This window comes from Cantharellus anzutake, assembly GCF_015039405.1.
Source record: "Cantharellus anzutake strain C23 chromosome Unknown EI90scaffold_343, whole genome shotgun sequence".
NCBI classification, from domain to species: Eukaryota; Fungi; Basidiomycota; class Agaricomycetes; order Cantharellales; family Hydnaceae; genus Cantharellus; species Cantharellus anzutake.
Genome location: NW_024067293.1, coordinates 1 through 60,191, shown reverse-complemented (window position 1 = coordinate 60,191; position 60,191 = coordinate 1). Strand labels below are relative to the sequence as shown.

Genomic DNA, 60,191 nt, shown 5'->3' with positions numbered 1-60,191 from the left:
GCATGATGTTCTGACCACTGCAATGTGTCTCACCTGTGTTGGTCGTTTGCACAAGCATCGCATTCATGCGACACGAGATCTTTTTCGAGCAAGATCCACTCCCATCCAAGTGCGTCTTCATATATCCTACATAGTTTTCTTTTTCCGAACATGAAGGACTCACGGCCTTTTTTGAACGAACGTTCTGCACGGCCGGCCACTAACTAACTCGTTCGCGTCACATTGGCAGGAGCACAGCAGGTGAAGCTTCAGCTTTGAAGGCGCAGCGTTTACTCGTACGAGATGCCACGCAGGGCAGGAGCAGGAGGAGCAGGAGGAGAATGCGCCTGCTAGCAACGGCAAGTTGACCTGGTGAAGAAGGAACATGGTAAACGTGGAGTTGAGCCACTCGAAGGGACGCGGCGGAATCAATTTTACGATCTTGAAGCTGGATCGACGGAGACACAGCTCACGAGAGGGTAACTACCAGTCTCTATCAGAGGACACTCGTCAAGGGGGGCGCCGAACCAGGGGTCAGGGACCTAAAGTAGATTGGTTATTGCCACTGGTGGGTAAACTAGTGATCTTTTTTTTTTTCGACGATTTTCACACGGTTTTTGACGAAACAACTGACAGAGCTGACAGAGAAAACTAAATTTTGGGCCATATTGCTGCATGTTCTGATACCTTTGCAATTCTCTCTCTCTCTCCTTTTTTTACTCAACGCAGCGTTTGACGCTTTACATCAATTTTATGCAGAGGGCAGAGAGTGAGGAGTATATTCGTATTACCTGTGTTTTAAACCGGTCTGAGTACCGTCGTTGTAGAAATTCAAGTCAATTATCGTTTGTGAAAAGCATGCATGCACGCCCGGCAAGATTCGAGCAAGTTAGGCTCCCTCTCTTTTAATCGAAAGAATAAAATAAAATATCATTGTCTATCAAGAAGTTGTGGAGTTCTGATCGGGGCAAGCTATCAATCAGTTAGCTTGAGGATATGCAGTATCCGGGGCAACAACGCCTGCGTGACTTGATTAAGTTTTATCGAAGAGTCAAAAAGGGATCGACGCGTGTGCTTGCGTTAGATGCACAGATTAACGCAAAACGGTATCGCTCGGGAGAGGGAAGGAGAAAGGGAGAAAAGAAGGCATAGACAAATAGAGTCGTGTCACCCCGACGCCGAATCGATGGTAATATCAGCACTTTCACAGTGCTAAGCACTATGATAGGCTCACGTAAGGTGCCAAGGTGTGGGGAATGGTAGCAATAGACGCGAAGACGCCTTAGCGTCCGGACGTAAGGAGGGTCGGAGTTCCACGAATATCAGCTCTCGACCAACGTGGGGGATCATCGCAAGTGAGGGGGAATATATCTGTGTGCGGGATGCGCATTCAGGGCGCTGATTCGAAAGGCATCATGCGCATGCGCGGTCAAATTCACAAGCCCTCTCTATTCAATTGGAGGAGGAACAATAGCCCTCGCTTGTCGTGTAGCTTGATCAGGCTATAATCAGCGATGGTAGTAGCATCCGGCCGGGCTGAACATGTAACACCGTGCAGTGGCTTAAGGCGAGGATCGACGGGGATCGATGTGGACACCGTCCAAATGCCAATCTGCGCATTCAAGCGGCGCTGCTAAGTTGGTCAGGAGAAGGGGAGGGAAAAAAAAAGAAGCACAGCTGAACAAAGAACGGCCACGGTGCCGTGTATCTAGGCAGGTTACCAGGATAATATATAATACCAGTACGTGCCATTCCCATGCTGGATCGAATGGGCAATTATGGGGGTGCCGAAGTTCTCAGAGAACCGGTTCGAACCAGCTAGGAACTGAATCATAATCGCTTCAGAACCGCCGACCTGAACCGAACCGTGGCACCCCTGGAGACACGTACTCCGTCGTTTCAAGGTTGACACTGGCAGCAGCCGTCAACATGAGCGATATGCTCATGTGAAGATTGTGTTTCGATGTAGACATTTTCAACCATTAAGAATCCCAAGGAACCGATCCGACATCACCAACCAGCCGTAACGATCCTCTTGGCATGGAGTTGATAAGCGGCACTGCCACGTGCATCACGCCCAAATTAAGTAAACGTTATCCGTCCACCCCTTCCTGTATGGAACGACTATTGGCCTCGAAACATTCTCTATCTATGAACATACCCGATGCCATAGAACAGCGAATGACCGCGCTCGCTGTTCCGCTCGCCTCTGAGATAGATGCTTTTAAGCACACCAGTGTAGCGAAGAGGATTCACGCGTGGTATGCCGATGCCGGAAATTGTGACCCCCCCAAGCTTGAACCACCCCCCTCCCCCTTTTCCAGGACATGGCAATCGTTCCCTATCGGCATGGGAACCGCTGCCGTGTATCTCTGTTTGTGCAATTTACATGTACAACCGCGAGGGGTGCGCGACATTGCTGTCAGCTCTTCATTCGCAATCATTCTTGGAGGACTTTCACTGAAATGCGCTGAAGAGGGTGATCTATTATACCACAATTGCAATTTTCCTTTTTAATGTCCTCACCCTATTCTTTCAATTACTTCGTGAGCCCTGGCAGCACAGGTCGTTGCACTTCTTCCCTAACCTTTGCACGTAGTATACCCCAAACACTTCAGGAAGCTGATGTGAGAGCAACTAATGCAGTATCTCACAACAGTCATGACGCTGTCCACATAGATTCGATCCTGTGATGGGAGTTTTCGTCCCCGTATCTTGCATGTCCTTGGGGACCATTGTGATTGGAACGGTGGATTTCGCTGTCCCAGATGGTGCAGTCTCCAACAGATTTGCCTACCGCCTATACTGGTGCGACCAATGGTTCTAGTTCCGAAACAAGGTGGCTTTTTGACGCTCCGTCGTTGACTCAGGGTCTACATCGCATTGGCCCTCATAGTGACATTTGGCATGACGCTCTTATGGTGCAACTATTTCGCATTTTAGGTAGCCTGGCCACGACCCATGATCTCGATTGTAGGTTTGATGAAGGGCACAAGCTGGTAGAATTTACTCCCGCTGATGCGTTCCTCGTCTATCCGCTAATGGTATGTTTTTCTACACATTATTTTTAGTTGTTATTTGACAATTGCATTAGCTTGGTGGTCTTGTCGGAGGCAACGTTCTCTCAGTTATAGACCCAACAGATGAAAAGGCTTTGGGGATTCTGTTCGCCAGTTTGTTCTTCCAAGGTTTAGGTTTCCTGATGGCGTACGTGGCATTACCCTAAATCACGCCTACGAGATCTCCCTGGTATTCAACAACCCGCGTAGGATGTTTTTCATTGCGCTGTATATTCTCAAGATCTTTCTGGGTGGTCTTTTATCAAGCGCACAGGCCAATGCGGCATTTATTGCTTGTGGACCCCCGGGATTCACGGCTGCAGCCCTCGTCCTCCTTGGTGCACATGCTCGTACTCTGTATATTTCCTTTCGGGGTATCTCTGAAGACCACGTTCTATGCCGCTAACTTCAACATTGTGGCAGTTTGCCAAACTTCGGCTTGGTGTCACCGATTGCGGGTGAAATATGGTATGCTGTCTGCCTGCTTGATGCGATCATGCTTCTCGGTCTAGCAGCATTTTTCTTCGTCTTTTCACTGTTGCCGTACTGGTTCAAATTAAAGTGCGCAGTGTGGTGCATAGTGAAGCCCATGGCCTTTTGCTCACTGCTTCTCAGGAAGGACCTTCATCAAATACTTGGATGTGCGCATTTCCTCCTTGGCGTTAGATTGCATTCGACTTCTAATGTTTATATAACGGTCAGGCTGGGCTCTTACATTCCCCAATGGTGCGTTCGTCTATTCACAAGTTCCGACTATAATTCCATTCCCCACTTTCAGTTGGATGGATTACTACAGTCAAGGTGCTTCGTCGCTCCCTCTGCTTCTCTCGGCTCCTATTCTGATATTTACGCACCAGCTGCTTGGGGACCATCTGCATATACCCGGATTTTACATAGTGCATGATGTTTTGACCATTGCAATGTGTCTTACATGGCTCGTGCTGGTCATTTGCACGAGTATTGCCTTCCTACGACACGAGATCTTTTTCGAACAAGATCCACTCCCGTCTAAGTACGTTTTCATATCTTGATTTTGCACAATCATGAAGACCCATGAACGCTCTGGTCACTATCCAGGAAAATGCGACACAGGAGCCCAGAGGGCGAAGCTCTAGCCCTGAAGGTGCAGCGTTTGGGAGATGTGCAAAGGGAGGGTGCACATGCTGGAAGCGGCGAGGCTGGCCAAATGAAAGAGCATGGCAACAGTACTGAGCCACGCGACGGGACTGGGTACAGTCAACATGATCTTGAAGCTGGATCTAGGGAGACCACAGCTGATGGGAGAGGGGCTAGAAGTCCTTATCAGAGGACATTCGTTGGAACCATCAAAGAAGCGCCGAGTCAGGGGTTAGGAATCTAGATTCAGTTCCAACCGTTGGGCGACAGTGATGTGCATCATGATTTTTCAATGAGTTCACGACGAAGTAATTGACGATGAACTAAATTGCGGCAACAGATGTCCCGATACCTTGTAACTGTCAAACTTCTCCTACATTATTCACTTTTTTTCCTGTCAAGCAGTGGAGACGTGAGCCTTCAGGCTTTCGCAATAGCTCCTTGCACCTTGTTCCTGGTAGTATCTTTCCTTCTGCCCTCTGAGTGCATAGATTGACTTATAGCATAGCAAATAAACTGCCGCCCAGGATTCTATCGTACATATTCTTCGGCGTTGAACAAGCAGAATACGACCTGGATATGGCAGCATCCGAAAGCGGGAGAGGGGGACCCAATAGATTCGTATCGCAGGTGTACAGATGGTAGGGGACAATTGCTATCGGTACGGCTGGTTTGGTGAGTTCGACTTAGGCGCCATCTCTCCCACATTTGTCTACTGACTTGCATACAGTGGAGACATTGACTTTTCTGACCACAAGACTCTCGAACCAAACACCCGCTCCCCCGCCCTCTCGAACCTGAACCCACCGTTGCACTTACAGATTATGAGTATGATGCCTAAGACAGCCTATGCCTACGAGCCAAACCCAAGTCTTTTGGAACGAAACCATGCATTGGAAATGGCAGTGAATCCCCATTTTGGCATTGCGGCTTTTCATGTCGCCACATTTGAGTTGTGCCTGATCTTCACCTAGGTTTATGGCATGCCATTGCTGAATCAGGCTTGCGTAGATTGACACAGTGTCTCAGATGGTAATTTACATCTTGAGCAACCTGGGGTCGGCTGTGATTGAAGCAATGTGTCTGCAATGTGATCTCCAAGCATGCGCGATGTACAAGCGCAATTCACGGGGCGCGGCTATCCTCGAGGCATTCCTTTCACGGATTCCTTGGGTCACGAACCCATCCTGACTGGTATAAGAAGTCCGAGAGAAAGTACTGCACTCCCCTTCTGCAACCAGCTCTTCCCTTCAGTCCGAGTCGCCAACATGCGATTCTCTATGTGTGTGGCGCTATTTTTCAGCATTCATGCCTTTGCTGCTCCCATGAACAACACACTCCTCCCTACGTGCGGCAGCCATGTCGAGTCCAGCAAGCTCCAGACTCTGGCAACCGAATTCGCTGGTTTCGAGGAGGCCTATAAGGAAATCCTATCAAAGGGAGCAGGGGACGGTGAACACAAGGAGCGTGGTGATGGTTTCGCTCTGAAGTTCGTTAATGTGTATTGGCACGCCATCACGGCCGGAGGTGCGCATGGTGGCTTCTTCAATTAACACACACTGAGAGGCTCCGCTCCAGGCGCCCAAGCACCCTCCTCTCTCACCATCTATGAACAGATAAACAGGCTGGACGTCGAGTTTGGGGCTGTCGGTTACTATTTCACGCTCGTTCGTATCGATTACATCGCCAATCCTACGTGGTACGACTTGGGTGAAGTCACCGGGTCCGTCTTCTTTTCCGTTTTTCCTTCTCTTTTTTTTTCAACATTCTGCCTCATGCAGGCCGAACGCAGTTGCCATGAAGACCCAGCTTCGAATGGGTGGGGTTCGTGACCTCAATATCTATAGCGTAAACAGTGCAGTCGACGGCACTGAAAACCTTGCTGGATATTCCTCCTTCCCGTGGGACTACAATGCAAATCCAAAGCTTGATGGTATTGTTATAATCCTTGACGTGCTCCCCGGAAGCCACGCATCCAACGACTACTACATTTTGGGCCGAACTCTCGTTCACGAAACGGGCCGTACGTATGATTCCTCTGCATAGGGTAAAAGTCGAACTTACAGTTCTACTGGATAGACTGGGTTGGTCTCCTCCACACCTTCGAGGGCGGCTGCACCTTCCCGGACGACTGGGTGACGGATACTCCAGAGGAGGCATCGCCCGCGCTCTATTGCCCCACTGGTCGTGATACTTGCCCTGGTGGAGGCCCTGACCCCATCCATAACTTGTCCGTTGTTTTTCTACCTGAACTAGCTTCAATGAGCATGAACGCTAACTGGCTTGTTTTAGCATGGATTACACGCAGGATACTTGCAGGTGGGAGTTCACTCCTGGGCAAATATGGCGTGCGCGGATCATCACCTGGATCTACCGCGGTATCTGGCCCTTCTAGTAGATCGGCTTTCTCTTGCCGTTTGGCGATTGGAATTTTCTTCCTCTTTAACACTTTATGTTGACACATTGCATTACGATGTACGAAATGTCATCGCTCTGGGGTCGGACGAGTCTCTCCTGTTTAGTGACCAGACTCTTCTTCCTCTTTGCACTTTGCGTTGACACATTACATTATGATGCACGAAATATTAAGGCTGCGGCACAAGGCCACTTGTCCACCAATATTTAGTCCATAATAACTTGATCCTGTTGTTGCGGCAGCCCGACGCCACACAAGGGCAAAGGGGGAGGGGCGCGGCCGCAGGCAAAGCGTTGCCGAGTGGCGAACCCTCCATTGCACAAAGCGTCAGAGGCGCTAGTTTCCTTTTGTTACCGTCTTCGCTATACAGTTAGATAGGCTATAAGTAGGACAAGAATTACCTGAGTGCAATGCTCAAACAACCCTTGACATTGCGCTCTAGCTCAACCTCATGCTCCCGCTCGCCTGAGTCCCCCCTGAGCTGCTTAACAGATCCTGTCCAATGGCTTTGCCTCTTCCGTTGACGGATCATGGCTGCAACCACCTCGACCACGTTGTCGACGACGTATTTCCCAAAATCCTCCTATTCTTTCTTATTCTCGTTGAATTTCTGCCCAACCCATTAGCCTTGGTCCGTACCCAGCATGAATAATTACTAACCTGGACCTCGCCGATGATGAAAAGTGCGCCGCTAGTGGCACTCTTTAGAGGAGGGCACATATCAGCCGCGGCATTGACGGCTGAGAGAATTGGGATGGCCATATCACCACCCGCTGCATTGATCTTTCGCCTGAGACCCTCAGCCTTTTGCCCCAGCGACATGGTCGATGTTGATAAGTGGATGGACACAAGCTGGTATCCTGCCTAAGTGGATGGAGGAGAGAGATCTTTGGGCACTCGACACACGTGGTGAGCTTCTAAGGCCACAAAGATGGTGGTGCTGGATCTGTTTTATTATCCCGCGGCCTCGTTATCACGTGGCAGAGCGGCTATCCCGTTTGGGTACACCGAAGAGTACATGAGGGGATCGTCAATACAAGGTGGGTTACTGGTGTGTAGCGTCGTATAGGTAGTCCTCGGGAGTGGTGTCGTCGGGGTTTTGTGTCTGTTTTGGTGTCAGTATCTAAGTATGATGGGGAAATAATATGCTTCTCTGCTCTATGCCCCCATTCCATCCTGTCTCTCTCCTGCTGAATTCCGTTCCGGATCGGGTCCGTTTGTCCGCCGCGCGGGACACCTTCAGGAATTTCGCCAGTTTGGTGATACCCTTGGGTCGGCCCATGAGTTTTTCGTACGACCACTGTCTCAAGCTACCCACGTTGCCCAGGAGGTGTCTGTGTTTCCTGAATAGTGGGCAGGCTGTTAAGATGTGGCGTCTGGTCTCTGTCTCTGCACCGCATTGGCATTCCTTGCTCTCAGCTTGTATTCTGAAGCGGTGGTAGTATTCTCCTATGTGGGCGTGCCCCGTGCGGAACTGGACGCCACAAAGATGCATTCAGTGGCCCGGGCCGCTTATCCGTGGAGGCATTTGATCATCGATCATAAGGATCCACTGTATGAGGACCAGTACCAGGTCCCTCAGAAATGCAAGCAGATTGAGCACCGAACACGAACTCCGTACGAGCTAGCAAGAAACAGAAACCTGAGGAAAGGATTGTGAGGCTTAGCGGCAAGCGCCGGCGGGATCTTACCTTACTCTTCTCATCGTTCGCCGCTGCATGCCATCCGATGTCATTTTGTACAAACGGGGTCATACCCCATTCACTTTCGATCGGACAGATTCTCTCGAAAAGGCTGTAGGACCAGAAGGATCCTACAGGCCCTGTAATTAATCGCAGATACTTCACCGTGATTCGACGCCTTCTTGTTGCATTCATCCTTGGCAACAGTTTAGCCAGTTGAAGGCAACCCGGACCAGACTCCGGAGCATCGATGCACAGTCGCACATGAAACATGCGAGTCCCAAGGAATTAAGGCTCAATGCACGTAGGAACGAAAACTGATCACAGAACAAAATCTCTCTTGGCATGCCCAAGAATAAACAATGCCGGGATCGTCATTCTTTCGCGGGTCCCCAACACCCCACAACATGTGTAAGGGAGCTATCATCGTAGCAGTATTGTTGTTTATGTACAAACTGGCTTGGTCGCATCGTCAGGGCGTTGGGCCGATCCATGTCCATGTTTACGTGGGATCGACTTCCATTCGCCGGACAGGAGGCCACTCGCCAGATTCCTCATCGCAACAGCACAAGACGTAGCACTATACTCTCCGCTTCTGGACAGGTTGACCAGCTGCTTCACCGGGTGTAGGTGCGATGTGTACGTACTCAGCAATCGTATTTTCAAGTCCGTCGACTGCTTGCTGCGCACATCAACAATAATCGCCAAATTAAGACATTTCCAGAGATGCGGATGCGCTCTTGGAACTGGTTGTGCGCGGTGATAGAGGATCAAACTTTGCTGCTATGGTCAGAGAAGCTTTGGGAGTCCTGGCACCGATAGGTTCATTGCCAAATTACCGATTTACTGGGTTTGTCTCAGATTTCTGGTTGACTGACGGCGAAGCCTTTGCACTATCGCAAGCCCTGTGAAACTGTTATAGGGCCGCTTCTTGGGGGTCAGTGAGTCCCTTGACAATTATTCCATCATCGCTGCAACCCCGCGCCATCCCCTCCTTCGCAGCTGGAATGTACCCTGCTGTCCTCAATTCCATGGTGATTATTGCTAGTAGAGTGTTGAGAGACGGCGTAAAAGTACTAATGTTCACTGTTCGGTCTTTTTCTGCGACACAGTGATAGAGTGGCCTCCCGATTCTACTTCGCCTGAATTCAAACTGCCATTGTTCTATGGAGACTTTCGGTTCGGAAACTAACTTGGAGCGCCGATCGAAAGCATTACTCATACGGCTCTATACAGCTCTAGTCCCTTACGAACTCCCGGGTGATGACGGGACAATCGATTCATGGAGGGCCAGAGCTAACAGACGGGCGGTGAAATTCTGGCATTACTCACAGTCCCATCATTTGAGTTTGCTATTACACCCATGAGGGAGAGCAATTCCGATTTGTTCCCGCCATTAGGTCGAACGAGCCTTCATATTGCGAGCTGAGTGTTGGGAGATGGTGCAGAAGTATTGATGTTTGTTTTTGCTCTTCACAGTCCAATAACAAGTAACAGAGTGGCCTCCCAATTCTACTTTGACCGAATTCAAACTCCCATTTCCCCGTAGGGCTCTCAGCTCGGAAGCCAACTTGGAGTGCCGGCGTTGAACTGATCCGAAGATCGGCATAGGCCTTTAATTTTCAATGGAGTCGGCTCTAGTCCCTGAATACCATTACCAGCTCTCAGAGACGAAACCCATGTCCTCACGTTGAAGCAGTGGGGTATTGATGGGACAATCGATCCAAAGCGTTGGAGGGCCGGAGCTAGCAGACGGGGGTGAAATCTTAGCATTGCTCACACAGAGAAAACAATTCCAGATCGCTAAATCTGCTTCCTCCATTCTTTGAATGAGCCTTCGCCGAAGGAGAAGGTATGAACTTTTTTGACGTTTACGCAGTAGTTCACGTAGTGGTAATAGCTTCGAAAGAGACATTCTTCCTCAAGCCCTTTCTTTTCCTTGGCCAACGCATGCTTGACTTTCGACATTCTCGAGTTGCATGCCGCAACAGTAGCAGAATCGGAATATGCCTGAACTTCACCTGGATCGTAGTGGTGGTTGTGATTACTGCCTCGAACACCACTCTACTCGACGGATCCACATAGCTGAAGGCCAAATAGCGATTGGAATTGCTCACGTACCGAGTGTTTGAATGCACTATCCGGTATCATCGTAGATGATATGCATCGAAGTCTTCGGAGCGCTCCGGGGATAAAGGACCTTGCTCCAAAGCCCATCCGATTTTCGCGATGTGGCGTGGGCGAAACTGAGTGCGATTAATTTAGGTTGGGTAAACTCACCCAGGTGTGGAAAATTAGCGCTTGATTAGGTATTGGCTTAGGCGCGAACAACCCAGGGTACTTAATCGGGAGAATAAGTCGGCATTGTGAATATGTTGGTCCAGCCACTGCCATCGATTGATGGACCCTGAAAGTTGCTTACATTAGCGCCGAGTGGCAAATTCGGCCTCACGCTTAACAATCATGCATGGCGTGGCCTTACCCCGGAAGGGATCGCATTATATCAGTATATGGGCAGTCTGAGTGTCAGTGTCGTTTGGGGGTGCGACTACGTAGTCCATTTAGGGGGTGAGTGGCTTTACCGATCAAATAATCGATTGGCTAGTCACCTGCCCTGTGATATTGTTGCTTATCAGGCCGCGCGCGTCTGGGCCTGTATAAAAGCTCAACCTGGTGCCCTGCTCTTACCCGCTCATAACTTGCGCAAGCGAGCTGCAAGTACCATCGCACCGCTATAAGAACAAGCCTTGTTGATACAGGATCAAGTGCCGCCTCTTCTTGTGATCGATGTCGCCACAACGAAATCCGCAGTCAGGAGAGGATTTACTCCCTCGAATCAAGAATGCATATCGCTTGCTTGCCCTTTTCACCGAACAGGGAAGCAACGGGCTTGTCCATAAAGTCGTCATTCCCCAAGATTCCCTTCGAAACCTGATGAACGTTCTCCGTCCTGGAGCTTTCGAATCGATGACAAAGGTGAGTAATTAGTCTACTTTCGCTACACCATATGACGTGCTCCAAAGATCAATTTCGCTGCGCTTGATGAGGTGCTGCTCAAACCTGTTGGAATTTACGGCAGCAGGTCTCGTATAGTTGAATTCCTCGAAGAAGTTGGCGCTATCGATGCATCTACGTATGTTCAAGTCTAATTTCTGCCTGTTTCTTCATTGGACCTTCGTACATCCTTTCGAGTTATTAGTGCCCGGGAACTTTTGACGCCATTACCTCCCAGCGGGGTTCCTTCAGGCCCTTATCTAAGAACAGGAATATATCTCATCCTTGATGCCCAACGGAGAGAAGATTCTATGGATCCGGGTACAGGCCTAGTGCAACCTTCCTTCGTCCTCTATTGGCCCGAGGAAAATACCTGGGATGACAATGCAACAGGTGACATCTCCAGAAATCGCGCAACTTTCATGCAGTAGGTCCCGGGTTGTCTATGCTATGCTTAAATGGCCACGTTCACGCGGTCTTCCCCAGTTACTTAGGCCGGCTGAGCAATCAGATGGTCGCCCTTCTTTCCAAGGAGCATATGGAAAGTATCGTATGGGATGAAGATACCACCGCCGAAGGGGAGGGTTTCGACTCAGATGAGGAGGGTGATGATCGAGTTTTTGCATTTACCGTCCAGAAAACTGTCGAACAAGAAGAAAACGTGACGGCACATGCTGGATTTAAGGTCTGATACGTATGCATGCTCTGCATGTCACCCTCTTGCTCATTTTTCACTAGATTCCCATCCCATCTGCGTCGTCTCCAACTGCGGACTCATATCTTCAAAGCACTGAAGGACTGGACGAAGTCCGGAAATCGCGAGTGGTGCCAGGCGATACGCGCCAGGCATTATTAGAGACACAGTTTGTTCCTCAACGTAGCTCCCCAAAGACGGTTATTCATGACATCAATCGATTTGCCCTTCGGACAAAGCTCAAGTAGGTTATATGCTCCTTGATTGGAGTTATCTGCTTACCCGAAGATCACTCTCCTAGGGATCCTCTCCAGTCCATCCAACTGGCGGACGAACTTCATCCTGCGGCGCTGGAAATTCTCATCGAAAATGGTTTGAATGACCGTTTTAAGTCCCTTTTTGAAGACTTCGAGAAGAGCAGGAAGCACGAAAGTCGCACACTTGATGAGGAACTTGAATCGCGTTATGCAGTTGCCAAACAACAGCTCGATGATGACTTGCTTCGGCTACAGCATCACATTTCGAATCAGCTCGTGCAGCGTTCAATAGATCTATATCCGTAAGGAGTTCGATTTTGCAACCCTACGGCTGGCACTCACCCCGATCGAGAACAGGGCATTGGAATCGGACCTGGTTTCACTCGTGAAAGACACCACGTATCAAGGTAACGTCCTCTTCTCAGTGCAGTTGCGCATCCAAACGTTGACCAATGCTTGACCGCTCCTCTGGCGTTTTATCACAGGCCCGGAAGACGTCATTAGGTACCCGCAGCTGCCCCTACATGATGATGTCTTTGGCCGACTTGGATTTCATTCCATCGTAGCTCACGGTTTCCGACAGCTTAAACGCCGCTTCATAGCCTCGATTGAAGTCCTCAAATCTCGCGCCGCGGTGGACGACCTACCAAAGGTCACCCCAGATGAACTGCAGAAGCTTGACACAGCTATCGTGACAGGGCTCAATTGGGATAAGGCAATAGCCTCCATTCTTAATGGACCGTCCCCGTCCGAGAGCAGTCTATATTCACCAGTGAAGATTTTCAACACTGTTACTTCGAAATTCACGAGCTTTGGATGGTTGAAAGCGCAGAATGAATCTGGTTCGTTTATCAAAGCGCTTATGCGGGAGACAGCTCCAATGAGCGATCCCGTATTCATCCAACGCATCAGCCATGGGGATTATAGTGAACTCCATGATGCCGTGGCCGAAGTCCACAGTCAGGCGTCAAAATGGCTCTTGAGTACCATGGCATCCAAATCTCAGGAGTTAGCTAAATCGGAATCTGAATCATATCACAGACGTTGGAAGTCTGATTTACACACAAAATATAGTCTCAAGTCTCAAGAGCAAAAAGCTGAGCATTTGTTGCAACTTAGGGCTCTACTGAACGATGCGAGCAAAAACGAGGGCGTAAAGTGCGTGTTTTCGTCCTTGCTTTGAAGTCACTAATGCGTCCTTGCAGAGGTCGACTGCTACGTATCCACGATATCGTTCCTGATCGCAGTTACTATGGATACAACAGTGCGTGGACGAGTCATTCGGACTCTGATTCATTGACTGAGCCCGTGCCTTTCTTTTCTTGGCTTCAAGATTTCAAATTTGCTGTCACAGAGTTGAAAGATGAACCTGCCCACTTTGTGTACACGTTACACCCACTTGGAATAATGTCCGATGATCTCCAACGTCTTACTGTGGATACTTCGTTTGTACCGCGCCCCATTTTCCGCACCGGGGCCCACTCCGTCCGCTTCACAATACCAGCTACTTCGAGATTACGGTTGGTGCAGAAATCGGGCTTTTTCTTTTTTCATGTACTGACATCGCTTCAGGCACATTCAGCTTTTGGAGCGTTCGAAATGTCTCGTAGTCGTGGAGGACTCGTCATCCGGCAGGATCTGTATCTATCTCGATGAGGACGTTCAAATGCCCGTCATGTTGCATTCTCGAAGGACTAAGAAGGAGTTTACCTTTGAACGAATGGGAAAGGATTTCTTGTTTTGTGTCAATGAACCAAGAAGATTGGTGGCATTGTTGGATGTGGGTTATCGATACTACGTTTCGACTATACTGAATGCTGATCTGAACTGACAGGCCAAGTACCGTCTCCACGTTTTTTCAATCGACGAGTCATATACGAGCATCAATTTACGTGGCTCTCCGGTTGACCTTGGACGATTATTGATGGGCTCCGATGCTGAGGCCAAATTTTTGAAGATGTGCTTCATAAACGGTTTAGATGAAATCCTCTTCCTCGAGAATTCGGGTCATCTTAGGATATACTCTCTGGTGCAAGAGCAATTCAAGTAGTCCCTCCTATGATTCATTCCGATTGGTTCACTAATTGATTTTCAACAGGCCAGCGTTTGTGAAACTGGAACCACCTCCAACAGACGTGTATTCCAGTCCGGATGGCTCGTGTGTCTTCATTACGGTACCAAATAGTTCGGGCGCAGTGGAGACGATAGCTTATCACACGGCATCATTTGGCGGCAAATCCCAAGGCATCCCGCTTCAACTCCCTCAGGTCTTTACGTCGGTTCCGACGACCATCACATCATTTGTTACACGAAGGAACGCTTACCTGATGGCTATCGAGGATGACGCAGGACAGCTCAATGCAGTTCGTTTCGAGATCACAAATAAGGCTAGCGAGTTCACTTTCCGTCCTCATGGGAAAGCCAAAGGGGATTCAAAAAAAGAGTCAACGTACAATTCACTCATTGATTGCCATTCCGAAGTTTGGACCAAGTTCCCCGTTGTGTCTACGATAAGCAGAAGTCCTTCATTCATGGCTTGGCGCTCGCCTTCTATCACCTTCACTGCAGCGAATAATTCGATTCCCATCACTCGTCTACGATCTCACTTTTCACGAATGATTCAATCATTTGAGCATAGAACGCAAAAGCCAACGGATGGCAGACTGGCTGCTATTGACATTCAGTACAGTACAAGCTTGTCTTTGCGCGAGTCTATTCCTTCGGAAGTCACTACATACTTCACTGGAAAGTGGATTGTTGATCTCATATGCCTGATACCGATTCACATCGCCGTTGCTACTTCCAACCGTTTCACGCCACTCGAGGACGGTGTTTCATCCCCCGAGTTTGAGCAGCGATTACTAGGTGCTGATATATTAACGATTGCAGACAGGTCCGTTTCTTTGCGATTATGTGGCGCTTGTCTCACATGTTCGTTGCAGTATATCTATCGGGTGGTATGAGAGTATATTTAAGACCTACATGGCTTCGAAGGCATGTGCCCGAGTCTTCCTCACACATCAACCGACATTCATCTGACCGCTACATCGTCAGCCGGTCAAAGTCGTCTCTTCTATGGGTATGACCTTCTATCCTTCGCTGACGGACATTCCCGATGATATCTCCATCATAGGCGAGCAATCCGTAGGGAAGAGTTATGCTCTAAATCACTTTGTGGATACGTCGTTCGCTGGATCCGCAATGAGGTGCACCGAGGGCGTGTGGTTGTCCGTAACGCCAACCGACACAAATTTGATTGTGAGCCTTGATTTTGAAGGTGCGTCTGTGCAAGGACCTTAGTTCAAAAAATTATACCGTTTTCAATGAGCCGCCCATAGGAATACATTCTATCGAAAGGACTTCGCAGGAGGACATGCTATTGGTTTTATTCAACGTGGCGCTTTCCAATTTGGTGACCAGTCTTCTTTCAATTCTGTCTCGGGATATCTTTACTTAATGTTATTCTTAAGGTGTTATTCCGGAATAATTTTGCTCTCTCGCGGGACGTTACTGGTGTGTCGATTCACATATATCGTTAACTACAAATAACAGAGCAATGCCGTCGCGCGCCCAGAACTATTCACGGTATGAATGCCAACACGGCTTCCCAGTTTCATCTGCTCAACTGCCTTCAGAGTTTCCAATCATCGGCCGCGCAATTCGAACCATCCGCAAATCCGGAACTATTCCAATCGACTTTGGCAATCATAATCAAAGTAAACCTTTCGCCCATCACATCGTCCCGCTCTCACATATTTGGAACACTACTAGGATGTTGTCGATTCCGATACGAGAGAGATCGTCCGGGAGTGAGTAATTTGTTGGCGTACTTGGAGCTCGGTTCCAACAAGTGACCTTCCAACCATTGTTATCGGGAAAATAAGATTCCAGTTGAAGTTCCAGAAAATAGTTCAGGAGGAAAAGGAAGGGAATTTCATTTCTAGGTTGCACCGCGGCAGACTCGATATTCTTCCATGGCCTGTTATTCAGTCTCCAAAGTTTTACACTTTGATGAACAAGTTGAAGAAACGGCTAGATGCCCAAGATTCATCTCATGGAACTGCGTCCGTATTTCTGGAACGGATGAAGATCCTAATGGCAAAGTTAAGGGTTAGTAGTCGTAACCCTACTCCTGAAGCTAGTTTTGTTGAAGGTTCGACTTTTTAGGCGAGCGATTGGGGAGCTCTTGATCGTATGTCCCTTCTGGACAAACGATAATTCTCCGCCTGACCGAGGTTTTTAGATGCCCTTGCCTCACATCGAGCACAACTCCTCCAAAACCTCCTGCCTGCTGCCCTCGCTTACGGTGTCACGGAGTATGGAAACGAAGACACCTATCTCAAGGTCGGGAGAATCAGAACATAGTGCCTCATATCACTAAACTAGACCGACAGAACTTGGATACGGATGAAGCAGTTCAGCCTGAAACTTCCTCTGGAAATCATTTTTTCCTTGAATCGGTCATGAAGGAACCCAAGATAAGAGATGAGCTCTTGGCCAAGGCGCAGCAACAGTGCATCGCCCTGATCCCCGGCACACGTCAGAACATTCCAGATTCAGAATGGCTGTTGCCGCTTGCGACGGCCTTGCACCAACAAGCAAAGCAGCGAATTGAGTACGTCCAGAGATGGATTGACTCAAATACAATCAGATTCCCCCCCGAACAGACAGACATTCAGTTGCTCCGTCGCTATTTCGGTCAACTTTCACTTGAACTCATTGCGGGCATCGATATGTGCGGAGTTAAATGCAAAAACTGCAACCTCAAGTGCATCCTATCCAAGTACCACCTGAGCGACCACAATTGCACCACTGACCACTGCTGTGCCTTGAAGTGTGATGAATGCGCCTCCGAGTCCCAGGACTCGGAGAAAATGTGTAGCATGATGTGAGTCGACACAGCCCTCCGATCCTGTTCCTTCTTAATTATTATTGATAGAGCTGGCCACGATGGCAATCATATGTGCGTACTTCAATCATCCCATTATATGGCAGAGTGGCTGACTGGCGTAAAGATGTGACCTGACCCAGCATGTATGCGGCGAACCCTGCTACCTGCAGGACAGGAGAGGTTGTCAACAAGCTTGTACAAAAGCAAGTGTTGCTGCATAATCTGACGCCAGAAATTAATTATATATCATCGTCATTAGCAAATTGGGCACCAGGATGCCGTCCACCTGTGCTCTGCGCGCACCCACTCCTGCGGTGAACCCTGTCGTCTCAGTTTGATCGAGCAGGCTGGTGCACCTTTATGTTCGAAGCCTTGTGCAATTGATTGGTGTGGAAATGAGCCATGGTATTTATCACATTGCTGACGACCTTGCAGCCGCGATTCCCACGATTCCCACGAGTGCGAACACAGGCTAACATGCCCAGCTAAATGTCAACTATGCAGTCGACTGTGCTCGATTACGTCACATTCTCACCCACTTCAAAACGGGGCAATCCACCTCTGCGGGTTTGTTGATCCTGCCTGAAATCATGATTATCGACTGATTGTCGTGTCAAGGCAAGAACATGATTGCAGAGCGCTTTGTGGGTCACAGGGAATATGCGAAATAGCATCTGCTCCCCTCTCTATCGAGACTACATTCGTCGGTCGCAACGAGACCTTCCAATATACTAAGGTGTGTGCTCGAATAGACTGCGTCTTATTCTGGTTCTCAACGATTTTTGTAGTACACCCAAGATGCGCACAAGCTTTTGTGTGCCGTTCGTATCCCTCCAAACAAATTGAAACATGATGAAGCGCATACACATACAACCAGTGCAGCTGCGTTTCACTATTGCGAGACACGCTGTCCCTCTTGCCTTTATTTTTGTACTCTTGCTATCGGTATGGTCTGAGATTGGATTCAGTGAGGATTCCGGCTGACTCTCAGCATTCGAAGATCATCATGGGTTGCACAATACTATCCACGGCAACATGGAACAGACTTCCTGGAGTTTTGAGGGAGATGATTCTACCACTCGAGAGGTTGCCGGGCGGAAGTTTAGCACAGGTGACTCGGGTGCGCCGATGTACTGCAACATGTTTTGCAAAGAGCTGGGCCGGCACGCACACATTGACTTCTGCCGAGCTCCCAGAAACAGTCCTTGTGCTGACGATACAGTGGAGCACATTACTCCAAGAATGAATCCGGAACCTAACAGGGATAAGGACTGGATTACACATGCTTCCTATTGGGCGCGAACAGGTATCTGATGAACTAGTTTTTCAGACAACATTCACTTTTGAGCATCAATGCGATTTTATAGGTTTCCGAGGTGACTACTATGAATTAGTGTGGGAGAATCCCAACCTCTGATGAAACCCGTAGATCCTTATTCTCAGGATCTCCAAGTTGATTTCTCCAAGTGGTATGTCGATATTCGCCACTTGAGTCATGATCTCACTTTTGCCTTAGTGATTCCGAATGCAATGGTTTGTTCGCAAATCGCAGTCGGCGAATGGAGGAAACTCAGCTTACCTCATCGCATACGCAGGTGACGAACATAAGGCCACAGAGAATATGAAGGCACAGCGTTCTTTTTGTACCCTCCCTATGTTCCACAAACCCGCTTCTCCAAGTGCTCGGAATACTACGGGGTATACCTCTCGGGACGGACACTCCTTCGATTGCCAGAACCCGGGACTTCATCATGCTGCCTACCATGTGTACGAGAATCCCCACCGCAGCAGTGTTATCTCCGTATTTATATAAGCTGACTCGGCCCCATCGTCAGGATATTCGTGTTAGACCGTTCATCATCCATGGCCGAGCGGGATCAGGTCCCACTTGCTGGACAGGCAGCGACTCGTCAGATCATTCATTTCAACAATAACAGATATGGTGCTGTGCTGTCCGCAGTTTACAGCTTTTGGACGGCTCGTGCAGGTGCCTCACCAGGGGGCATACGGCGCGATACGTACTCTGTAGTCGTGTTCAGAGAAACTGCTGCTGTAGGTCTCGCCAGACTATTTTTTCCTACTCGATCGTACTTGAGATTTGTACAGACAATAATTACCAATGATCTCACCCGAGATTCTGACGCGCTTCTGTCGCCCCTCCTGCATCTGGGCCCTGCTGGAGGAACAAACTTTTCTGCTGCAATCAGAGAAGCTCAAGGAGTTATGGAACGTAATTGGAGTGCGGACAGGTTCGTTAGTGTGTACCATCAATTGTTGATTGATTTTCAATTTCATGTCAGGATCCCATGTGTTATCTTCCTGTCTGATGGCGAAGCCCTTACACCGTCGCAGGAGCTACGTGCGATCTGTGACAGGGCCGTTTCTTTGGGGTCAGTACAACGTGACTTTGGACCTCCCGCCAATTATTTAGCCTCCATTACAGTCGGCCCCTGTCATTCTTCACCGTTTCCTTTGCAGCTGGATCCTACTCTCCTGTTCTCGATTCTATGACGACTCTTGCGACAGATATCTACAGAAGAGCATCACCAGGAGCATCTCGCAATATCCCGTGCGAATCATATTACGCTATTGACTCGGTGCGTAGCATATCGTGTTGAATGGTGCACAATTGACCAGCTTGTGTAGATACAACTGGCACAAACATTCCTCGGCATTGCTGATTCCATGCGCCAGACTCGGGGGGCACTTGTGCGACAGTAAATCCTCCCATTCTCACTAAGAAAAAGTTGTCTTAAATTCAGGGGCCTTGAATTGATCGAGTCAAACACGTCATGTATATTTACGCCCACCCAGCTTCAACTCCAGAGAATAGCACTTACCTACCTTTAAACTCCCGTGCGCATCACGCTGCGAACGGTTCATCGCGTTTAATGGATCATCACCCATCGTGTATGTGTTTGTGACAATCTTCATCGAGTGATGCTCGCGGATTTGTGTACCAGCGCTGGCCGCAGGCACATGCCTCGGCAAGGAATAGTTTGTCGGCCGTGGAAGCGGGATCGAGGACCAAAGCTTACATAACCGAATGCGCGGAAGGTGAACGTTGATTGATTTACATAGTTTTCTTTCGAGCCTTAACAGAACGTCAGTGACATGCCTTGACAATGGCACATGATTACATATAACCTCTCTCGCGGCTGACAACTGGCTGTATAACAGTACATGTTACTGAGCACCACCAAAGTGTGTTTGGGATACTGAGACGAATTTACATGTGCTTTAGCGTCATCATCCAGTGTCCACCCTTTCGGAACGAGACGTCCATCTTCAGAGCTGTGTATCAAGAATGCCTAATCTAGCACCTGAGGTACGGAAGCCAAAAGAGGATACAGAAGTCTTCGAGGCTCAGTAGCACGTCATGAAAAATGCGGGTGCCAAGGAATGTCCCAAATTCAAACTGGCATCACGAATGAATTCAGGCTCAATACACCCTCCGTTCCTCACCAGCACAGGAACGAAAATTCGCAGAACAAATTCCTCTTGGCATACCCGAACACCGGCGACAATCCCGCAATTTTGTAGTAGATCCTTTCAGGACCTCCGAGACGATTACACCAACTGAGATGTCTGCATTCGTTGCTGGCATCGCGATCTCGCACTTCTGCCCTGGGCCTTCAGAATGCAATGGTTCGTTTGCGTGAAAACTGCAATAGGTGAAATGGCTGAAACACGACTAGTAATCTCACCACACCAACACAAGGCCACCGAGAATATGGCGCAGTGCTCGTTTTCTACCCTTCCTGTGTTCAAGCGCCACCTTGATACGATGATACAACGATGTACGTTGAGTCAGAAGCCGAGCCACTGCCATGTCTGTGAATCGGCATGCCACTAGTTATGTTGGTCAAGCCGTGCGCGTCTGGGCCTGTATAAAAGCTAACCAGACCAGCGCCATACCATTGCTCTCTCATACTTGACAAGATGTCTCCAAGCACTATTGCTCCGCGATAAGAACAAGGCTGTTGACGCAGGGCCAAGTGCCGGCTCTTCTCGTGGTCGGCTTTCATCGATATTTCCGCAGGCCAGTACACAGTCAGGGGAGGACTCACTCCCTGGAGTCCAGAATGTGTATCGCTTGCGAGCGCATTTCACTGAACGGGGAAGAGTGATTTTCACGCAAGATGTTGGGTCAGGTCCCAAGAGCAAAAAATCTTAGAGCCCGAACAAGCGATAAACGATGCAAAGAGGATGAAGGGTATGAAGTACGTGTTTATCTCTTATTCCCGCTGTGGGTCTTTGCAGAAGTCACCAACTATGCATCCATAATATCGTTCGTAGCGGTGTATTCGGTGTGTTTGACATTCCACCATTGGTCATCAAGAACACGGAACACAATGATTTGGCGAATTCTGTTTTTATTTCGGAGCTCTGGTGTGCAGAAAAAAAGGACGAGTCAACGGCGGAGCTGATGTTGAAGACGAGTAAATGAGATTGTAGCAGGAGGACCAATCAGTTGTCTCAAAATGCATCCCATTTCAGACCTTGGGCTTTGGACCGAGAATAGAAGGGAGTATGGAGAGGTGGCATCACGGAATAGGGCGAGGAAGCAGGAATCGCGCTAGGCTGAATGATCTAGCAGTGCGCTTGCATGTTCCGAACACCTTTGACACCATGGCTCTTTTTGACACCACAAGGACCACAGAACCAGAACCAGAACCAGAACCAGAACCAGAGGGGCAGGTCCATTAGACACAAAAGGTATCCGGATAAACTCACGTTATTTACATCATCCTCCGCCGTGAAGCCAGTGAACCGACAGCAAAAAGCAATCTGCAGAAAAGAATCAGCCTCTTTTGTAGCCTTCCCGCCTGTAAGCACCAGAAAGATAACCTCCGGCGTCTTTGTTTTTGCTTGCTATTAAAATACTACTAGCGTAGTACTACGCTAGGATATGAGTCAATCTAAGTCAAGATAGGGGAAATTAGTCTAGTGAAGGGAGACGTAAGCGTCAAAGGTCTGCTGGTACACTGAATGGTGTACTGGTAGCAAGAGGACTAAGGAAAGATGACGCTGCAGGCTCAACAACGCGAGTTGGCCACAGCATACGTCGATGTCCAAGAAATTAAACAGGAAGAACATTTAATGGTCCCAGTGATCGAGATGCCAGGCGGAACTTTGTATGGTACATAATGCACGATTGAAATTAAGGCTAGGAAGTTGAGTTACAGGATCGGAAGGTGCGTGCATATCGCTGTGATTGTCATCTCCACTCCACCTGGTTCACTTGCCCTCGGCAATAGTTCAACCAGTTGAATGCAATCCGGATTGCGGATTGGGTTGTGCCCACGCGTGAAAGTAATAAAGGTGCCAAGGATGCGCCAAGAGTGTGAATTGAATGAATTACACTCGGGAATTATCCGGTCCTTCATTGAAAGGACACTGTCATACACGAATTGATCGCGGGACGAAACCTTCCGATGGCACTCCTATTTATGGTGGCTCGGAGCTAATCTTCGTTTTCCGGGCTTGTGTGCGTAGAACTGATGCTGGTAGAAGATCGTTAGCCAGATAGTTCATCGTACCGCCGGGGCAGGACGTGTGAGTAGTATACTAGGTCCCTGCGAGTACGCCTCGATCTCCTTTACCGAACCTTCCATCATCCACAATATCAATTGCAAGATGTGGATGTGAGGTCGTTGTATCAGAGGCTGGGATCCTTAACTTGAAGGTCATCGCTCCTTGGCAATATTCATGAACACGACTCACGCATCCAATCTATCCATTGGCAACACTCATTTGATTCCTATCACACTCCTTCCTGCGCCTCCGTAGCCTTTCTTTGATCCGACTCTTCTACTGAAGCTATCGATGCTAATGAATCATTCCACCCGTCCATCCTCCTCCAATTCTTCTTCTCTTTGCCATCCAAATCTAGCACGGATTCCTTAGGGCTTTTATTTCTGCTTGGAGTTTCCATTTCCAAAAGGGCAGAATGCGGAAGATATGGTGAAAGGCATCATGAAGACTCGGATGAAGTTTAGGACACGGTCTTTGTGAGCCTCACCGTTATGTGATCCTCTTCATGTCTTACCTTTGACATGTAAAATAACGATAACTGATCTCCGCGAAGCTTGCTTCACACAGTCCGCCAGCACTCAGAGCATACGGAATGGACCGCGACCTCCGCCGATCCCACCGGACCAAGGACCAGGATCAGTCGCTAATGAAATAACTTCACTGACTCTAACTGGATCCCTTGCCGCTGCTGGTTAGGTGTTTTCCTTTGACGAGTATTGTTTAAGCAATGAGGGTGTCTCTATGGAGAAGATCATGGGGAAGTACGGGTGCCGAGGTTGTGTGAAGATGATCTTATGGGTTGGAGGGGTGTAAAAATTCTTTCTTATGGACCGTTACTGATGATTATAGCTTTTTGTACTGTTGGGTTTCCGGGTTTACGTGATGTGAGTAATGTGAGTGCTCTTATTCATCCACACTCGATCATCCCAGTTTTATATGTTTGCTCCTCTGGTTCCAGTTCTCCTGGTTTCGACCCAAGTGGTTCCTGCGAGTGGTGAGAAGAACCGTGCTAGGCAATAGACTCAAGGGGGTTTGGACCACGCATGCTTTGACCTCACCCGATTCCTCACTCGACCTATGCTAGTAATGCCACTGTTCTGCCCCCGGCCCAGGGCCCAAGGCATAAAAATAGGGAGAAACGTTGATGTGTTCTCAGACCAGCCTCGGTAGTTTTGGTGGAAGAATCGGATGGGAGGAAGGTTGTGAGCCACCTAGGAGAACAGGCAGGAATATAGGGAGTTGAAGGATTGGAATGAAACGAGCGGTTTTCGAGGGATATGTGGTGGTAGGCCGTGGACGCTGAACACTAGGAGCCAGTCGAAGAGTGCAGCTTGTCGGGGATATGCATCAAGTTTTCCGAGTCGAGACCGAGCGAGCACGTTGCCAGTTAAACGGGTGTTTGAAGTACTCAGCCCTCCTTGACATCAATGCATGACTCGAACTAAGAACAACATCATAATCAATTTATCCTGCACATCAGACTCCATGGACCATGTCTCGACAGGCATACATTGCCTGTACAGTGTGAGATATTACCTACCCGATCGAAGCTTGTTACATGCAGATCAAGTTGTATACACTCGGGTCAGTTATGTATGCCACACACCCTATATTCACTAGTCCACCGCCTGCCCCACGCCTGCATATTGCTGCCGATATCGTCTTCCAATTGCGCTGACACTAACCAATTCATGCAAGTCTCGGCTTCAATGTGTACAAGGTAAAACGTCTCAGAGAAACAAATGAGTGTTTGATATTCAGAATCATAAGGTACGATTGAGATTAGTTGGCTGAACAGCCAAGAAAGCCCATAAATGTCTCATCAAGAGTTCCGAACCAGAAACGGACGTTGGATCCTTCAGTGTTCCCAAACTAGACAACCCGACTGGGCTAGGGACATGGCAACGCGGGTAGTACTAGCGATGCAATGATGAAGGACCCAAAGGTCTCAAGTTGTTCAAGTTAGTGCCTCGGAATGACGTCCGAGGTTAGAAAGAGCGGTACGTAGTTTGCTGAGTGACATATCCAAATTTGAGGTATGTAATCCCGGGTTAACGGCAACCAGCTCACGGTAGAGTTTGACGCTTTCCTCGATGAATGGGAGCGCCTCTGAATGCCGTCCGAGATTCGAAAAAGCATCATATAGACTGTTGAGCGACCGAGCCAAATCTGGGGTGTATGATCCTGGGTTAACGGCAACTAGCTCGCGCCGGAGGTTGACGCTTTCCTCGACGAATGGGAGTGCCTCCAAGTGCCATCCGAGATTTGAAAGAGCATTACATAGACTGTTGAGTGACCTGGCCAGATCTGAGGTGTATGATCCTGGGTGCACCGCAACGAGCTTGCGGCAGAGGTTGACGCTTTCCTCAACGAATGGGAGCGCCTCCGAATGCCATCCGAGATTCGAAAAAGCATCATATAGACTGTTGAGCGACCGAGCCAAATCTGGAGTGTATGATCCTGGGTTAACGGCAACTAGCTCACGCTGGAGGTTGATGCTTTCCTTGACAGATGGGAGTGCCTCCGAGTGCCGTCTGAGATTTGAAAGAGCATCACATAGACTATTGAGTGACCTGGCCAAATCCGGGGTGCATCCTCCTGGATTAACGGCAACTAGCTCGCGCTGGAGGCTGACGCTTTCCTCGATGAATGGGAGCGCCTCCGAGTGCCGTCCGAGATTCGAAAGAGCATGATATAGACTGTTGAGTGACCAGGCCAAATCTGGGGTGTATGATCCTGGGTGGACGGCAACTAGGTCACGTTGGAGTTTGACGCTTTCCTCGATGAATGGGAGCGCCTCCGAATGCCGTCCGAGATTCGAAAAAGCATCATATAGACTGTTGAGTGACCGAGCCAAATCTGGGGTGTATGATCCCGGGTGAACAGCAACAAGCTGGCGGTAGAGATTGACGCTTTCCTCAATCAATGGGAGTGCCTCCGAGTGCCGTCCAAGATCCGAAAGAGCATTACGTAGACTGTTGAGTGACCAGGCCAATCCTGGGGTATATGATCCTGGGTGGTCGGCAACTAGCTCGCGCCTGAGGTTGACGCTTTCCTCGATGAATGGGAGCGCCTCCGAATGCCGTCCGAGATTCGAAAAAGCATCATATAGACTGTTGAGCGACCGAGCCAAATCTGGGGTGTATGATCCCGGGTGAACAGCAACTAGCTCGCGCCGGAGTTTGACGCTTTCCTCGATGAATGGGAGTGCCCCTGAGTGCTGTCCGAGATTTGAAAGAGCGTGATATAGATCGTTGAGTGACCAGGCCAAATCTGGGGTATATGATCCTGGGTGAATGGCAACTAGCTCACGCCAGAGTTTGACGCTTTCTTCGATGAACGGGAGTGCCTCCGAGTGCTGCCCGAGATTCGAAAGAGCCTCATACAGACTCCTGAGTGACCAGGCCAAATCTCGGGTATATGATCCTGGATGGACGGCGACTAGGTCGCGTCGGAGTTTGACGCTTTCCTCAATGAATGGGAGCGCTGCCGAGTGCTGTCCGAGATTGGAAAGAGAGACGTATAGGTTGTTGAGTGACAAAGCCAAATTTGGGGTGTATGATCCTGGGTGAACAGCAACAAGCTGGCGGTAGAGTTTGACGCTTTCATCAATGAATGGGAGTGCCTCCGAGTGCCGTCCGAGATTCGAAAGAGCATTACGTAGACTACTGAGTGACCTGGCCAAATCTTGGGTATATGATCCTGGGTGGACGGCAACTAGGTCGCGTCGGAGTTTGACGCTTTCCTCAATGAATGGGAGCGCCGCTGAGTGCTGTCCAAGATTGGAAAGAGAGACATATAGGTTGTTGAGTGACAAAGCCAAATCTGGGGTGTATGATCCCGGGTGAACAGCAACAAGCTGGCGGTAGAGATTGACGCTCTCCTCAATGAATGGGAGTGCCTCCGAGTGCTGTCCAAGTTTCGAAAGAGCCAAATATAAATTGTTGAGTGACTCGGCCAAGTCCGGGGCGTAGGACTTTGAGTCTGCGGAAACCAGGCAATGGCAGAGTACAACCGAATCCTTTGCTGCCTCATATACGTCCCTGAATCTTGAAAAAAATTCCAGGTTCGACTGGAGCTGGGTAAGCACGTTCGCTAGCTTGTGGATAGCATCCTTTGACCTTTGGTCAACTGCCAACTGGAAAAACATGAGCTGATTTCATTCACACAATTGATAATCCACACCTTAGCCCACTCAGGCAGTATCGAGATACTGACGTAGCCTTCCATTCTCACGCAGACTTCAACCCAGCGAGTGGCTTGCTGACTCAGAAATATGCGAACTGATTTATCTAGCTCCTGCGATGGTTCCTGGACTCCACTGAGATGATAAACGATGTAACGACATGCGTAGTGTAAGTGCTCCGATAACTTCTCTGGAGGAATGCACGGCAGGTCATCTTTTTCATGCAAGTTCTCAATCAGTCCAAGGCCCTCTAAAGAGGAGAGATCCTGATTCAGAATCTCAAGGCATCGGAGCGCAATTCTGGCATTCTCTCGTCCCACATCTACTGGACTGCAACGAAGGCTGATTGATTGGGAATCGATCCGTTCCAGAATAAAGTCCCGGAAAGATTGGTGCAAGATGCGAATCGGATTGTCACAATCCTCAAGTCCTGAGAGGAGAGGTGCGAGTTCGGCCAATGTATCTCGAACCGACAACTTCAAGAAAGGTGACAAAATCGCATCCCAAGCTGGGACAGACAGAGGCTGTTGTGCAACCAAGATGGCTCCTATCACAACTGGATAGTCGTGCACAAAATCTTCATCCTCCCAACCACACTTCTTCAAGATACTTGTATACAAGCGATCCATCATTCCCTCAGCAGAAACCGCTGATCCTTTCGCGCCGGTGCCGAGTAGTCTTTCCAGCGTCCTCATAGGGTCCTTGTTCGCCATCTTCATATAGCGAAAAATGGTGCTGATCCAAACAAACAAGCCACCTGCTCGTTCCGATATTTCCCGCACCATTTTCTGCCCGTCGTCAAGCCTATGTTGTATATCAGGATGACAATTTTTCAGCGTTTCCAGCTGGGAACGTATGTATGTAGCGCAGTCTTGCACGTTTGCATCATCTGAGAGATCTATGGTAAGACGATCGATAGGGAAATGGGATGAGAGGAAGCGATTGACAAGATCCAAGTGTCTCGATGTGATAAAGAATTTTACGGAGGATGGTAATTTGGGCACTTCTTCCCGAAGAATATTCGCAAGGGGCTCGAATGCCTCTCTGTCACATTCATCTAAAGCATCGATGATGACCACCATTGGATGGTCCGAAGATGGGGGTTTATGGAGAAGAGTCGAAGCCACCAATTCCTTGAACTGCATCGTGAATGAAGCTGTTGAAAGAGTCGGGTCCTCTCGAAGAGTGGAAGCAATGAAAGTGCGGTAATCCGGGTCACGGTTTGCCAGAGATTGAGCAATGCCGCTGAATAGGCAATCGGGCCGCGATTGTTCGCCTTCCCTGAAGAAAAAGCACAGTAGCAGAGAACCGTCCCTTTTGCATCTTTCTGCAATCGTGTGTGCGATGCAAGTCTTCCCAGCGCCGGCCACGGCGCTCAGCAATGCCAGCCGATTCTCGCTATCCCCGGTGTTATGACACCAGGCCATAATATGTTCAATGAGACTGACCCTAGTGCCTTCTAGGCAAGCCTGAGTTGAATCATAGTGGGCGATATCAGGGTATCGGAGTCTACCAAGAATCGAGTCATCTTCCATCGCGGACAATTTGACTCCAATTGTTAAGTTCGTCCTGAGCTGCATCGGCAAGAAATGAGAATGGTTATGGAACGACACCGTGGGGGAAATCACCTGAAACGATGCCAATGCTTTGTCAAGATCCTTCTTGAGGGCATCAATCCTTCCCGGATCTCTCAAGTGAGACAATACATTGATTAAAGCCACCCGTTTCTCTATTTTTGTGCGTCTTCGTTCGATTTCGGACTTGATCGTCTGCAGCACACTGGGACTTGATGTAAGAACGACACCGGAGACCGCCAAAAAAACAGATGCAACTTACCGATCAAGCTTTTCAGCGCTCTCCACCCATGGCTTTGCCTCTTCCGTTGACGGATCATAGGACTTTATGGCTGCAACGACCTCGGCCACGTTGTCGACGACGTATTTCCCAAAATCCTCCCATTCTTTCTTATTCTCCTTGAATTTCTGCCCAACCCAAACCATTAGCCTTGGTCCGAACCCTTGACGCGGCGACGTCCTCTGCACATTCAACCTTTGGTTGATTGCGCGGCGGCCTCCAAGCCCAAGCTGAGCATGAATAATTACTAACCTGGACCTCGCCAATGATGAAGAGGGCGCCGCTAGTAGCGCTCTTTAGAGGAGGGCACACATCAGCCGCAACATTGACGGCTGAGAGAATTGGGATGGCCATATCACCGCCAGCTGCGATGATATCATTGATCTTTCGCCTGAGATCCTCAGCCTTTTGCCGCAGCGACATGGTCGATGTTGATAGAAGAGAGGGATCTTTGGGCACTCGACACACGTGGTGAGCTTCTAAGGGGCCCTTGTACGATTATGGAAGGACACAAGGATGCATTCAGTGAGTGCCCAATAATATCGAGGCCGCTTATCCGTGGAGGCATTTAATCATCATAACGATCCACTGTATGAGGACCAGATTGAGCACCGAACACGAACTCCGTATGAGCTAGCAAGAAACCTGAGGAAAGGATTGTGAGGCTTAGCGGCAAGCGCCGGCGGGATCTTACCTTACTCTTCTCATCGTTCGTCGCTGCAAGCTGCATGTCGTACGAGGAGGGTCATACCCCATTCGCTTTCGATCGGACAGATTCTCTCGAAAAGGCTGTAAGGACCAAGTGGGAAGGATTACACAGGGCCTGTAATTAATCGCAGATACTTCACCGTGATTTGACGTCATCTTCTTGTTGCATCTATCCTTGGCAACAGTTTAGTCGACACGGACCAGACTCCGGAACATCGGGACACAGTCGCACATGAAACTGTGAGTCCCAAGGAATTAAGGCTCAATGCACCGAAGAACGAAAACTGATCACAAAACTTCAAAGTCCATGCCCAAGAACGTCAATGCCACATTTCATAGTAGGCCCTTACTCTCGGAATCTTCGAGACAGTTTCAATGCTTACCCCACCGCTCTCACAGGTGACAGTGCCACCGAGAATGAGGCACAAGCTTGTACCACTTGTCCCACAAGCGCACTTCGTCAAGCGGGTCCCCAGCACCCCACGACATGTCTAATGGAGCCATCATCGCAGTTGTTTATGGCTTGGTCGCATCGTGAGAGCGTACGCGTTGGGCCGATCGATGTCTATGTTTACGTGGGATCGACTTCGATCCATTCGCTGGACAGGCAGTACTTCATTCGCCAGATTCCTCAGCACAAGACATGACATTGTACTCTCCCCTTCTGAGCAGGTTGACCAACTGCTTCACCGGGTGTAGGCGCGATGTGTACGTACTCAGCAATCGTATTTTCAAGTCCGTCTACCGCTTGTTGCGCGCTCTTGGAGCTTCTTCTGGTTGTGCGCTCTGATAGGGGAACAAACTTTGCTGCCATAGTCAGAGCAGCTTCTGACACCGACTAATCAGTTCGGTTCCGTGAGCGGTCCATGAGTTAGTGGACACGGTCCGTATGGACCTGCAATGCGTATGATTGTGCGCCAGCGATGCGAGCCGTACGTCAATTAAATACATTAATAGTAAATGCAGGAGAGGGTAGCAAGTGAAAAAATGATGTAACGCAACGGAGGCGATGGGGAAGGAGGTGGGAAGCGCGGAGATTCAGTTAAGAACTATGAAAGTAAGAGTAAGCGCGCGTTTAGTGGATAGCGAGAGCAGGGATAACCGTGTGCAGGCCTGAGGAGCGGGGCCAGCACACACGGTTAGAAGCCTCATCGCACTACCGTTAACTTACCAGTTAGACGTTGTAGTACGATTGCGCAGGCAGGTGGGGAGTGGATAAGGTGCGCTATTTATCTCGCTCCCGGATGCAACTTGTCTCTTCCCGCAGCTGGTCTGAGACCAAGTTTGGGCCCGGAGGAGGGTTTCGTCCGTCTTGTTCCATCCGCACTGCGACAGTGCAGAACAAGACGGCCTCCTCTGAGGCGCGCGCGGATCCACCTGATTAGTCACGTGAAATGGGATTAAACTGAGATATATTCATAAACGTCTACCGAATTACCAATTTACTAGGTTTGTGTCTGAGTTCCTTGACAATTATTTCATCATTGCCGCAGTCACCCCGCGTCATGTCTCACCCCCTCCTTCACATGTTCGTTCTTCGATCTTTTTCTGCGAGTGGCCTCGCCCGAATTCAAACTGCCATGGAGGCTTTCAGTTCGGAAGCTAACTCGATCGGAAGAATTGATCTGATTCGCGAAGTTATTGAGGATCCAGCATTGAGACATGGGGTCCTATGTAGCTGTAGAAATACCATTTCCAACTCCCGGGTGATGACGGGACAATCGATTCGGAGGGCCAGGCGGGTGCATTAACTCACAATCGAATTTGCTATTGCACCCGTGACTCTAGATTTGCTCCCTCCGTTAGGTTATATTAGGTCGAATGAGCCTTCATATTGTGAGCTGGGCGTTGGGAAGTATGTGTAGAAGGACTGATGTTTATTTTTGCTCTTGTCATGCGACATGGGGAAATCGATCCAGAGCATTGGAGGGCCAGAGCTAGCAGACTGGGGTTGAATCCTGACATTTCTCACAGAGGGAAAGCAATTCCGAGTCGCTAGATCTGCTTCCTCCATTCGTTTGAAAGAGCCTTTACTGAAGTTCACGTAGTGGTCATAGCTTCGAAAGAGACATTCTTCCTCAAGCCCTTTCTTTCCCTTGGCCAACGTATGCTTGACTTTCGACAATCTCGAGTTGCATGCCGTAACAGTGGCAGAATCGGAATATGCCTAGACTTCGTACTGCCCCGCCACTCTCGATGGAGTGACAGTACATGATGGATCCACCTAGCTGAAGGCCAAATAGCGATTGGAATCGCTCACGCGCCCGGTATCATCGTGGATGATATGCATCGAGCGCCCCGCTCCAGAGCCGGTCCGATTTTCGCAACATGGCGCGAGCGAAACTGAGTTGAGGTTAGGTAAGCCCTACCCAAAAATAGTGCCTGATCAGGCAAAAATATTGGCTTAGGCGCGAACAACCCAGGGCAACCGGGAGAACGAGTACAAGCCGGTATGCTGGTCCAGCCACTGGACCCTGAAAGTTGCTTACATAAGCCTGCAGTGGCAGGTTTGGCGTGTCCCTCTGCACGTTCCTTGTTTGCCCTAGACAACCATGCATAGCATGGCCTTTCTCAGATTCTGAGAGCAGCTGTATGCGGTAATATAATGCGATCCTTTCGGGGGTGTCAGTGTCGTCTGGGGGGTGCAACTTTACCCAATCAAATAATCGATTCACCTGAAATTTAGGCCTAATCACCTGCCCTGGCCCTGTGGTTGTGTGTGATATTGTTGAAAACTTGGATGGGTTTGCCGCTCCTATTTATGTATCAGGCCGCGCGCGTCTGGGCCTGTATAAATGCTCAACCTGGTGCCCTACTCTTACCTACTCATAACTTGCGCAAGCGAGCTTGCAAGCACCATCTATAAGAACAAAGCCTTTGTGATACAGGATCAAGTGCCGCCTCTTCTTGTTCTCGATGTCGAGCCCGCAGTCAGGAGAGGATTTACTCCCTCGAATCAAGAATGCATATCGCTTGCTTGCCCTTTTCATCGAACAGGGAAGCAATGGACTTGTCCATAAAGTCGTCATTCCCCAAGATTCCCTTCGAAACCTGATGAACGTTCTCCGTCCCGGAGCTTTCGAATCGATGATAAAAGTGAGTAATTAGTCTACTTACGCTACAACGACATGACATGCTCCGAAGATCAATTTCGCTGCGCTTGATGAAGTGCTGCTTAAACCCGTTGGAATTTACGGCAGCAGGTCTCGTATAGTTGAATTCCTCGAAGAAGTTGGCGCTATCGATGCATCTACGTATGTTCAAGGCCAATTTCTGTCTGTTTTTTCATTAATCATGAGACCTTCCCATATCCAAATTATTAGTGCGCGGGAGCTTCTGACGCCATTACCTCCCAGTGGGGTTCCTTCAGGCCCTTATCTAAGAACAGGAATATATCTAATCCTTGATGCCCAACAGAGAGAAGATTCTATGGATCTGGATACAGGCCTAGTGCAACCTGCCTTCCTCCTCTATTGGCCCGAGGAAAATACCTGGGATGATAATGCAACAGGTGACATCTCCAGAAATCGCGCAACTTTCATGCAGTGGGTCCCCAGTTGTCTATGCTATTTTTAAATGGCCACGCTCACGCGGCCCTCCCCAGTTACCTAGGCCGGCTGAGCAATCAGATGGTTGCTCTTCTATCCAAGGAGCATATGGAAAGCATCGAATGGGATGAAGATACCACCATGGGACCCGCCGAAGGCGACGAGGATGAGGATGGTGATGACCGAATTTTTGCATTTTCCGTCGAGAAAACGGTCGAACAAGAAGAAAACGTGACGGTACATGCTGGATTTAAGGTCTGATATGTATGCATGCCCTGCGCGTCACCCACTTGCTCATTTTGCACTAGATTCCCATCCCATTTGCGTCGTCTCCAACTACGGACTCGTATCAAAACACTGAAGGACTGTGCGAAGTTCTGAAATCGCGAGTGGTGCCAGGCGATACGCGCCAGGCGTTATTAGAGGCAGAGTTTATTCCTCGACGTAGCTCTCCAAGGACAGTTGTTCAAGCCATCAATCGATTGTCCTTGCGGACAAAGCTTAAGTGGGTTATATTCTCCCCAACTGGAGTTATCTACTTACTTGAACATCACCCACCTAGGGATTCTCTCCAGACTATCCAACTGGCGGACGAACTTCATCCTGCGGCACTGGAAATTCTGATCGAAAACGGTTTGAATGACCGTTTCAAGTCCCTTTGTGAGGACTTCGAGAAGAGCAGGAAGCACGGAAACCGCACACTTCAGGAGGAATTTGATATGCGTTGTGCTGTTGCCAAAAAACAGCTCACTGATGACTTGCTTCGGCTACAGCATCACATTTTGAATCAGTTCGTGCAGCATTTAGTGGATATATATCCGTAAGGAGTTGGATTTTGCATCCCTGCGGCTGACACTCACCCCGATCGAAAACAGGGCATTTGAATCGGACCTGGTTTCACTCGTGAACGACACCACGTATCAAGGTAACGACCCATTTGTAGTGTAGTTGCGCATCCGAACGTTGACCAACGCGTCTGACCGCTCCTCTGGCGTTTTATCATAGGCCCGGAAGACGTCGTTAGGCACCCACTCCTGCCCCTACGTGATGATGTCTTTGGCCAACTTAAATTTGATTCCATCGTAGCTCACGGCTTCCGACAACTTAAACGTCGCTTCATAGGCTCCATCGAAGTCCTCAAATCTCGTGCCGCGGTGGAAAACCTACCAAAGGTCACCCCAGATGAACTGCAGAAGCTTGACACAGCTATCGTGACAGGGCTCAACTGGGATAAGGCAATAGCCTCCATTCTTAATGAAACGTCCCTGCCCGAGAGCAGTCTATATTCACCAGTGAACATTTTCAACACTGTTACTTCGAAATTCACGGGCTTTGGATGGTTGGAAGCGCAGAATGAATCTGGTTCGTTTATCAAAGCGCTCATGCGGGAGACAGCTCCAATGAGCGATCCCGTATTCATCCAACGCATCAGCCATGGGGATTATAGTGAACTCCAAGATGCCGTGGCCGAAGTCCACAGTCAGGCGTCAAAATGGCTCTTGAGCACCATGGCGTCCAAATCTCAAGAATTAGCTAAATCGGATTTGGAGTTATATTACAAACGTTGGAGGTCTGATTTACACGCAAAATATAGTCTCAAGTTTCAAGAACAAAAAGCCGAGCATTTGCTGCAACTTAGGGTTCTACTGAACGATGCAAGCAAAAAGGAGGGCGCAGGGTGCGTGTTTTCGTCCTTGTTTTGAAGCCACTAATGCGTCCTTGCAGAAGTCGACTGCTACGTATCCACGATATCGTTCCTGATCGCAGTTACTATGGACACAACAGTACGTGGACAAGTCATCCGGACTCTGATTCATTGACTGAGCCCGTGCCTTTCTTTTCTTGGTTTCAAGATTTCAAATTTGCTGTCACAGAGCTGAAAGATGAACCTGCCCACTTCGTGTGCACGTTACACCCACTTGGAGTAATGTCCGATGATCTCCAACGTCTTACTGTGGATACTTCGTTTGTACCGCGCCCCATTTTCCGTACTGGGACCCACTCCGTCCGCTTCACAATCCCGGCTACTTCGAGATTACGGTTGGTGAAAATACCAAGCCTTTTTTTTGCCATATCCTGACATCGCTTCAGGCACATTCAGCTTTTAGAGCGTTCGAAATGTCTCGTAGTCGTGGAGGACTCGTCATCCGGCAGGATCTGTATCTATCTTGATGACGATGTTCAAATGCCCGTCACGTTGCGTTCTCGAAGGACTAAGAAGGAGTTTACCTTTGAACGAATAGGAAAGGATTTCTTGTTTTGTGTCAATGAACCAAGAAGATTGGTGGCATTGTTGGATGTGGGTTATCGGTACTGCGTCTCGAATATACTGAATGCCGATCTGAACTGGCAGGCCAGGTGCCGTCTCCACATTTTTTCAATCGACGAATCTTACACGAGTATCACTTTACGTGGCTCTCCGGTTGACCTTGGACGATTATTGATGGGTTCCCACCCTGAAGCCAAATTTTTGAAGATGTGCTTCATAAACGGTTTAGATGAAATCCTCTTCCTCGAGAATTCGGGACATCTTAGGATATACTCTCTGGTGCAAGAGCAATTCAAGTAGTCCCTCCTATGATTCATTGCGATCGGTTCACTAATTGATTTGCAATAGGCCAGCGTTTGTGAAATTAGAACCACCTCCAACAGACGTGTATTCCAGTCCGGATGGCTCGTGTGTCTTCATTATGGTACCAAATAGTTCGGGCGCAGTGGAGACGATAGCTTATCACACGGCATCATTTGGCGGCAAATCCCAAGGCATCCCGCTTCAACTCCCTCAGGTCTTTACGTCGGTTCCGACGACCATCACATCATTTGTTACACGAAGGAATGCTTACCTTATGACTATCGAGGATGACGCAGGACAGCTCAATGCAGTTCGTTTCGAGATCACAAATAAGGCTAGCGAGTTCACTTTCCGTCCTCATGGGAAAGCCAAAGGGGATTCAAAAAAAGAGTCGACGTACAATTCACTCGTTGATTGCCATTCCGAAGTTTGGACCAAATTCCCCGTTGTGTCTACGATAAGCAGAAGTCCTTCATTCATGGCTTGGCGCTCGCCTTCTATCACTTTCACTGCAGCAAATAATTCGATTCCCATCGCTCGTCTACGATCGCACTTTTCACGAATGATCCAATCATTCGAGCATAGAACGCGAAAGCCAACGGATGGCAGACTGGCTGTCATTAACATTCAGCACAGTACAAGCCTGTCTTTGCGCGAGTCTATTCCTTCGGAAGTCACTACATACTTCACTGGAAAGTGGATTGTTGATCTCATATGCTTGATACCGATTCACATCGCCGTTGCCACTTCCAACCGTTTCACGCCACTCGAGGATGGTGTTTCATCCCCCGAGTTTGAGCAGCGATTACTAGGTGCTGATATATTAACGATTGCAGACAGGTCCGTTTCTTTGCGATTATGTGGCGCTTGTCTCACATGTTCGTTGCAGTATATCTATTGGATGGTATGAGAGTATATTCAAGACCTACATGGCTTCGAAGGCATGTGCCCGAGTCTCCCTCACACGTCAATCGACGTTCATCTGATCGTTACGTCGTCAGCCGGTTAAAGTCGTCTCTTCTATGGGTATGACCTACTATCTTTCGCTGACAGACATTCCCGATGATACCTCCATCATAGGCGAGCAATCCGTAGGGAAGAGTTATGCTCTAAATCACTTTGTGGATACGTCGTTCGCTGGATCCGCAATGAGGTGCACCGAGGGCGTGTGGTTGTCCGTAACGCCAACCGACACAAATTTGATCGTGAGCCTTGATTTTGAAGGTGCGTCTGTGCAAGGACCTTAGTTCAAAAAATTATACCGTTTTCAATGAGCCGCCCATAGGAATACATTCTATCGAAAGGACTTCGCAGGAGGACATGTTATTGGTTTTATTCAACGTGGCGCTTTCCAATTTGGTGACCGGTCTTCTTTCAATTCTGTCTTGGGATGTGCTAGTTAATGTTATTCTTAAGGTATTATTCCGGAATAATTTTGCTCTCTCACGGGACGTTACTGGTGCGCCGATCCACATATATATCGTTAACTACAAATAACAGAGCAATGCCGCCGCGCGCTCAGAACTATTCACGGTATGAATGCCGGCACGTCTCTCCAGTTCTATCTGCTCAACTGCCTCCAGAGTTTTCAATCGTCGGCCGCACAATTCGAGCCATCAGCAAATCCAGAACTATTCCAATCGACTTTGGCAATTATAATCAAAGTAAATTTCGCCCATCACATCGTCTCGTTCTCACACGCCCTTGTCAGGATGTTGTTGATTCCGATACGAGAGAGATCGTCCGGGAGTGAGTAATTTTTGGTGTACTCGGAGCCCGGTTCTAATAAGTGACTTTCCAAACGGGAAAATAAGATTCCAGCTGAAGTTCCAGAAAATAGTTCAGGAGGAAAAGGAAGGGAATTTTATTTCCAGGTTGCACCGTGGCAGGCTCGATATTCTTCCATGGCCTGTTATCCAGTCTCCCAAGTTTTACACTTTGATGAACAAGCTGAAGAAACGGCTAGATGCTCAGGATTCATCTCATGGCACCGCGTCCGTATTTTTGGAACGGATGAAGATCCTAATGGCAAAGTTAAGGGTTAGTAGTCGTAACCCTGCTCCTGAAGTCAGTTTCGTTGAAAGTTCAACTTTTTAGGCGAGCGATTGGGGTGCCCTTGATCGTATGTCCCTTCTGGACAAATGATAATTCTCCCCCTGACCGATGTCTAGATACCCTCGCCTCACATCGAGCACAACTCCTCCAAAACCTTTTGCCAACTGCCCTCGCTTATGGTGTCACGGAGTATGGAAACGAAGACACCTATCTCAAGGTCGGGAGAATCAGAATATAGCGCCTCATACTACTAAACTAGACCGACAGAACTTGGATACCGATGAAGCAGTTCACCCTGAAACATCCTCCAGAAACCATTTTTTCCTTGAATCGGTCATGAAGGAACCCAAGATAAGAGATGAGCTCTTGGCCAAGGTGCAGCAACAGTGCATTGTCATGATCTCCGGCACACGTCAGTCCATGCCAGATTCAGAATGGCTGTTGTCGCTTGCGACGGCCTTGCACCAACAAGCGAAGCAGCGAATTGACTACGTCCAGAGATGGATTGACTCAAATACGATCAGATTCCCTCCCGAACAGACAGACATTCAGTTACTCCGTCGCTATTTCGGTCAACTTTCACTTGAACTCATTGCGGGCGTCGATATGTGCGGAGTCAAATGCAAAAACTGCAACCTCAAGTGCATCCTATCCAAGTACCACCTGAGCGACCACAATTGCACCACTGACCACTGCTGTGCCTTGAAGTGTGATGAATGCGCCTCCGAGTCCCAGGACTCGGAGAAAATGTGTAGCATGATGTGAGTCGACACAGCCCTCCGATCCTGTTCCTTCTTAATCATTATTGATAGAGCTGGCCACGATGGCAATCATATGTGCGTACTTCAATCATCCCATTATATGGCAGAGTGGCTGACTAGCGTAAAGATGTGACCTGACCCAGCATGTATGCGGCGAACCCTGCTACCTGCAGGACAGGAGAGGTTGTCAACAAGCTTGTACAAAAGCAAGTGTTGCTACATAATCTGACGCCAGAAATTAATTATATATCATCGTCATTAGCAAATTGGGCACCAGGATGCCGTCCACCTGTGCTCTGCGCGCACCCACTCCTGCGGTGAACCCTGTCGTCTCAGTTTGATCGAGCAAGATGGTGCACCTTTATGTTCGAAGCCTTGTGCAATTGATTGGTGTGGAACTGCATGAGCCATGGTATCTATCACATTGCTGACGACCTTGCAGCCGCGATTCCCACGAATTCCACGAGTGCGAAAACAGGCTAACATGCCCAGCTAAATGTCAGCTATGCAGTCGACTGTGCTCGATTACGTCACATTCTCACCCACTTCAAAACGGGGCAATCCACCTCTGCGGGTTTGTTGATCTTGCCTAAAATCATGATTATGGACTGATTGTCGTGTTAAGGCAAGAACATGATTGCAGAGAGCTTTGTGGGTCACGGGGAATATGCGAAATAGCATCTGCTCCCCTCTCTATCGAGACTACATTCGTCGGTCGCAACGAGACCTTCCAATATACTAAGGTGTGTGCTCGAACAGACTGCGCCTTATTCTGGTTCTCGACGAGTTTTGTAGTACACCCAAGATGCGCACAAGCTTTTGTGTGCCGTTCGTATCCCTCCAAACAAATTGAAACATGATGAAGCGCATTCACATACAACCAATGCAACTGCGTTCCACTATTGCGAGACGCGCTGTCCCTCTTGCCTTTATTTTTGTACTCTTGCTATTGGTATGGCCTGAGATTGAGTTCAGTGGGGATTCTGGCTGACTCTCAACATTCGAAGATCATCATGGGTTGCACAATACTACCCATGGTAATATGGAACAGACTTCCTGGAGTTTCGAGGGAGATGATTCTACCACTCGAGAGGTTGCCGGGCGGAAGTTTAGCACAGGTGACTCGGGTGCGCCGATGTACTGCAACATGTTTTGCAAAGAGCTGGGGCGGCACGCACACATTGACTTCTGCCGAGCCCCCAGGAACGGACGTTGTACTGACGATACAGTGGAGCACATCGCTGCCAGAATGAATCCGGAACCTAACAGGGATAAGGACTGGATTACACATGCTTCCTATTGGGCGCGAACAGGTATCTGATGAACCAGTCTTACAGTCACTTCTGAGCATCAACGCAACTTTATAGGTTTCCGAGGTGACTACTCATGAATTAGTGTGGGAGAATCCCAACTTCTGATGAAACCCGTAGATCCTTATTCTCAGGATCTCCAAGATGATTTCTCCAAGTGGTATGTCGTTATTCGCCACTTGCGTCATGATCTCACTTTTGCCTTAGTGATTCCGAATGCAATGGTTTGTTCGCAAATCGCAGTCGGCGAATGGAGGAAACGCAGCTTACCTCATCGCATACGCAGGTGACGAACATAAGGCCACGGAGAATATGAAGGCACAGCGTTCGTTTTGCACCCTCCCTATGTTCCACAAACCCGCTTCTACAAGTGCTCGGAATACTACGGGGTATACCTCTCGGGACGGACACTCCTTCGATTGCCAGAGCCCGGGACTTTATCATGCTGCTTACCATGTGTACGAGAATCCCCACCGCAGCAGTATTGCCTCCATATTTATATACGCTGACTCGGTCCCATCGTCAGGATATTCGCGTTGGACCGTTCGTCATCCATGGCTGAGCGGGATCGGGTTCCACTTGCTGGACAGGCAGCGACTCGTCAGATCACTAATTACAACAACAATAGATATGGTGCTGTGCTGTCCGCAATTTACGGTTTTTGGACGGCTCGTGCAGGCGCCTCACCAGGAGGCATACGACGCGATGCATACTCTGTAGTCGTGTTTAATGACACTGCTACTGTAGGTTTTGCCAGACTACTTTTTCCTACTCGATCGTACTGAAGATTTGTACACAGACAATAATCGCCAACGATCTCACCCGAGACGCTGGCGCGCTTCTGTCGCCCCTCCTGCGTATGGGCCCTGATGGAGGAACAAACTTTTCTGCTGCAATCGGAGAAGCCCATAGAGTTATGGAACGCAATTGGAGTGCGGACAGGTTTGTTTGTGTGTGCCATCAATTGTTGATTCGTGACATTGATCTTTTAATTTCGTGTCAGGGCCCCATGTGTTATCTTCCTGTCTGATGGCGAAGCCAATACACCGTCGCAGGAGCTGCGCGCGATCTGTGATGAGGCGGTTTTTTTGGGGTCAGTATAAAGTGACTTTGGAACCTCCCGCCAATTATTCAACCTCCATTACAGTCGGCCCCTGTCATTCTTCACCGTTTCCTTTGCAGCTGGATCTTACTCTCCTGTTCTCGATTCTATGTCGACCCTTGCGACAGATATTTACAGAAGAGCATCACCAGGAGCATCTCACGATATCCCGTGCGGGTCATACTACGCTATTGATTCGGTGCGTAATACACCCTGTCGAATGGCACAAAATTGATTGGCTTGTATAGATACAACTGGCACAGACATTCCTCGGCATTGCTGATTCCATGCGTCAGACTCGGGGAGCACTTGTGCGACAGTAAATCCTACTAAGAAAGAGTTGTCTTAAATTCAGGGGCCTTGAATTGATCGAGTCAAACACGCCATGTAATATTATACGCCTATCCAGCTTCAACTCCAAAGAATAGCAGCTACCTTTAAACTCTCGTGCGCATCATGCTGCAAACAGTTCATCGTGTGTGTTTGTGACAATCTTCATCGATTACCGCTCTCGAGGCTCGCGGACTTGCGAGAGTTCAGTACCAGCGCTACATACCTCGGCAAAGGGATCGAAAATAGTCTGTCGTTACATATTGTCTAACGTCAATCCTAGATAGATGTGCAATGGACAGGGCGGTCGACTGTCGGTCGTGGAAGCGGGATCGGGGACTGATGCTCACAACTGAAATGCGTGGGAGGTGAATGTTGATCCGAACGCCAGTGACGTGCCTTGATCATGGCACAGTTACATGTAACTTTTCTCTCCCAGCTGACAACTGGCTTATCACGGCACATGTTGCTCCGACTGAGATCGAGGTTGACTGCCACATTGGCGCTACGATATGTAGCTCAAAATGCGCCGCGCCACTAGAGTATGTTTTGGGGACTGAAAATGTGCTTTAGCGCACCATCATCCAGTGTCCACCTTTTCGGAACGAAACATCCATCTTTAGAGTCGCGTATCAAGAGTTCCTGATCTAGGAATTTTCAGCGCCTGAGATACGGAATTTGAGAGGGGGATACTGAAGTCGATTTAATGTACACGCACTTGTATCCGATGCAACGAGTAAAGTAGCCCCGAACGATTAGGGAAACACGTCAGGGTTACATAAAAGAAGAGTGCTATGAATGTGAAGAAATCGGGATGGATAGATGCTTATCTACAATCGATTTTCGGGGGACGCAAATGCAGACCGGATATAAAAGATGATGAAAACAACTTTTTGGATTGTGCACGAGATGCAATAAGTGTATGCTGAACCAGACATCATCGTCTTCTCATGCGTGTGCAAAAACGACCTGGACGTTGTTCTCTGAAAATGTTATCGCTAGAAACGTGATTGGGTCACACATGCAGTTCTCTCTTATTGGATACATCCAGTGCAAACTCTACGGTAACCTAACAGGATGTGCACTCCTTAAAGGTCCGATCTCCTCAACCCCCTTCAGCATGACGCGTTTCGTCGACACAATTCCAAATTTGCAGACTTTGACGGTTTGACGTCATACTGACATCACGTCGGAAGCAATTCTCGCACTCGCCTCGGTGGCGTCTACCTCCACCTATTACTCATCACGGAATCAATGTAACTAGGTGTCGTAGTCAGGGGGGTTCTGATACCTTCTTAGATATCAAATCACGTTTTCAGAGCATGCTCCGAATGCTCTCGGAATCCCTTGTATATATATAGACAACTTCATACAGTTCAGACGTGAAATCACGGGTTTTGAGACAATAAATTGATTTCCTAAGTTGGACGGCCTTCCCTGAGAACCCTTCGACCTCCCACACTTATATCCCACAACTTCAACATCACGTCTGTGCGCACAATCTCAGCTCTTGCAGTCTCAAGCGTCATCGCCGACTTCAACTTCCAACACATCAGTTCTCTTTTCTCTTTTTTTGTTTCATTGTCTTCCTCTCCAGAGAATGAATAGTATGATATCAATGACCAATATATACATGTATTCAGTAAATGGAAGTGAGTTTTTTGTGCCACGTAAAGGAGTACTGGTGGCGCACTACTCCCCATGATCTATCTGCGCGCTTGCTAGACATGTCAATGTCCTTGTCTCACACTTCAGAGGGTACTTGGTCAATCAATGAACTCAGGAGCATCTTGAAGGTCAGTAGCTGTATGCTTTCGTCTATCACAATCACAGAGCACTTGGAAGTTACTTGCCACATGTCCATTTGATGCAAAAGTGCCCCTTACCCTCTTGTGGTGCTGGCAGCCCTTCCTGAGGGCAGTGCGGGGGAGGAGTTAAGCGCCACTCCGGATTGGCCATGGCCCTGTTGGAATTTGTACACGTGGTCTTGGGAACCTAAATGCTAAAATATGGACATTCTGGGAGTCGAACCGCAGAACCCTGCATAGGTACCAAGAGTGTGTTACCATTACACTAAATGCCCGCATTAGGCGGAGGTGGTTTCTTACACACCCCCTTCACATTGGATTGAGCCCGTGATCCACATGTGACCCTAACCACCGGGCTTCCAACAGCCCGTGAGCCGTCACCCCCTGAATTCATATTCAGGCCGGACTTACTGCTAATCTCCTACATGTCCACATCATGTGGTCTGAAGCAGCCGGATTTGGGTCCTTAGTGCTCTGAGCTACACCCCCTGAAACTTTGTCAGGCCGGCTAATTTAATGCTTGACTTCACGTGCCCATCTCACGTGGCAGCAACCGGATTTGGGTGTGCTCGGTGACTTCCGTAGAATGTCCACCATGTTGGAATTTGTACACGTGGTCTTGGGAACCTAAATGCTAAAATATGGACATTCTGGGAGTCGAACCGCAGAACCCTGCATAGGTACCAAGAGTGTGTTACCATTACACTAAATGCCCGCATTAGGCGGAGGTGGTTTCTTACAGGCCCGCACTTAAAAGTACTGTTTCAGATCTGTGTGCCTGATGCAGCTTAATGACCTACATATCTGGTGTGGACGTGCTGCTGTTGGCCTTGTTCGTAGCACTGTGCCGTGCCAGTAATGAACCTTGCAGCCAAAGTGGGATAAAACCAACACACCTCTGTCGACGGTTCACCGTACAATCCACTTTCTCCCTTGCAAGTCGAGATAGTTCTTGTTGGGCACTCTCGATTTCGTCGTTGGATGCTGTTACCCACTTGATAGATCCATGCTCCCACCCTTCGATTAGTTTCATCAACTCCGCCTTTCTAAGCCACTTTGGCGCTTTTATCTCATCAAACGGGTATGAATCGATCTTGAGCTTCAAGCCAGATACCAATTGAAGATACCCTTCCTTTTCCCATTTCATTCCAACGAATTTGTCCTTCGCTGCACTGCCTGGTAAATCTAGTAAGTGTCAAGTTGAACTGCACAGATTGTTACTCACAAAGCCTATCCGTTGTCAGGCCAGCTAGTCTAGTACGTAGTTCCTTGATCGTCTCTTCAGCGACCTTGGCCATGCCTAGGCGGTCCGATGTGCTTGAGCCCATTTCGATGCTATGCTGCCATGCCTACCTCTAATGTTTGATATACAGAAGCCTTCCATCTCCTGGGCACGAGAAGTCATGTTTTGGGCCGCCCCAACCACCCAATACTCCTTGGCACGTGGTGTTGCCCACACATACGGGGTGAAGACGTCCTCCACCCGGCTCTTCGTCATCATGATAAGGACCTCAATGCCGCATGTCTCATGAATGCGGGTAGCCTAATGCAAGTGTAAGTACTATCGTTGAATCGTTGATTGCGCATTAGTGATTACTCACCGTTTTTTGAAGCTGGTCCTTCGCGTGAAGCGCTAGTCGGTGGGCGCTAAGCTCAGGCGATATTATGTGCCTCTTGGCCGTACGATGTTGGCGACTGACCAAGACTGCGTCCAGCAGTAACTTGTGGTTGTATTCATCCTCAGGCGTCTGAGGATCGCCCACATCCTCCTGGGTAACAACCCCCGCTTTGATATCCCTTAACAAATCCATGTAAGCAGTATCGTATGGCATGTCTGTGAACGATTCCGCTGAAAAATAATGGTTTGTTCAACGCATGGATGGCAAGCAACCCTTGGCTTACTGTCCAGGCGACCCACATCCGCAGTGGCGTGGGCCCATGCATTGCTAATATGCGGGCTCCGGGTTTTTTTGTCCTCTGCCATCGTATAGAGGATCTGGCCTCGAATTTGAGCAGCAGAATGATGGACGTGCCGACCTGAAAATTCGTTCGCAATCACATTTACATCTTCCTCAAACTTCCGCTTCAATTCCTGAATGCGGCGGTTGTATGTCTCTTTTGTCACCTTAGGATCTTGCTTTTCTGGTTGATTCTGGGTGGCATTGATGCTGCCATAGTCGCTAAACTGGGATGGCCAGTATGACATGGAGAGCGTAAGCACACACGGAAACACGTGCTCTGGGTCAGTCAGTAAACTATATTTTTGAGCTTGTGGCCCCACTAATTTTAAGCGCCGGATTGTTGCATAGACATATTTACATATTTACATATTTTTTATGGAGAAGAGGGGGTTTGTGATTCTAGTGGCCATCCTCCATCCAGGCCTGGCGCACGTGAATCAAGCAGCGCACAAATTCCTCGCTAATGTGGAACTGACTCCTAAGAACTTGGGAGAGATCATCCGCACTCAATGCATCACTAAGCCAAAGGGTACTGATGGCCCGAACATCGGCGTCGCTAAGTCGAGTGGAGCTTCTGTTGCTGATGGACTGCAGAAGCATTGAGATGTCTGTGCTGGTCGTACTGGCAGTTGCAATGCTTGCGTGTCCAGCTCGTCTACGGGTGTGTATCCCACGTGGTGGGCTGAGAACCGGCAAAGAGAGAGATAGGGGAGTTCGTGAGATGAAGGAGCCTGGGGTTGATACCACCTCAGCGTTAGTTTCAGCAGACCTTCTGTGTTCCACTGGCGCTTGAAGTGAACTGTCTGCCAAACTCCGCTGCAACTCCTTGAGAGCAGCTGCGTCATCATCGTCAATTGAATCACTGACTTCTGTCCAGCTACTGGTTTTCACGCTTGGTTTATCAGTAGTCAAACTCGAGCCAGTGCCCATGGTGCGTTTTTTGCTCTGCCAACCAGTACTGGTGGCCTCACTGGTGGCTGCTGTATGATGGTGCAGTGTAACTCCTCCATTGGTGGCGGGCAAGCGGGGCATGTGGAAGTTGGTCACTAAGGACACTTCAATAGTCTGGGAGTGATGAGAAGGGTAAGACGAACTTTGTATGGGTGGCTCATCCACCACTTGTCGGTAGGTTGGCGTTTGGACAGAAGGTGCCCCAGACGCTGACATACTGTGCTGAACTCCAGACCGCCAGCTGGCCACGGAAGCGTTCAGACAGGCTTGGGAACTGGAGTGTGATCGAGGAAGATCTTCAGTTTGGTTGCCAATGGGGGGATTGGGAGAATAGAGCGTGTCTGGGCTCCTGGGCAGTAGGGTGTGAGGTTGTCGAGCCTGCGTTGGACATTGGTGCGATTTGAGCTGCTGTATTATTTCCCTCCTTAACTCATCCCATTCACACTGGTCCTTTAGGCCCTGCGACGCAAGGATACACACGCCATGGTTTTCTTGCTCGCAGTCGATCACAAACAGACTGGGTAGCCCATAAAAATCAAGGACTCTCGTCTACAATGCAGCGCTGAGTAGTTTACACAACTATAACTGTATACTCACTGCAGGCGCCATGGTCTTGAGTAAGTTGTCAATCTTTTCGAGGTGTTTATAAACATGTTCGCGAGCCAGTCGTTTAATCTCGGCCTCTAGAACATCGGCGGGTACCCTATCCTTCAAATTATCCCCCTTGATGGGGTCCCTCACTGGAATTAGTTAGGTGGCCAGGTTGAAACGACGTACTTCAATATCGCACGACTCACAGTTGGCTTTTTGGGCCCACCAAAATGACTCCAAAAATGTGTCACTGACACCAGAGTCCTCCAGAACCTTCACCTCATCACTATCCCAGCCATTCCTAAAAGCGAACAAGTGTAGGTGTCGCTTGAACGCAGTTTCCGCCCTCAGCCTCATGGCATGCCAAGGTGGGTTTATCGATGCTGTTTACTCTAGTTAGCCCCCAAAAAACAAGGAATCTGGAGGCTACTTACTGTCACCCATACTAGGAATGTGGATCAATAGCCTGGAAAAGGCGTGGCTGGCTGCTGATGGATTGTGTTGAACGAATCCAAGTTGCAACTTGGTGCACTGCCATGGCTTATGACAGTTGGGCGACTTGGCTTATTGTATATTAACAGCTTTACTTCCAATGGATTTGGGCTTATTATCATTAGTGTTGTGCCTGCAATGATGTAGAAATATGAGCTTGTGTGATCCTATCCACCAGTAACCCAGACAGATCTCTAGCTTGGTTGGGACAAATTGCCCTCTGCCGAGCACCATCCTGACGGAACTTCACTGCCGCCACTCGTTTCATTTTGAATGTAGAGTGGACATGTACGAAGGCAACAACGTAAAAATGGGTGGGGGACTATGTAATTACAGTGCTGTTTAACAGATCGACAAGCTTATCAATGGCATATTGTGACTGCTCTTCGCCTTCTTCCTCAGATAGCCCATCATCCACATTGCCACCGTTTCCCCCGTCAGCTGTCTCATTCCCAGAAGGCAAATTGGGTTCAACGCTGAGTTGTTGATTATCGTCGGAGTTGCTTGGAGGCACCCACTCAGAGCGAGCAGAAGTACCAGTTCCACATGGGGAACGATAATATGGATGGGACTCGAGGCGCGATAATTTCTTGCGGAGGTGGGCATTTGCTTCCACACGCCACTTGAAAGCCATCGAGATATATGACGCAAGGGTTGGGTTGCTAGCAGCCATAGCCTCGATAGTTACCTTGAGCTGTAGCTCCTCATCCCTCATAGAGGTCAGTATCCTGCGGGTTTCAACTCCGATGGTAACAAGTTCTTCTTTTGCACGTTGGAGGCTTGCCCAGGCACGGGTTGCTGCACGGAAATGCTCCTGCGCCCATTCACAACTCCGAATATCATCACGACCCCGTAATAGTTCAACTGTGCTTGGGAAGTCGGGATGGGTTATGTCATCCCAAGTGAGGGATGGCTTCGGAGGTATCATTGCTGCGGCAGCGGTATTGTACTTCTCAAGGGTGGAATGAAGCGTCCTGCTCCGTTTTCCGATCAACTGTGATATACGTTGACGGGTTTTGTAGTCTATGAATGGAAAAATTGATGTAATATCTGAAAACTATAATGAGGTACTCACCGGTCTTTGGAAGACCCATTTTCTCCAACTCAAACTGACGAGAGATAGCACGGTGTTCCAGATCATCAAGAAGGCGATGATACTTTCTCTCATTACGCAACTGGATGGCTTCCTGGCGCTGAGGAGAGTTTGCAAGCCAGGGCAAGGTGAGAGACGACGTTGCCTCCAGTGCAGAGACAATGCAGCGTGCATCCTCCACTTTGCGTTGAGCACGCGAAGCCTGGTAGGCGAGTTCCGAGGTTGGTGATGCAGATAGCATTGATAACAGAGGCCGAAGCTCCAACCTACTTAGATTTGTAGGTGGAATGCACGTTATGTGGGCAGCGACTCACTCAGCATTCTCTAATCGCTCCAGTGCTTCAAGGTACTTGATTTTGGCTTGCTCAGCCTTCGGCTCAGACCTCAGCGATGCAATGTACTCCTTCTCTTCTCGCAGAAATAGTGGACAGTCCCGGTCGAAATCGAATGATGGGTGCATGTGTTTCATTGCTTCTAAGACACCCATGGATTCGCGGATCTGCATCCACGCAGAGGTATGGTTCCCTAATAGGAAGTTGCCTATCTCCGGGTCAGAACTAGTTAATGTGAGTGGTGCCAATCCTCACCCAAGCGCTCGTACTTATCCTGGTCCCACTTCTCAAAATGAAGGTGAATCCGGAAGTGACGGTAATGCACAGACGCGTGCCGGGTTACCGCTGCAACGCCATTACTGGAGGAGAATGCCCGTTCATTGCCTTCCCCATCTTCAATGCCCACCCCTTCTTTGAGACCTATGAGGTGATCGAGCTGACACAGCCTACTGTGGGCAACACCGTGAAAGGAGCCGGTACAGCACAAGAAATTGGCCTGATGTGCCACATCGCCAATAGCAGAGCGGGCAAGCGTGACGGAGAAGGTGCATCCAACATCGTAAGCAAAGAGGATGTTATGGCCAAACGTACTTATTAGTTTGTTTGCTGCTGCCACTGGGTACTTTGCTCTTAAAGCCAGAGTACATAGGTGCAGAAAGAAAGCGAGAATCGAGAATGAAAGTAACTTACAATTCCCCGCTTTTGACCATATCCATGACAAACTGGACAATGCCATGGCGGCAAATAATTAAAAATATGCCCGTTTCATCCATAACGCCGAGGGATCCAGCCTTTGTTGTTTGAGCCATTGGCCGAGAGTTCTTCCATCCAATGCACGATTCGGGGAGTGGGTCGCTTGGTCCTGTCTATATCACAGCTGATGTGATTTCATGATTACTCAAAAAGCGGACGATTACTATACCGTTGAGTCAAGCTGAGATTGTTTCTTGGTATTTTGAAATGCATCTACCTCTGATCGAGGTAAAAAGTAATCACTAAAAAAAGTCCGACAGTCAGATTCATATTGGTGTGGAAGGCGTGAAAGGGAAGTGTTTCCATCGCCAGTAACAATTAACTCGATGGGGCGCTTGTGTCACGGCCCCGCAAAGTCCCCGCCCCTCTACCACTTTCTGCACCCCCATTCTTATGCCGTTACTCGCGCCCGTTAATCTCGCCATTGCCCATCACTTAGCGGCGCCGATAGTGGTTCCCGTTCTACGGCCCCGTAGCAGCGCCTCCTTCGTTTTCCCGCCACCACTTGGGTTCCTCAACCATTCGGCCGGTATCGTTTTATTCTATTCACTCGCTTAACTAACTAGCGGTTGTTATGGTCGCCGTTGATCCGCTCCTTATGGACATTCCTTATTGACAATTGATTATTCCTTTATTGATATTTGATTTATACGTATATTGACATTCTGACCCGCGCGCCTAGATTGTCGGCTTATCCTTTCTGCCTCCCAACTTCGCCGTTCTCTGTTCCATTCATCTCTTCTGTTCCATTACCCTGGTCCTCATCGCTCTTTAGTTCTGTCGTACTTATCATCTCGTTCCCGTCCCGCGCCGGACCGACCGGTCCCTTCTCTGTTCTCCTTTCCTATTTATACTTGTAGTTTACTGTCGATGTACCTCAGTTCGAATATCGACTAGAATTCCCCCCAAGTACTTTCATCTTAAGTTCGCCCCTCAGCTTCATCCTGCTTAAGTCAACGTCGCCGCAAGGTCTTTCCCGCTAACGTGAAATACGGGACAGCCTAGAACGCGTGGCGCAACGCTCTGGCAAAGTCGTTGAAGCCGAAGTCCCAACCCCCTCGATGCCTTGCAACGGAGTAGCTCATTAGCTAAGTGACCACTTACACCGCCGTACTCCGCCCCGCTTCCCGCGATCCCCTCGAACATAGTTTCTGACAGCTTGGGCTCATCGTGAAGCTACCATGGGACACGTCAGCGAGTTGTCAGTGGGGAGGATGTGACGTACCTTGTAATGGCATGCAGGGCATGAGTTCTTGAGGCGATAATCTGGCGTATCATGCGCCATGACATGCTTTACAAAGGCGTTCACTCTTGTAATGATAGCATAATATGCCTCAAAAGCAAGCGAGACCTGTGTACGAAGGTATGGCTGATATACGACCTGGGGAAGGGTACTATCAGCCCCACGAAAAGTACTATTCTATCATTTGTACACTCACACAATGTAAATCGGCCAACAGTCGGGTAAATGACTGAATACTGAAGCTCGGTGACGTGCGCATCAGACAGTGGAGAAGTTCGAGTGAGCATATCGAAATCGCTACGGTTGGATTGATGGGAGTGGCTGGGATGTAGCCAGCACAAAGAAGGGCAAATGTCGGTGAGGCCTCACCCGGATCCCGAGGCATGTATTCGTATGAGCGGCTGTCTTTGGAGAATGAGTATCCCCTGTCGAAACAAAAAGAAATCCATACCAAAGATGTCGACAGCATAGATATAAACGAAATCTGAACCTTCAGGTGGTTCACGGGAATGAAGCGGCGTACATTGAGGATTGCTGGTCTTGAACTTGAGATAAATGTCGGACAGACTGGGTATTAATGCTGCCCAGTGTGCCTGTGATGCATTGATTCGATTGCGCCACGAAATTCCTCTGCTTCGTCTACAAAAAGGGAGGTTGAAATAGCTGGTGCTCGGGTGGAGTAATGGGATGAAAAAAATGGTGCCTACTGCTTTGGTTGGAGCAGTGCTACTACGTCTGCAAGATCCTCATAAGTCATGTCTAGGGAGGAATAGTCAGTTGCGGTCTCATCGAGACCAACATTCCAGGCGTCATTCCCAGTAAGGTCAACGTCGTTTCTGATCTCATCTATCAGTGATGAAACAGCTGGAGAAGCATCTAAGGGGGTGGTTATGACCTTGCGTTCATTATCTACAACCTACATCACCTTTGAGGATTGATGACTGGGCATCTTGGAACCGCCTCCAGGCTGTCTTTCGCGCAATGAGGCCAGATTTGGTCGTATTCAAAGTGTCATTTACGAAATTTGTGTTGACACGCCTAGCTTTGCCCTTTGATTTTGGCATTGTGGGTGTCGATGGCGTTGGCAAGAGTGGTACGATGGTTGAAAAAAAAAACACGTGATGGGGCCGTTAGACGCTGTACAATTTATTAGTGCATTGAATGTGTGATGTGTGTGCAGTGTATACAGTATGTATATAAGGGGAAGTCGAAGTCGGTGATGACACTTGAGACTGCAAGAGTTGAGGTTGTGCGGTTGTGCGCACAGACGCGATGTTGAGGTCGAAGGGTTGCCAACTTAGGAAATCAATTCATTATCTGTCCACAAAACGTGATTTCGCATCTGGACTGTATGAAGTGTCTATATATATACAAGGGATTCCGGGAGCGTGCAGAGCATCTGACAACGTGATTTGATATCCAAGAAGGTTGGGACTGTATGAAGTTGTCTATATATATACAAGGGATTCCGAGAGCATTCGGAGCATGCTCTGAAAACGTGATTTGATATCTAAGAAGGTATCAGAACCCCCCCTGACTACGACACCTAGTTACATTGATTCCGTGATGAGTAATAGGTGTCTACCTCACTCTCGCTGTTTTATGCAAGTGGCTTTTTAATCTACTCTTTTGGTCCGTCAACCCAAGCGGTATGAATATTCATCAAAGGCGGGGGGCCCAGCCTAACTATCTGCGGCCATAGGACTTGGAAAGCACCGCATCCCGTCCGATCTGCGGAGTCAAGTTGAGTACCGCTCAGTTAGTACCGTGGCAGGGGACTACACGGGAATCTTGGGTGCTGCAGTTTCTCTCCTTTTTTGGTTTTTTCCTTGGCTCTCTGCCACTTCCCAAACTGCGAGTGGGGGTCGGCAAGCCGAGGGCTTGTGAAGCAGTAGCAAACGAATCTAGCGGGCTTAGTTTTGTATCACCTATGCATGTATAGGAGGTTGCCAAACTTGTGTATATCTCTATTCCACTAGAGGCTGGTAACCTGCCTAGTGTATATCTCCCATACTTCAAGACATGGGCATACATCAGGACGAAAAACTAAAATGGCAAAGTTTGGCAACTTCATTGTTGAATGACAAGTTCTCTAATACATGAAGACTTTTGAACACGATCGCATCATCATCGAGACATTTTTCGCCGCCCCCCGCAATAACTCACTCGTTTATGTGTTTTATACAGCTGATATTCACACGTCGCGCTTGTTCTCTGTTACGTAATACATTAAACCTAACTGTGCCTTGAGTTGTAAAAGGCGCGCGTTTAGTCACAGCCCATTACCGATCACTTCCGTTAAGAATTGCATGACCATCTGGTTCAGGCAGCACTACCAAGTAACCGCTGCTGGAACTGTACCCACCCTCTAGCTCGCGCGCAGGTTTGAAGGTGTCGTCAAATGCGTCTATTGAACGAAGGTGACCAGTTGACAACGGAAGATGTGAGTGTCGATTCAGAAATCAGCCAGATCTAGCGCCACTGATCAAAACGCAGCCATCAGCCGCTCAGACCCAACACAACGTTGATGCCACAGGCGGGCAACCTTTGGATGATGCAGCTTCTGCGCGCAATAACTACAACTCTCTAAACGGTGGTAGCTCTGGCGCGCCAGCAACGCCAACTGCGTATATCGTGGACCCATCTTCCTCTGTTCCACAAAACATTGTTGATTATTCACCCTCCACTGCCTGTAGCCCGAGGATGTCTACGATCCCGATCCCCGAGGATGTAGAGCGTCACCAAACTCCACATGCCTCTCACACTTATCCCGCACCCGTGACTCGATACAACACATCTGCGCGGTCGGCGTCTGTTTCCCCAATCCCACCTGCCCTTGTCCATCAACCAGATTATCTCGGACCCCCTCTCGGGCCACAGCATCCGCCTGACCTATTGCCTTTCAACAGCACACACCTCCCTCCGTCGGAGCTTCGCGTATCTGATTCTACCGAACCTTCTATGCCTCCCAAGTCTGTCTCGAGCGACGTGGGACCCGAAGAGAGCCTCGCGTATGGACATACCAATACGGTGCCTCGTTCGCTTTCCATTTCGACTCCTAAGCTTTCCGAACCGTCTAGCATACCCATGGATAACCCTCGGCGTGCTTCATGGATGGTGCCGTTCGCTTCAACGGGACGCCATTTTGACATTGGATCGTCGCTTTTGCAGGCGGAGCTCACTGCCCCCCAAACAAGCAGCTTCCAACAGACGCTTGCCGGGTTCATTCTTTGGGATACGCACAGCTCGAGAATTCCGTCCCAATATTATATATCTACCTTCCGAGGGACGAGTCAGTATGCTGTTGGAGGTTTATCCGCTTGCGGCTTCGCCTGTTTGCTTGCCGCAAAAAGGATCCTGCTGCTAGGCCGATCGTGTCGCTCTGGATCTTCCGAGGTTTCCGAATTTGCGAGAACCATCGATGATGTGCGTTTTCATCAGGTATGCACACGATCACTCTTATGGCCCAGCCTTCTTGTCACTTATCCCCCCCCTTTTAGTCCATCATCGAACCTTGTGCCAAGTTAGACTCGACGAGTCATTTTGAAGTGGAGGATATATTAGCGCTACCAATGTTTCGTTACTCTTTGCGGCTCGTAAGTACAATGTACCAGCAGTGCAGAGTGGAGCATTTTGCTAAGCTTGTTGAGTGAGTGCGCCTGTGCCTCTGTTGACAATGGGTCCATGTTTTCATCTCTAACGTGATGTCTATGTTGTAGGGATTTGCAAATTACTGCCCTATCGAATGGCGGAGATATCGCTGCCGTGATTACTCGACCCCCAGAGATAGTGATTCTCTTTTTCCTCACGTTGAGGCACAATGCAGCATCGCGTTCATCAACGGCAACATCGCCAACTCGCAATGTCTTTGCTGTATTCGATTCACATAGTCGTTCCAACGGCAAAGCTGTTCATCCTGACGGATTAGCATTCGTTTTCATCAGGGATCCGGACGAATTGGTTGAATATCTTGTCAACGATTTGTTTGCCCTTGACCCGAGCTTGCGACAGGAAGCCCGTCGCGGCCACGACTGGCAAACCCAGCTCCTTACCCAGTTTTCGGCCCATTTCCTTGCAATTCAGGATGGAGACGGGGGAATTGACCATGACGATGAGTCAGAGGGTGGGGTCACAGTCGAAGCGAATATAGAGCTTTTGATGGAGAAAGCAAAAAGGGCTCAACTCGACAATCTTCTGTCGGGAACCAAACGAGAGAACGTACGGCTCGAGAGGGAGAATAATGAGATACGCAGTAGGCTCAGGGCTCAAAGCGAGGTGGTCAGGGATCTCCGTGCGCAGGTGTCGAAGAGGGCGGAGGGAAATTGGACTACCTCGATGATGTCGCGTATAGCTGCCGATCGTTGGAAGCCTACTGAGAAACAGCTTTCAGCTCATGACGTCGATGAGGATGGTTTTGGGATTTATCCCGTCGACTTGGGCCCAGATGTCTCGAAATCCAAGGTCCCGGATCGTTCCCGGTCATTTTCGCTGGCATCGGCCAGTTCAACCAGTAGCGTGGGCGGCGACTCTAATAATCAAAACACAGGTTTTTTGGGCCGCATGTACAGCAGCGCCAAATCCATGTTATCATCTCCGGATCGTAGCAACTTCTGGCAGCAACAGATATCACAACCACACGCAACGGAACTTGCTGATGCGCAGTTGTCGTCGCTGCGGGCTCGAGTGAACGATGATGCATCTTTTAGCCAGACGCGTCAGAATCTCCCAGCTTGGCGACGTGATGACGCAGATAAGGGAAAGGGAAAGGGGAAGGGAAAGTCAAGGGAGGTAGGACTGCACGTCGAGGAGAACAATCGTTTGTTGCGAAACCCGACACCGGCGAACGACCGCGATTTCACCGATACAATCTCCTACCAGTCTGACAGCATTAGCATTGATTATGATACTATGCCTGCAGCCCCAACTTCGGGCTCAATGACACCGATTCGACGTTCGGCTGCTGGAACGACAACGGCACTGAATCATTCTACACTTCCTACTTCTCCCGTAAGCGATGTCTGATATACGCTCCAGCTGTTACTCATTTCCAATCTAGATTTCGCACAGTGATGCTTTCGAGGACGTCCCTCCTGCGTATCATGATATGCTGATTGATCAAGAACAACGCTTGTCAGAAGATGAACACCCAGATGATCCTTCGCATTCTCTGCATCGCTTCGGGACCGCAGTCCAAGGTGATCAAGCAAGCCTTCTCCATGAAGATGAAGATGATTACGAGGTTGCCCTTCGGACCCAAATGTTGTTGGATAACGAATCAAGAGTTTTGTCTCGTGAACGGGAAGACCTAATCCGCTATTCCCGTAGGCCTGCAAACTCAAGGGAACAGCGTGTCGGGGGACCCCCAATATGAACGGAGCGCGATCAGACTTTAGGCCTCCAGACACATTCCGTGATTTACCCCCTGCTCGTCGAACTTTCGCGGCTGTAGCCGGTCGAGATCGTTCCACTGTTCGAGTGGAGGACCAATCCGAAAGAGCTTTATCCGAGTTGAGATCACGAATGGCTGAAGATGAAGCACGAATGCTAGCAGATCACAATCTCGCTGTTCAACTTGCCCGTGAGGACGACGAAATCGAACGTGAACACCGTCGTTTAATCACTGAATCCCAGCCGACATTTGAATGCTCTATCTGTATGGAAATGCGGCCACTCGACTCCGCTATGCCCATTCCAACTTGCACACACGTTTTTTGTCGCGGGTGCTTGAAGTCTCATGTTGTTTCCAAGTTGGAGGAAGGACGTTACCCCATATTTTGTCCCATCTGTTCCGCGGACAAGAATATGGATCAGAAAGGAGGTGCGTTGGTGTCGATGCCATTGTATACATCGCCTCACAAACTCACTCTATCCGGTTTACGTAGAGATCTCAAACACAATGGCCGAGTCGCTTGGTTTATCTGAAGAACAATACGTTATGTGGGAAAAGCTGAATCTGGCTCAATATTCGGTCTGGATTGACTGCCCACAGTGAGTGAATTTTCCAGGTTCCTTTGGCAAGCAATATATCCTGATCCAACAATTGCATCTGTGACCAATAGTTGCGAAAAGTCCTCACTTGTAGATCGAGATGATTTCCAGATTAGTTCGGAGCTTCGATGCCCGCTTCCTACGTGTCGCGGCATGTGGTGCAAGAAATGCATGAATTTCATCGATCCATCTGCTGGCCCACATTCATGTGATGGCCAAGCCGAAATGGATCGCTACATCGCTACTGGATCTGCCACAAAGCGTTGCCCAGGTCTGACTTTATTTTATTTTGACGAAGTGGAGCTTTTCAAGCTTACTGATGACTCCCCTGAACAGGTTGCACCACACCTACGGAGAAAACTGAGGGATGCAATCATATGACATGTTCGGTTCCTGGTTGTAACACGTACGTCCTGGATCCCAGCCCTCACTGCACGTTGCATCAGGGGATAAAACTCCTTTTTTTCCGGTTCTCTAGGCATTTCTGCTGGGTATGCGGGAAAACGATTGTTCGCACACAAATCCAGAGCCAAGTCAAATCAGCACTGGAGGCTCACTATAGGAAGTGCAAACTGTTCCACTACCCGGCTTAGTTCACGCGAGGCATAATTCCAGCACGTAAGTGTATCATAGCGGCGAATTTGGGTTGGTGCGAATGGGAGATGAATGATGGACGCGAATCTGGATGGAAGGACTTTTCTTCCACACTTCCTCTCGCTATAATAAATGTCTGGGAATTGTGCTTCACACATGCACTGTCTGGCGGTGTTCAGTCAGATGTGCATTCAAAATGTATCCGTAGCACTTGCACATTATGTTACTGTGTTGTATAACTGGTGGATGTTGTCTGATGCAGCAGGACTCGCTACTCGACCCCAAAGTCGCGATAAGCTGGTGCCCTGGCCACAGTGGCATCAAGGGCCATAAGTGTGCAGATGAGCTGGCCCAAGAGGGAGCTTGCCTCGGCTCGGACAGACCCATTACCACTCACTACCTATGCAGAAAGCCTGCACAAGCAGGGCACGGAAGGGGAATGGAATGAACGTTGCGCAAGCATACCCATCCCGATCCGATCAGGATTCCATACAGCAAACTAGAACCCATTCAAAATGTTAGGCTGGGAGACCTTCAGCAGGCTGGTCCAGTTCTGCACCGGCCATGCACGCCTGAGCGAATACTACCACCGGTTCGGTATCCACACAGAGAGCAGAGTGTGTAAATGCAGAGCAGCCAACCAGACGAGAGAGCATACCCTCAAGGTATGCCCACAGTTTAAGAAACATAGACACGTACTGGGCCGTGGTCGTCAGAGCAGGTTTTCGACCCTTATGGGGAAGCCCAAAAGACTAGCAGACTTCATCAAGAAGTCACGGGCCTTCGACAAAAAGGGCAGACAGCACAAAGCGGGGGCAGTGGAGTACCCAACCAATGGCCCCCGTAGAGCCTGAGAGAAGGAGTGACATAGACACCACACCCCCACGCATACCCAGAACCAGATATCACGACCCAAAGGACCCCGTCACCCCGACTACACCAACCAGACATCCCTAGCTTGTATTGACGAGTCCCTCATGTCCAGTCAGATGTAATAAGTCGGGCTAGCTAGCTGCGGGCAACACAATAGAATACAACGACAACGACAACAAAGCTTGGCCGAGTTTCTAAAGAGGTCCCGCGCAGGTGACCCCAGAAACAGACCGAACACCAACCCCACCACGCGCCGAGGACAGTGAGCAGCCGAGGAGCGGAGTGGAACATGAAGGACGCAACCGAAGCAGCAGAAGAAACAACCCCACTTACCCCCCGACAACTGACCCGACTCCACCCAACCAGAGGATTATTTCACACACCCCAACCCGTAACTTCTTCATGTAATGACGATCCCCTCATGTACGGCCACGGTGTAAAGAGCCGGGATAGCCGCACTGCCACGTGACAACGAGGCACACACACAATTACATTTACTACACACACAACAACGCTTCTCGCCTTGCGATCACTTTCATTTGGGCCGGACCTTAAATTGAAATTTTGGTTCACACCAAGCCTTCATGCGAGATACACATTTTGACGAGAATCAGACAATGGGTTCACAAACACCTACACGGAAGAAGAACCATCGCAGAACATGAGATGATCGCAGCAGAAAAAATCATTACAGAAATGCAGAAGAATACTGGCCGTCACTCTTTTCACTGCATTGAAGCGGTTTACAACTCGTGGGAGCAAAGGGGATTTCGCCCCAGCCAGTATTTCGCGCGCCCAAAAACTAAACATTGGTGTTTGAACATGCGTGCGATTGGACTTGGGTGCACTAAGATAGGGAACGTACTTACAAATGCAACGAGGCTGTCCCAGTTACCGCGATGCCCTCATTTCTAGTTGATCGCGCAGAATGCTGTCGCCGAACGCAGCGACATTCACCAGGTATTCAAATTATTTCTGAGCGCGTTATGCCCTGACGGAGATTAAGGTTATCTCCATTGCCGAGTTTACAGATTGCCACCGCTCCCCAACCTCCGTGTTTCATTTTTTTTCGCCGTTCACCAACGTTTCGACACACCCAATACCTGCTCGAGAGGTGAAGGTCGCTTTTAAGGGCTCGAACGATATCAATGAGACTGACGAAGGGACAAACGATGTCTTATTCAGCCACATCAGCATCTGGACTCGGTTCCACCCTCTACAGACGAGCCCAAACGAATCTCTGCACTTCACTCTGTTCTCACACTACCAAACTCGTACGGCAGCACGAGTCCAACGGACGTCCCAGCTCGCCCAACGGCTTGTAGCCTGGTCCATTCGAAGGACCTCAGCGCCTACCTACCCCATGAGTATGTACAGGATACTCGTGGAGAAGGCCTTGGCACACACTGTCGTCGCTGAGGGAGCCACCGTTATGAGATGTGGGCATGGTGTATCCACTGATGATCCCCTGATTAGGACACTCAGAAAGATGCACCACGATATCATTTAAATCGGACCCTGGCTGCAACAGTCTTTTAGGCCAGGCGCCGTTCCGTTGTATTGGGGAAGCATGATTCTTGCGCACAGCGTCCCAATGAGCGGTAGTATGATCGTTGAAGCTCTTCCTGTCGGCCGTCGGGACTATGGTCTCCCTCGTGTGGGACCCCCTTCCGTTTAGTGGTAGGGACCATTGTTGCGGCGAGTATATCTTTTGTGTCAATGCTTTCTACCATAGTCAGTGGGAGAAGCTTCGGAATGATTGTTCAGATGATAATCTTGATTCTTCCCCATGAGTACACTTAGGCGACGCACGGGGCTGCTCCAGCATGTAATGGAAAATGAAGAAATTGCTGTCTCGTCCATTCGTTGTTCTGTGTCCTATATTAAACATGGCTAAGGTCCATTTGTGAGTACAACAAGCAGGAGAAAACGACGTTAGAAATCCGTGATATTTTACGGAAAGAGGGCCCGGAGACAATGATCAGGTCTGGATAAACTGCTGGCCCCACACAAGTTGGGCGTCGTAGATCCACGGCATTCTCATTTGGTGATCCTGTCCTTGGCTGATTTGAAGAACCCATAGATTTTGAACGTGTCAAAGGTACGCTGCATGACAGACCGTCAATAATTGCTGGGGATTGTGTTATTTCTGGGGACATACATGAGCGGCAGAATCATCCTGATACGCGGGTCCTGGGTTTGAAGAACCTGGGGCTGGCAAGTCATCTGTCCTAGTCATGGGCTTGCTTATTCTTTCAGGCTCATTCAATTCCAATCGCCCATGCCCTCGGGGCGTCACCTCCTGACTTTCCCAATTCGAGAAGGATGCGTCACCTGTGACTGAAGTTGTGGCCCGGGTGAGAGCATCCTCAAAGTCGCTTTCGTCAACGTCGAAACCTCCATCAGTCTGTTCCGCATCGGCTGCTTCGGCTGCGACAGGGGGTAGACGAGTGATCGCAT

The 60,191-nt window shown here is 49.1% G+C and overlaps 3 protein-coding genes and 2 non-coding genes across 5 annotated transcripts; all 5 read right to left on the bottom strand.

Annotated features, from left to right (window-relative positions):
• Nucleotides 1-43,062: 43,062 nt before the first annotated feature.
• On the bottom strand, nt 43,063-43,135 carry EI90DRAFT_t355. Its single transcript has one exon. It is a non-coding gene; the product is annotated as a tRNA-Thr (tRNA).
• Nucleotides 43,136-43,169: 34 nt separating this feature from the next.
• On the bottom strand, nt 43,170-45,066 carry EI90DRAFT_3025225 (uncharacterized protein; the record flags this gene model as incomplete). The annotated part of the gene is made up of 9 exons (XM_039057918.1): nt 43,170-43,244; nt 43,272-43,368; nt 43,404-43,532; nt 43,661-43,702; nt 43,757-44,045; nt 44,086-44,160; nt 44,214-44,403; nt 44,462-44,709; nt 44,763-45,066. The coding sequence occupies 9 exons, from the start codon at nt 45,064-45,066 to the stop codon at nt 43,170-43,172; spliced, it is 1,449 nt and encodes a 482-aa protein (XP_038907454.1).
• EI90DRAFT_t354 lies at nt 43,503-43,575 on the bottom strand. Its single transcript has one exon. It is a non-coding gene; the product is annotated as a tRNA-Thr (tRNA).
• A 154-nt stretch (nt 45,067-45,220) lies between the features above and the next one.
• Nucleotides 45,221-46,720, bottom strand: EI90DRAFT_3140793 (uncharacterized protein; the record flags this gene model as incomplete). The annotated part of the gene is made up of 3 exons (XM_039064968.1): nt 45,221-46,321; nt 46,370-46,512; nt 46,570-46,720. 3 exons carry the CDS (start codon nt 46,718-46,720, stop codon nt 45,221-45,223), a joined length of 1,395 nt encoding a protein of 464 aa, XP_038907453.1.
• Nucleotides 46,721-47,177: 457 nt separating this feature from the next.
• On the bottom strand, nt 47,178-51,340 carry EI90DRAFT_3140792 (uncharacterized protein; the record flags this gene model as incomplete). The annotated part of the gene is made up of 11 exons (XM_039064967.1): nt 47,178-47,878; nt 47,931-48,214; nt 48,263-48,488; nt 48,536-48,909; nt 48,971-49,146; nt 50,138-50,209; nt 50,259-50,414; nt 50,473-50,681; nt 50,728-50,915; nt 50,984-51,140; nt 51,202-51,340. 11 exons carry the CDS (start codon nt 51,338-51,340, stop codon nt 47,178-47,180), a joined length of 2,682 nt encoding a protein of 893 aa, XP_038907452.1.
• Between the last annotated feature and the right edge of the window lie 8,851 nt (nt 51,341-60,191).